Source organism: Gossypium hirsutum, chromosome D02 (genome assembly GCF_007990345.1).
Source record: "Gossypium hirsutum isolate 1008001.06 chromosome D02, Gossypium_hirsutum_v2.1, whole genome shotgun sequence".
NCBI classification, from domain to species: Eukaryota; Viridiplantae; Streptophyta; class Magnoliopsida; order Malvales; family Malvaceae; genus Gossypium; species Gossypium hirsutum.
Genome location: NC_053438.1, coordinates 55176057 through 55246264, shown reverse-complemented (window position 1 = coordinate 55246264; position 70208 = coordinate 55176057). Strand labels below are relative to the sequence as shown.

Genomic DNA, 70208 nt, shown 5'->3' with positions numbered 1-70208 from the left:
TTTCGTAATCTTCCATGCAAGCTTCCATTTCATAGATTACCACAAAGACTTCCATTTTCATAGATCGCGACAAAGGCTTCAATTTTCATAGATTGCCACAAAGGCTTTCCTTTTTATAGATCACCATAAAGGCTTCCCTTTTTATAGATCACCACAAAGGCTTCCCTTTTTATAGATCGCCACAAAGGCTTCTCTTTTCATAAATCACCACAAAGGCTTCCTTTTTTATGACATGTTTATGATAAGGATTCGCCTAGACTCACATTTCGTGAGGTTTGCCCCTCATCGTCTTGGGATGCGCAGAGAACCCCATTGGATAATAACCTTCCTTTAATTCTTTCCACATGATGCTATAGTCCAGCTATGGTCTTACACAATATGGTGTCATGGCCATGGACTTTTCCTTTAAGATATCGTGTTTAAAGTCCCAACGGACCCCTTTTAGACTCTACCATGGTGAACATACATAGACTCACTTGACATACTCTTCATACATTGGCATCATTCATTATTCAACACTCGATTCATACAAACACCCAAACTATTCATATCATCATCACATTTTCCAGACATACCCATACAACCATACTTTAACTTCAGGATTCAAACCACTTACTTAACTCCTCAGATTTCCTACATACTATACATGTAAAATCCATCAACACACATGCAATAGCATCATCAGCATGCCATACTTTTCCAGTTCGATTACATAATTCAATCATCATCCATAGAAGCATTCACATGAACAACACACAAGCAATAGTCAGTTTAGGGACTTACCTAATACTCACAAACAGCAACTTGATTTCTAGATCTCAACATTCATCCAAAAACTTCCTCATACAAAGCTTTACTTTACCATTTTCCTATTCACCCTCTTAACAACTTATCATTACAGAAGTTAACATGCAAAAACCATACACTTACCCAAGATGTGAAATAACTTTCTTTTAGAACTCTGATCCTTAGTTTTAGTTCAACAAGGAAGATCTATCCTTAACTCTAAAGCAAATCAATCCTAGTAACCTAGAATGGAAGGAAGAAGATAACTTCTCATTTTCCTTTTCAAGCGTTCTCATAGGAGGATCACACACGTGTCACAATCCCTTTTAATATGCCCAATAAATGGTTTACAGTTGTAGAGAAGCGTATGCATGAATCCATCTTTTAATATATATTTAGTCAATCTCTTTATTCCTGACCATGTTGTTAGAACTTAACCAGCATAGTAACTAAGCAAACTTGACGTATTGTTCCTTTGGTGATACCTATTTCTAAAAACCCTCGATACTCTTACCAAAATTCTTCTTCTTCGCATCTACTACACACCTTCAAATAAAAATTCTTACCTACCACTCCAACCTAATTATTCACCCAATGTATATGTCAAGAGCATCAATTGGGCAAATAGGTTTATGCCACTCAAATTTCTTTCCATTTACACGCCAAATTCAAGACCCGCCAAAGCTGGGTGTTACAGGTTATGAGTAGAAATAAATATTGTATCAAAAAATTATTTTAGGATGATCTATAATTTTTTTATATATTCTTTTATATTTATAGTATACATAAAAACACAAGTTTAGAGAAAATTTTGAATTGACAATAATAGTTTTTTGTTCATTATATTACTAAATTAACATTAAAAATAATTTTTTTGATTCAATGATACAACAATAAGGGATATGAAGGAGAGAGTGGTGGTTGATTTAAAGGTCAGTTCACCTAGTCGGGGCAAAAAGCTAGAGGTTATAAAGAGTGAAGATAAGGAGAGTGTGAAGGCTAAGGGCTAAAGGTGAGTTAGCAGAGTATAAGTTAGGTACCTTAGAGAGTCGATCCCTTCTTCTTTGTTCCTAGAGGCATTTATAGGCAAGGATTTCGTGTAAGTTCACTTTAATGTAACATCTTTAACTTATCTCCATCGTCAGATTGGGGTCACGGAGTATTACGATAACATTTCAAACATTTAACACTACTTAAAAATAAATATTCAATATAATTACAATTAATCAAATCACAAACCATTCATAATAAACATACACTTACGGGCCTTAAACCGAGTTTACAGAGCTTTAAAAATAGACTGAAAACATTCTGGGGTAAATTCGAAACAAAATAGAAAAGTTAGGAAAAAGTTGAAAATTTTAAAAATAAGGGATACACAACCGTGTGTCACAGCCGAGATCGTGTGGACATTCAAAGTCCAGACACACGGCCGTGTCCTAGCTCGTGTGTCTATAGATATTCGATGTTGAGTCACACGGCCGTGTCGCTAGCTGTGTTTCAAACCGTGTAACAAATTGTTTTAAGACACACAACCATGTTGCAGGCCGTGTGAAATCTGTACCTAAAGACGATAAGACACACGTTCGTGTGGATAGACTTATGGGTCACACGGTCGTGTGGCAACTCGTGTCCTAGGCTATGTGTACCCCAATTGCTTCAAAAATAAGGTAAACTTTATACCTAACTTGGCTACCAATCCATGCCTAAAACCACCCTTTAAACATCATCAATTACATCTCAAAACATGTCAATTACATACAACCTAAGTGCCTAACCAATGTACCCTCATTGACACCACATTTCTATCATCACATACAAGGCATTCAACCTTAATCAAATCATACATTCATTTTTCTCCACAATTAAGAATCATAAATTTTAGATACCATATCCTACCATATTTCAACTCAAACAAAATGACCTAAATCATTTACTTCCAAAAGAGCCAATTCCATAGAACATAAAACATTAACCCTATACAATATTTTCCATACAAAAACATATATACATACACCTAACATCAATAACCATCAATCCAATTTATCTCAATCCAAAATCACTTGACATATAACATATACTTTCAAAGAGTAAATTTTATAAAACATACTTATATTTACCCACATCTATATACAAGTATTAGCATTAAGACAAAATATAAATCAAAAGTTCACATGACAACATCCAACACAAGTAACTTTCACTAAGTTCAACTATAAACCAAAAGACCATTACTCAAAACATTATCATCCTAGGTACATACCAAAACATCAAAAAGAAATACGTCACCGACGTTGAGTTCGGGATTGTCATTGGATGCTAAGTCGTTGAACGAAAGTAAGTACCTAATTTGCATATAAAGAAAGGTTCAAACATTAAGCAAACACTTTCATTCAAGGAATCACATTTACACCCAATGACCTAAATTTTACATCCCATAACATATAAGTTTATCTCTATGGAATTTACCATATTACTCAATAATTCACTTAATAATTCATATTGTACATCTTCCATGACATCTTTCTCATGTTAATTTTCTCCAATAGATTTATTATTCCTTGTCAATACTAGTCATCCAATAAATGGCACTCGGTGCCTAACAATTAAACCGTAAATAAGTTTTGCACCTAGTGCTAGTCGGGTAAACCGACAAATATAATAAGTGTGCCAGCATTAGTCAGATAAACTGACGAAGATTTGTGCCTAACGCTAGTCAGATAAACTGGCAAATATAATTATGTGCCTAGCACTAGTCAGATAAACTGACGAAAGTTGCGCCTAGAGCTAGTCGGATAAACCAACAAATATAAAGGATGTGCCCAACACTAGTTGGTTATACCAATATTACATACATAATTGCATAATTCCACATTTCAACAATTCATAATCAAATCTTTTGCATTAATCAACTATGCTTTATTCCATGATCAACTTCATAACATTTTCAATATAATTCTATAATATTTCATTCAAGCAAGTAATGGTTAGAACACATATAATTAGATATTCAAGTGACTACTAATTTAAATAAATTAAATAATTTAAATTCGGTTTAAGAACTACGAACTTACAAATTACGATAGCTACTAAGATCGAAGATGATTACTCGACAACATTCTCCTTTCCACGGTTATTAACTAATCCTCTTACTTCTCGATCTAAAATCAATAGCTTAATTAATTTACTTAATTCAACTATCCAAAATATTTATATTCTAGCCATTAAACTTTTAGTTACATTTTCTTTATTTGCTCTCAACATAAACTTTTAATGCAAATTAATCCTCAATTTAAAATTCATGAAATTCAACAATTTAATTCATTTATTCCCATTTAAATATTTTAACTTCTAGAATCATATAATCATCTCTTTAATAATTCTTACATAAATTCTCCAAACATTCATATTAGGTACAATTTAATCCTCACTATCAAAACTGTTAAATTAAACACAATAAAAATTTAATTCAAACAACCGAATATTTCATGGCATAACTTCATATAGTTCCACAACAACTAAAATTTACAATTCAACTCTTATATTTTCCACTTATGACATTTGAATCCTAAAATTTAGAACTAGCAAGAATTCCCATACAAAGTAACTAATTTAAACCATAAAATTTGATAACTCATCCCCCTCCACCATAAAGGCTATTTGTAATCAACCAAAACTGTCCCTAAACTTCTATAACTTAACAAATAAGTCTCTAGATTAACTTGGTTAAGCTACAATTATCACATAAACACTAGATTTATAAAAAAAAAATGGAGGCCTAAATCACTTACATGCATGCATAAATAGAAACCAAAGCTCCAATCTTCTACAATAGTGTATCTCTTCTTTCTCACGATCAAGAAACAAAGAAGAAGAGAATGATGCCCATTTGTTTTATTATTTTTTCTTTCTTTTATTTTTAACTTAATTACTATTTTACCAATTTAAATCTATTAAATTTACAACAAAACCACTCGTACACTTCCACTATCTTGAGAATTGGTTTTATTCTCCGCTAAGCCCATTGAATTTCCTCTTTATAATTTTTATTTCATTTACTAATAAACCTCAACTCTTAAATCATTTACACTTAGCCCTTTTTTACTTAATTAGTTATTTGAACCTTAAAATTTCCCTGTCAAATATTAATACGACATCCATAAAAACCATATAATTACCAAAAATTAACATATATTTTTTAATTGACCCACTAGATAGAATTGGACTCTTACTCCCGACACCACTGGAAACGTGTCGTTACAGTTAACGTGTTGGACTTTTCATTAAGCCATCATTATGGGACGTGTGGGGTGGATGCCTTCGATGGGATGAGGATATCTATGATGGGACAGACCCTATCATTTATTCTAACTTGATGATATGGAGCGGTTGAACCCACATATTATTTGGTGACCAACAACTTCATGTTCCCAATGAAGCTCAGGTACCTGAATGGCTGATGGCCTACACTTGTCTAAATGGTCATCCTAGAAGGGAAAACTCATAGGTGACCTTTCGATTCGCTGGTGGTAGTCCTACTTTTTGGGCGCCTTTTTGTCGTGCCATGTGTCTTGACACGAATGAGAGTATAACAATATTCTCCCCCTTTCAAGTTGAGAGGAGGGTTAATTATAAAATGGCCTTCCTTGAGACGTTCTGATTTGTTAACTATTCTCTTTTATAGGTTGCTCCGGATGGTAACCTTGTTTTATGGTTAAATGTTATATTTAAAACCTTTTGAGATTCTGCCATAAATGTACTATGAGAATCGCGTTTCTAGTGAGTCGCGATAATGATAAGCAATGTCTAAATAAGTTAATTAATGATTCAAGTTTACCATACTAAAGTATTTTTATTATTATTTTGATTTGAAAAAGTTTTCAAATACATATGGTTTCAAATTTATGTGCTCAAACATGGAATTAGTTATATTGTAACAAGATTTTAATTTGACATGTCTAATTTTTTAATTTAACTCAAACAATTTCACTCGGTTCAACTCGACTCAATTCGAAAAAAATTACAAATCGAGTCAGAATAATAAAATAGGATTCGTTAACTTGAAAATTTTTTCACTCGATTTGATCGAATGCTCACCCCTAATTTTATCATTGTTTATTATAATTATAATTTATCAATAATAGTAATATAATAACAAAAACCTGCGGCTAAGATCTTTTACAGATCTAATATGGTTATAATATATTTGTTATATATATATATATGTAATATATGCAATAATATGGACATATGTGCATGCAGTAATAAGAGAGGGTGCTAAAACCTTTCTCAAAATAATTTTCTCTAGATTTCAATGTATATTTTTAAAACAAAATTAAATGTTGCTTTATAAAAATGATTGTATAGGTGATGGATTACACCAAGCAAAAAATATAGTGTTGGCTTATTATTTTTATATAAAATCTTGTGGTTTTCTTACATCTAAAATTCCCAATTTTTTTAAGATACTATCAAAGCAGTTTTTTAATGACAACTTAAATTTAATTACAACCAAATAAAACATATCATTATCACAAAACTGTAAACGATGGTTGGCGACAATAATCGACAACGATGTGGCTAATAAGTTTTGTTTCAACGTTAGAGATAAGCGAGAGAAAGTTGAGAGGGAACAAAAAAGGGAAATAAAGTTAAAAATAATTTAATCTTTTTTAGATTAGAAAATTGCCACATGTCATATAATAATTGAATAAAAAAAACTTAAAAAATAGAGCAAACTCACTTCTGATAAAAAAAATATTAAATATCTAAACGAAAAATGTTATAGTTGGAGATCAATTATTCACTTAAATCATTAATTAATTTTATTTAAACTACATTATTTAACCCCATCGATATGTTGGGAAAAAGAAAATGAATAAAAGACATATCTATCTTTGAAGTTAATAATGCTAACTATAACAACTTAAGATCCAAGTTTCAAACTTTGATATTTTTCTTTTATTTAGTCTATTTTTAAAAAAAAAATATAAACACATAAATATTTTTATAATAATATTTAATTAACTTGTTACACCAACTTAATAAAAAATATATTAATGCATAGAATTTGAGACCTAAAAATTATTTATTGGGTAAATTATAAATTTAATCATTTATATATTTTTAACATTATGTTTTAATCACTAAATTTTTAAAAATTACTATATAATCAATAATATTATAGATTTATTATGTTATGGCTACTAAGTTGTTCAGTATCGTTAAATTTATAAAGACAAACCGATATGACATGTTGATAATATTTTTTTCTAATCTAAAATTTTCTTGATTTTGAGATTTTGCCAAGACAAAGAATCAGCTCAACATAAATTTAAAATGAAACTTAGCTTTCATAAATTAAGAGTCAGGCTCCGTTTGGTTTGCGCTTTCGCTTTTTGCTATTTGCCCTTTGTTTTGGGTTCAACAGGTAAATAGTAAAAGTGTCAACCAAATAGAGCCTAAATAATTGAAATTTTTAGCAGAAGTTTATTTGCTATGTTACGCACAAATCTATGGTTTCTTCTAGGCACTTCCTAAAGGATTGGCACAGTAGTCAGCTTTACCACTTTCATTCCTTCTGCCATTATCACAGAGGTTTCAGATGGATGAGGATGCCTCGAGAATTTACTCCTTTGACGCTTTAGCAATTAAGTTCCCAATGAAATCATCCTGACGTGTTATATCAAAACAAAAATATCAAAATAGGAGAGACTTGTTTCGAAATAAAATGTCAAATTTTGATAATTAAAGTTGATAACCCCATACAATCCTTAATTATATTAAATGAGATCAATCATCATCAACTTAATCTCTTTATTTAAAGAAGTAAAATGATTTATTATTCCTTTAATTTAACATCATGTTTTGATAGTGAAATGGTAATTGAATCAATTCAAATTACTCCGACAACACATGTAATATCATACATTCAAATTTAACGTCCGAACCAGAAGTAGAGTGTCACATTTAATGCTCATCAATATAGATTAAAATCACAACAATCAAAATAAGATATAGTTGGATATATGTCTCGAGCTAAAATAATTGCAGTGATGGTTCCATGACTAGCCAAATCATTCATTTTACTTGCAACCTACATCCAAGCACATAGACTTACATTATCTTTGATCACTTTTCCCACAATAAACAGTATAAAAGTCAGCAATTTATACTAAGCATGTAGTATTACCAAAAAGGCATTAAGGCTTCATACTAAAAGAAGAAATAATACTGTGGGTTGCATCTAAAGCTTGAGGCAATTATTGGACAGCTTTTAGAAAACTGATCTTATAATTTTAAAAATTATGAAAATGGCTCAGTTTCTAGATTAATTAGAAGAATGATTTGAAATTTAAAGTTTAATTCAATGTGGTCATTACTCAAGGTGGTATCACTCTAAAATTCCACCAAATCATCACTCAATTATTCAGTTAATGATTAACTGTAAAAAAAAAAAAAATTTTGTGCTTTCACTCTCTAAGGCAGCATCGGTATGTGTTTTTTTAAAATATACAGATATTCCCAAAGTAGAAAGAAAAAATTTTAATTTTGGTGATAGCTTTAGATGTGGTGGCACCGGTGTAATTTTTTTTTTGTTGCCTCTTCAAGTGGAGTCACCAAAATCAATAATTTAAAAAAATTCCCCTGGTGCCAACTCAAGATGTGCTGACACCAATAATTTTTGTTAAATTTTTTTAATTTTTCGGTGCCGCCTCTTCATGTGGAGGCACCAAAATCAGTAAAAAAGAAATTCCCCTAGTGCCAACTTTAGATGTGGCGGCACCAGTAAATTTTTTTACTTTTTCGGTGTCGCCTCATCATGTGGAGGCACCAAAATCTATAAAAAAAAATTTCCTAGTGCCAACTCCAAATGTGACGACACCTATAATTTTTTTTTGAATTTTTCGGTGTCGCCTCTTCATGTGGAGGCACCAAAATCAGTAAAAAAAAATTTCTCTTGGTATCAACTCTAAATGTGGCGGCACTACTAGCTATATATATCCCCAGCACCAACTTAATTGGTGAAGGTTTTATTTTTATTATTATTTATTGTTATAATGTTGAAAGAAAAAAGAAAGAGGGAAGAAATATGTTATGTTGAAGGAAGGAGGATATTTATTATTATGGTGATGTTTTGTTAAGAAATTGTTTAGTTTTTAAAGTATGTTTGCTTTCACGTTGATCTGGTGGCGTCCGAAGTGGCACAAATTTTATTTGTCGTGTGGGGAGTGCACCGTCATTCTTATAGATAAACAACTCGTAAAACATAATGTCATTTTTCGCTCCAACCCTTATTAAAATACCCGATTTAACACTAACGCGTGTTGTTGACTTAATAGGGCGACATTTTCAACAGGCTCGGGATTGACTAACTCGACAAACAATTGAGTTGGTTCAGTGTTGTTGTCCCCATTCGAGCAATAAATTCTCACCATTGTGCCCAAGTCTTCTCCGTCTACAAGTTCTATCTATTGAAATTTCAAATGATTGAAAGAAATTGAAAACCTGTAGAATAGTCTGAACATTATCCTCCCACAACGTTGAGCTATTGTGGCACCAATCCTTTCTTTCATTTCTTGTACCCCTATATTTTTATCGAACCTTATTCCAACATTCTAGCAAGATTCAAATACACAACCAACCGCCCTTTCTAAAATGACTCTGTCAAATTGAATGTAAACAAGAATTTGGTTATTCATCTTCGATACAATTTTTATGACGCACGCTCCAACTAAAAACAAATATTGTCTTTTTTTTTCTCCTCACTTTAGCAGCTAGTAACAATGTGACAAAACAAACACAAATAAATGAGTTGTGTCCGGGATGGGAGATTATATAAACATATTGATTTTGGTGCCGCCACATTATAGGCTACACTTAAAAATTTTAAAAAAATTATCAGTTGCCACCACATTTGGAGTTGACACCAAGGGAAATTTTTTTTACTGATTTTGGTGTCCCCACATAAAGAAGGGGCATTGAAAATTTCAAAAAAACTACTAGTGCTATCACATTTTGAGTTGGCACCAGAGGAAATTTTCTTTTTACAGATTTTGGTGCCTCTACATATAGAGGCGGCACCGAATAATTCAAAAAATAACAAGTACCAGTGTTGCCACATTTGGAGTTGACACTAGGAAAATTTTTTTTTACAGATTTTAGTGCCTCCACATGAAGAGGCATTATCAAAAAAGTAAAATAAATTATCGGTGCCACCACAACTAAAGTTGGTATTGGGTGAAAATTTCTTTTTACTGATTTGGGTGACTCCACATGAAGAGGCAACACCGAAAAAGTAAAAAAAAGAATTACTGGTGCCGCCACATCTAGAGTTGTCATTAGGGAGTTTTTTTTTACTGATTTTGGTGACTCCACATGAAAAAGTGACATCGAAAAATTTTAAAAAAAAGTATTGGTGCCACCACATTTGGTGTTGACACCAATTTTTTTATTGAATTTGGTGCCTCTACAGAAGTAGGTGACATAAAAGAAAATATAACGGTATCGCCACATCTAAAGTTATCACCAAAATTAAAATTTTTTCATTCTACTCTAGGAATATAGATAAAAATACGGATATTTAGAAAAATACATACAAAACAGCAAAAAAAAAAAAGATACTTTTTAAAACTAATCGTTAACGGAATAATTGAGTGGTGATTTGGTGAAATTCTAAGGTGATGCCGCCTTGAGAATTGATGACATCGGATTGCACTATAATTTTCAAGGGATTCTCCTAATTAATCTGGAAGTTAGATATTTTTATAATTTTTAAAAAATATAACTTATACGACAGATGAGACAGCCTCAAGTCAATTTCTCATTATGTATCTAACCAAGGCTCTCTCTCATAATAGAATTGACACTAATTCTGCTTTGAATAGCAGGCTCATGAAAGGAAGGTGAGTGCCCGATTGAAGGAACAGGAAAAACAAGAAGAGGCAGCCAAGTTTTACCTTTAGGACATTAATAATTATATAGTAGTTTTTAAAAAATTTAGTGGTCAAAGCATAATTTTAAGAAAATATAAAAGACTAAACTTGTAATTTACCCTTCTTTATTTACTTAAAAAAAATTTGACCTTGGGCTTTGTAGCAATTCTGGAAAGAAAACGAAATAGGAAAGCACGTAATTCTTAACCTTCCATCGGAAATTTCCAAACCCACCCACCACCACCACATCGTCTCCTGCCCCATGATACCTAACTGGAGATCTCCTTTATAATTTGTTTTTTCTTAAATTCTAATATCCATTAATACTTGAAGAAAATCAAAGGGAAATTTTTCATTTCAATTCCGGCGAAGCTGTGCGAGAAAACCAAATATATTTGTACAATCGGTTTCTTCCCCCATGTCTCTTGTACATTGGATTCTGATTTTGAACCTTTGGATCTTAAAGGCAACCTCGTTGCAAGCGGGATCGCGGGTGGTACTTCGTGAGATTGGTCATAACATCGTCGGCGGTAGTGATCCCAAGGACTACGCCGTTGAATTGAACGCCACGAATTTCGATGCTGTTCTCAAGGACACTCCTGCTACTTATGCTATAGTCGAATTCTTCGCTCATTGGTTAGTGCTCTTTTCATTTATACGCTGTCACTGTTTTAAAGGTTTGAGCTTTGATTTGAGCAGAAAACATTAAATTATGCTTGAGGTTTATAGTTTTGTTAACACTGTTGACCAGGGTAGAAAAAGTATGTTGTATTTGTGAACTTCTTTATGAAAATCTTAACCTGCCGGAAATGTCTTCTAATCTAATTTCGTTATCGTTATGAGAAATGGAATGTCTATTTGAGTTGATAAACGAAGATAATAGCTTCAAGTGTAGGAATGGAAATATTTAACCTTTATCAGCCCAAAATTGGTCCTTCTTGTTAATTTTTGCAGCAAACTTGCTCCGGTAAGAAATTAGACACCTTGGATGTACATGAATAGGAGGGTATGGCCATCAAATTTTGGCAAACGTTGTGGGAATTGAACACTGCATTGATGACATTGCTACTAGCTTCTGGAACTAGACGAATGGAATTCATGATAGATCCAAAAATAAGCCTTTGATGCCACGGACAAATTTTCCTTGCCTACCCTTTTTAAGTTTGATATTTTCTTCTTTTTTCCCTAGTACATAGTCAACCTTTTGCGTGAAATAATTTGGATGTACATGATTGAGTGTATGTTGCTAGTAGTTGAATTCCATGCTCCAAGCCAGTAATAATGTTATATGACATTCATTCTTCTTTGTGATTATTGCTTTTCAGGTGCCCTGCTTGCAGAAATTACAAGGTACTATTTGGTATATTTTATGCTAAGAATTTTTCATATCTTCACATTCTTATTATATTTTTGCTGCTTTGCATACAATATTTCAGCACCATTATGAAAATGTTGCAAAGCTTTTCAATGGACCCAATGCTGTGCATCCTGGAATTGTATTGATGACTAGAGTAGACTGCGCATTAAAGGTATTTATTTTGTCTTCTGGATACTTGCTAAGTGCAGCGTCCTGTAAGTACTGCTGTAAAAATACTCGCTTCTTCAAAAGCATATATTTGCCTTACTAGCATGATCTGGGATTTAAGATGGAGTTGAAATGTTTCTGCACTTATGGTTTTGAATATAAAGTTGTATGTTGTTTGTTTAACTGCTGGAACAAGTACTTTGAACTTTGAGTAGCATCTGTCATGGGAAAGACGGACAGTTATATTTGATGTTATTATTCAGTGGTTTTGTTTACTTATTGCTCCAATCAAACATTTATTAACATTGCCAAACATTAAAAGTATCTGTTAATACTTCTTTACTTATTTGAGAATATATATCAAAATTCATTTATCTGAACTTAAAAGATGTTCAATGGTTCCCCCCCCCCCCAACCCTTCTTGGTCACATAAGTTTTGTTTTTGCAGTTGAATTTTATGTCCCTACCAATCCTTAATTCTTCCTTGGAAATGAAACTTAACTATAATCAAGTTGATACAAGGGTCTCATAAATGGCAGGTGTAAAGAGGGAAAAAAAGGGGGGGGGGATCCTTCTACCTAATCCAAAGTAAGTGCTTGGGTTTAGGGTTTCTGATTGTTATCTCTTAGATAGATCTTTGGTATTACAATTAAAAACATAATTTACCCTAAACCCTAAACTGTTTTATTTTTGCTGACAAGAAACATATAGAACTGAAATTTAGGAGCATGTGAAGCTAATCATCTGGATCAGAAATCGTGGAAGTTAGAATGTGTGTAATTAAGAAAGTAATTGCCTTGTGATGTCATTGATTGAATCATTAGGGCAATAATAAAGAGAGCATTTAGATATTAGAACTTCTAATTTTTCTAACATTTGGGCTTTCTCGAATTGTGGAGTAAAGTTAATGAAAATTCAATAAAATAGCATCTTTAATATCATTATTTTTGTGAGCTTTGCACAGTTAGAATGTAGCCACGTAAGTTGGATGTTCCTTTTCCTCCATCTATTTAGATTTGCAACTTATTCAGCCTTGTTTTGTTAATCAAACGCTGTATAAAAGATTGCATTTCGTTTGTAGCACTTCTTTTTCACTGATTTCAGTTTAAAAAATGTGTCTTGTTAATTTTCTTTGGTTTTTTTTTTTTTGTTTTTTTACTTGTTTGGCAGCACAGATAAATAGCAAACTTTGTGATAAGTTTTCTGTGAGTCACTATCCTATGCTATTTTGGGGTCCTCCTACAAAGTTTCCTGCTGGCTGGAGCTCTAATCAAGCGAAAAGTAAATTACATGTAATTGATGATGGGCGGACAGCTGAACGCTTGCTTAATTGGATCAATAAGCAAATAGGCAGGTATGAGGTATCTTCATCCATCACTTATTTAATACACATCATCTTTATAATCCAAAGTGGTGCTTTCTTAAAATTATGGAATAGTAAAGGCAATTATGAGCGGTTTACTGAAAGAGGCCATGTTTTTTACTAGTCGTTCTTGTGTCCTTGTACATTTAGGAATTGCATGATAATCTGTTTAGTAAAAACATGTTATTTTATAATAATCTTATAATTGACACAACCTGGAGGAAGATTTTTGGTAATTGAATATAGGACTTAATTTTAAAATTCATTCTTGATCTGGGATGTTTCATATGGACATAACATATAGGAGGAGGATGCATTCTTCAAATCCAATTGCAGCTTATGCTTATAAACGGAAAACTATGTTGGCATGTTATTACAAAATTCCTGACAAGGATTATGATTGAATAGTTTAATGCTTTTCTAGAAGTTTATTGTATGCCGAAGTGAGTATGAGTAGAAAGTGCAGGAACGTCCAGTTCCCATACTTTTTGGTTTTTTAATGCCTACCTTGACTCAACTACCCGGTTTCTTAAAAATTAAGAATTATAGTTTATAGAAAAAATTGCAAAGTAGAAGTTGAACCTCTACACATTATGTAAACCATTATGTTAGTCCTAGAAAACTGGGGTACAAGATTGGAACTTTAGCTATTTTGAAGTTGGGCATGACAACCATCAGTACGGGGGAGGTTTTGGGGTATAATGAAATCTATTTCTGTTCTCACAATGTAGTTATAAAAACGGATGCTTGATTGATCTTCTACTGCTAAGTTTGTGCAGAAGGTTTGCACATCCTATGAAGTTTTGACCATCAGCCTGAGTTTTCATTTGATTTGTACTGCTTATACTCCCTTTCAGTTCATATGGTCTGGAAGATGAAAAATTTGAAAACGAGCATCTTTCATCAAATATATCGGATCCTGGACAGGTCTTTTTGTTCATTTCCAATTTGATTTCTTGAATAATGCATGTATGAGATTTCTAAATATGCTTATGGTTTTACCGTCATTTTCTTTTCTAATTTTGAAAGATTGCTCGAGCTGTGTATGACGTGGAGGAGGCAACTGCAACTGCCTTTGACATAATTCTAGAACATAAGGTGTGAATTTCACCGTCTTGTGTAAAGTTTCTTCTATTTTTGACCTGTGTATGCATATGAGGCTGGGAATTTCTGTCATCTAAATTTGCTGGAGATGATTATCTGCAGATGATTAAATCAGAAACTCGAGCTCCACTCATAAAATTCCTTCAACTTTTAGTGGCCCATCATCCTTCCAGGAGGTAAAGATCCAACTTTTTAGTATGTACCTTGGCTTTATGTTACTAGAATTATTGTAACTTAACACCCCTGCAGACTGAAGGAAATACAGCCGAAGGAAAGGAAAAATAACTCCTAATGGCTACTGATATGGTCTTGAATGCAAAGGAGGGGCATTATTGGGCTTTTGGTGAACTATTAATTGCCAAAACAATATAAGATGATATTATGTCTACCAAACTTATCCTAGGAAAGGGAGCATGTGATAGCCTGGTCAGTAGAGTTTCAAAAATAATTGCCTAAAAGCTATGGAACTTGGAATAATTTCTTTCCAAGTAAAAGATCATGAGTAATACATAAGGCAGAACGATGTCATTTCTATGAAGTGTGGGGGAAGCTAGTATTGGAAATAACTGACATGAGACAATGAATCTCTTTATTCAACAACTCCACAAAAACAATATGGTAGATGATTCAATAACTTAAATTTAAAGCAGCTCTGGAATACAACTTTCTCAACAACTCTGACATTGACTAATGATAACCCAATGCTTGAGAAAAAATCAATTATATTCCTTCTACAAGACATAAAATGAATAGAGGGGATATCACAGTGGCAGCAAGGCAAGTTAAGGAAGGGAATGATGTAGAGATAAAATAAGTAGTGGAAGTTGAAGAGCCGAAGACCATACTGACAAATGGAATTACTTGACAAAAACCAATACCTTGTCTGCAAGTCGAAACTATTTCTTAAGTTTGACATCAAATTCTCCTTGTCTTTGTACTAGGTGTCGGAAAGGAAGCGCAGAAGTACTTGTCAACTTTGACGACTTGTGCCCATTAGATATGTGGTCATCAGACAAGCATGATGTTGACACCAGTAACATGATAGGGGTGCTACGCAATTTCCATATTTGTGGAAAGGATGTTCCCCGTGGATATTGGGTAGATACTCAAAGGCAACTACGGCTTGTTATTTTCTTTCCTTGCGTATATTTGAAAATATTGATATTAGGAAGTACCATCTACGCATGGTTAAGTGCTTCTAATTTGTTTTATATGCGTTGTCTTATGGCTGGAATGAGAACTAGCTTGCATGAACCAGAATGCCCTAATACTACTACAATTGGTGATTGTTAGTTACCTATAAGTAGCTGCAACATCTATTTTTTATTTTTATGTTATCCATTGCCTCTCTCTATATCTGCTAATAAAGAGAAAATTATGACTGATTTGAGCTGTGAGAATGTCAAATCGATGAAGCTCTATTATTCATTTTTATTTTCTCCAAGACCAAATATTTTCTTTTGAAAATTTTACATTTGAGTTTGAGTTTTTAATGTTTGCTTTACACCACATTTTGATGTTCCTTCTTTGTAGATGTTTTGTCGTGGCAGCAAGAACGATACCCGGGGCTTTAGGTAATGACTTGCAATCCCTTAATTTTTAGCTCATGCAATTTTGAAAGAACTTGAGCTTCTCCATCCAGAAGTCTTTCACTTCCTTTAGCATTTCTTTTGGTATCAAATTATTTTACTTCTCAATGAACTCTTGAAGTAGTAGCGCACTCTTTCCATAGGGTCTGTGCATGAGGGATAGCTGGGTTGCTAGTAGGCTTATAGATTTGAATGTAATTATTATTGCATATTTGATCTAATTTATGTTTATACTGTGACGTACATATTGCGTGAACATGATAAGCTTATGCATTAAAAGGAGGGTTAATTGCAAACTGATAATGTTACTAGGGGATCCAATTTGGTTTTGGCAAATTAGCTCAAGATACATGCCAACTGCGTGCAATGCAAGCTTTTTTTCTTCACTTTCATTTTTTGTCCTTTTCTTTTTAGTTTGGGTTAAATCACATTTTGGGATTTGAACTTGGCAACTTTCCCACATAGGGGACTGAACTTTTTTTGGTCCAAGTTAGGCCCTGAACTTGGAAAATGTTCCCACATTGGGACTTCAACTTTTTTTTTATCCAAGTTAGTCCTTGAAAACCCTAAAGTTCAAGCCTTAATGTGGGAACAATTGCCAAGTTCAGGCCCTAACTTGGACCAAAAAGAAGTTCAGGCACCAATGTGGGAAAAGCTGCCAAGTGCAGGTCCTAATGTGGGAACAATTGCCAAGTTCAGACCCCAATGTGGGAAAAGTTTCCAAGTTCAGGCCCCAAATAATAACTTAACCCTTTTAGTTTTTCTGGAAATTTCTGCCTCTGTCTCTGTCATAATCTTTCTCTCCCTCATGGTGAATTATGGCATTATTTGCTAACCTTCTTACATATTTTTGGGCTAAAAATCCAAGGAAATCCTTGTGCTTTTTCAAAAATTTCAGGTTACTTTTATTTTACAATGTACCCAATGTCGTCCTTAAAAGTTCTTTGTTCCATTATGTCCTTATTTCTAATGGAAACCTTTTTGCCACATGGACATCTTCTTGGCTTTAACTTATAATATGAAAATTCAAGTTGACTTGGTCTTATATGGCATTCCACATCATCTATGGAGCCTTATTTATCATGTTTGTGCCATGTAAATGCTAATGCAGCAGAGTAAGAACCATGCTAACACTAGTGCGGCAAAGATAACGGATTTTAACAGTTAATGTTATTTTTTATATTTTAGCCATAGAACAACTAATTAAGCCATTTTGCAATTTATGATGTGAAAGAATGACAGCTGTGTCATCAAAATTTGTTTTAGGGTTATCAGACTTGCCTTCTTCCGTAGTTATTTGTTCCTATAATTCTTTTTCAACAATTATAAGATAGAGAGTTTCCTTCAGCTGTAATTGATTTTATAAACTGTCAATAATTAAACATATTTGTATGCAGTTGTGGCTTATGGGTTTTAATGCATTCCCTCTCTGTGAGGATTGAGGATGGAGAGAGCCAGACTGCATTTACATCTATCTGTGATTTTATTCACAACTTCTTTATTTGTCAGGAGTGCCGTCAACATTTTTATGAGATGTGTTCAAGGTAAATTTGATTCCAAAGCAAGTTATTTCTTAAATATGTAGATTTATTTCATCTAACTGCAGAAGTTCAATTTGCAGTGTTAAAAGTCCTTTCACAAAAGCCCGTGACTTTGCCCTTTGGTTGTGGAGTGCACATAATGAAGTTAATGAAAGACTAATGAAGGAAGAAGCATCTCTAAAAACCGGAGATCCCAAGTTCCCAAAGATTATTTGGCCTCCAAAACAGCTTTGTCCTTCATGTCATCATTCCCAAGGTCCCAAAGATAAAGGAGGCAGTCAGATCAATTGGAAGCGGGATGAAGTATTCAAGTTCTTAATTAGTTATTATGGGAATACACTTGTATCTTTGTACAAAGAAAAGGGTCTTCTAGGAGGTGATGGAACCACTGATATTCTGGAAGATTCATCAACGAACGCAGTTGTGGTGCCAGTTGGGGCTGCATTGGCTATTGCTCTTGCTAGCTGTGCATTTGGAGCACTTGCTTGCTACTGGCGTTCCCAGCAGAAGAATCGGAAGTATTACCACCAACTACACTCTTTAAAGAACATATGATAGTTCTGAGGATATGAGTTCTTTCAAATAGGATTATAAGCATGTGAGTATAGAGAGCAACAGGGTGAGAGGGGTGGGGGGAGAGTTGTAGAGAGAGAAGTTTTTGATATTTAGGATGCAACTTTCTTATCTGATTTCCTTCCACCACTTTTCAGGCCAAGGAGAAGCTGGAGTTAAGATTACTAGAACAACAAAAATATCGAACACAATCTTTAAGATGCCCCATTGGATGACCTCAAGCTCCATGTAGAAATCCAGATTACAACCTTGTACTGTCGCACTCGAGGTCCTATTCTTTTATCAGTTTTTTTATCAAGACCGTCCTGAAATTTAATTTTGGGTTCCTACAGATTAACTTAATCTTCATTTTTGGCTTCTTTATCTTGTTACTTAATTTCCATTTTACCTTTGACAATGCTGCTGCTGCTGCCTGCATGAATGCTTAGAGTGACTTTTGGGAATGTCTGATACAAGTTTCAGGTCCAATTCCTTCTCTGAACTTTATTTTGTTCATATGATTAAAACATTGAAGAACCATGGTAACCTCTTTCAATGGTTTACTCGGAAAACTCAATGGCCCTTGTATTTGCATATATGGTTGTATCACTTTCTTAATAGATCATTTGCAATCATTGGTATCAGGGCTGTCATGAATTTCAGAAATGTAGAAATTGTACAATCTTCCACCAATTTATTTAGGGAAATGTAATTCTTCAAAAACTTTTTTCGTATTCTTTAGTAATTGGCTTCACGAATGATGGTATTTGACTCAATAGAATATCAAATCTGTTTTTCCGGAGAATATTTTTTTTATGCTTTTGAAAAGTGGAAGACATTTTTGAGAAACTAGACATGCTGCACTTGTTTAAAGTATGTTCCACAACATTAACACACAAGTTGACAAAAAACAAATACTGATTTTAAAGATTCAATAACAACGACCCACCCATAGTTTGGGGACGCCCACGTAAAACCCAAGAGAAAGCAGTTAAAACAAAACGATGTACACTTGTATTGCTGCCTTTTTTATATATACTGTACATTGGTTATATACACAGTACATACCTTCGTATTTCTTTCTGTCAGTGTATATTTTCTTTAACTATATACAAAAGGGGTCTTCCCCAGAGTCGGTCTGTACAATCTTTTTCTAAAGACTACTTGCCTAACATGTAATAAAAATATTTTTGCCAAACTACAAGCCCTTATTGGCTGAGATCAACATCTTCCAGTTTCGTTACTCTTACTCCCCAAAGATGGCCTGATATTGATGACACCAATTTCTTGTAATGACTTCTAGTGCATCTGTTGGCATTCAAAGGATGTTGACTATGTGAGGTTGAGCTTGCATGGTAGAATGCTCAGTTTCTTCATCTGATTGAGTAAACAATGAATTTGGAGCCTCCTAATGGTTTTAACCAAAACAAAATACTCACTGAGCAAAAATTGTTTTCATCATAACAGGTGATGGACATTATGAGTTTAACCAAAGTGAAACTCTCACCTGTTGTTGCCGGCGGTGACGGAGGGCACTCACTGCTTTCACCATCAAATATATTGGCAGGATAATCCCAACAATCGGAAGTAATAGCAACTGTACAACATGTGACAGCGCTAGTTTATACACTGGAAGTCGATCAATATCTTCAAATACAAGAACAAAACTTACCGTAAACAATTGGAAAGTGTACTCATTGCTTCCAGTAAGTATGACAGGAAGAGTATGTCGTAAAATCAAAAGAAGCATCAACTGCAGGTGAAAATAATAAGAAATCAAGTAGAGGACTGTCAGAAGGAAAGCAGTTGATGAATAAACTAAAGTCATGGTTTCGGGTTCATCCTAACAAAATTAGATGTTTTTACACATTGGTCTCCATGATTTTCAGCACAAATTTGGAAATTAAAAGTTTAACTGCCACTGTAAGAATCATAACAGCTATTAATATTTTAGTTAGCTACGTCTGTCAAGAAGAAGCATACTTAGCATGGTACATTTAGTAGAATCTTTTAAGTGTTTAAATTAGAATATGTCATATATTCCACCGAATTGCATTATTCTTTAGGACAGTGAACTTGATTTAAAGAGTGAGAGTTACCACTATTGCAACTGTTCGGTAATATATCGAGCTTCTTGTAGTCGAAACTGAATATTCATCATAGTGGCGATCTGTTGATACAACTGCTATAAAGCGAGAATCATTGAACTCCCTCCTATAGATATCCCAGTTTGCCCTGATACAAAGCATAAAAGGTACTTAAATGAAGCATTTTTAACCTGATAAGAGACTGTTAATTATTACTTTTTAACTCGTACAAAAGGTTACCTCAGATTCATTGGAAGATGCCTGATTTGAAACAGAGGAGGTGGTGCGGTATAGCCAGGCTTGAATTGCTGAAATGCAGAAGATGATGATGAGGTATGTTTTAGTATAACATAAAGTCAGGATGAACTATACAATGAACAACTCAATTTGTATATTACTTGAAGAAATTGGAATTGAGAAAAAAAAGAGAAGTCTTCATGAAATGTGAAAAGTTAAGTAACCTGATGGCATATTTCGCAGGTAGTGTTGCCCTTCTCATTGCACCATCTTTGTACACATCTTCGATGAGCATACTGCAATAACATCAAAACAGAAGTTTTTGCATGGTGAGAGACTTCTGGGGTTGTCTATGATAAATAAAGCATGAAAGGGTAAGGTTAAAGGAACTTAAAAACTCGAATTTAAAATTTTCAATTTTGGAAACTAAATAAGCACCAAACTAACCTCCAAGCTGCCACAACAAGAACAAGGGGTCTCCATGTTTGAATCTTCATCCTCATCTTGGCATATCCTGCATTCCACAATTTTCCTCGGGGATAACAAATCCACCGTTGTTGAAGAACCGAATACCTTCGTGTCATCAACTGCTGGTGCAGTGGCCTGCAAAGACCGGTTCCTGCTTCCGATTGCAGCTTCCAGTGTGGATTCTGTCAACAACCGATCCACTAGTAATACAAAATGATCCCCCATATTCAAATATCGAAAAACTCAAGAATCGGATGTAATAACCCAAGCTAGGAACCAGTTGATCAACTTCTCTCGTTTACTTTTTTGTCCTGTTCAGAAAAACCACAAATGATTAGGAACAACCTAAAAAGTTTTTAATTTAGGTAGTAGTAAATACATTTATGCTCTTATGGAACTCCTCTCAACTTTTCAACTGAAACCAGAACTAGGACCCCTACAAATGCTTACAAAAATTTGGCTCTAACCATCAGAACAATAGGATATCTCTTTAAGAAAAATTTCTGCATCAAAAGCTCAGCAAATTGGAGCAAAGACATTAAAATTTCAAAAGAAAATTATTTTTATCTCTTTTTTTTTTTTTACAACAAAGACACTTCATTAAACAACTGCCTACCAAAAAGAACCCCTCCGCCTCCAAAAAAAAAAAGGCTAATTGACATAAACCCATAGAAGAAAATACGTCCAAGAACACCATAAAGTATGCAGAAAGGAAAAAGGGAAAGTACCCAGAAAAGTAAAAGAGGAATGAAAGAAAAAGAAGAGAACAAAGGCATGCCAAAATGAAAAAACAAAAAGAAAAGAGCGCGATTTTACCAATCCAAGGCAAAAGCATAACTCATAGCAAGAAAAGGGTTATAACAGAAAGTGGATGAGAAAAAGGAAGAAACTTACAAGAAAGGGATCGTTTTTCTTCAAGCAAAGGAGCCGTCTTTCCCTTATCTCCCACATAGTTTTAGTGAAAATTAAAGCTATGGTTTTGAGGTGAAGCAAGAGATTGAGTGCAAACCTTACAGCAATTCCAAATTGTTGCCGTGCTTCCTTTTGTATCGTAGGATTGAATCTTGTGTTGATATAGGGGCGTTTGTTTCTGGTTTCGGTGTTTTAAGTCTTATGAAGCGAAGCAAAGTCGATCAAAGTGAAATAATATTGAAATTGAAAGGAATTATTCTTAAGCGGTTTTTACGGTTAAACTATTTTTGCTCTCTTTATTACGCAATTTTATATTGATTGATGATTAGATTTTTTTTTATTCATGGTTTTTACCGATTAAAAATAAAAATATTATATTAGGGTTAATTTACAGTAAAACATTTCAGTAACTCTTAAAATTATACTACATAAAAAATTTTAAGCTCTGAATGTATGTAATGGTTTAATGACTAAGGGTGTATACCATCTCAAGTACGATTTAGGTTCAAGTTGTGCTAGCCACAATTGTTATTTGAACTTTGCTCTGTTATTGTAGGTAAATTGTCTTATTTGCTTTACTTTTCAATATAGAATTTTTAATCTCTTAATTCAATTACAGAATTTAATTTAGTTAATAGTTTTTATATTTTATTTATATATGTATTAGTTAGTTAACTTAAAATATACGCTTATTTTCAAAGTAAATTGTAATATATATTATTAATAAAATTGTTCTTTCGTGATCCGATTTTTTTAGATTTTATAATTGTTCTATATAATTATATGATTAATTTGATGGCATGATATGATTGAGAAATTTTTTTAAAGTTTTACTTATGTAGAAAGGATAGAAATTGATAATGCTAATTTGAAGGAAATTGTGGTAAGTAGTGAAGATGAAGCTTATAATTTGTATATAGATTATGCTCATTGTATTGGTTTTAGTGTTCAAAAATGAAAAAACAAATATCTTTCTAGCACAAAGATTATTCATACTAAAGACTTTTATTGTTCCAAACAAGGTTTCAAAGAATTTAAAGATGTTGCGGATACAAAAAAAAAAAGACAATTTGGAAACAAGATTGAATGTCTGACAATGATTCGCTTTACAATACAAGATGACCAATGGACAATCAATCGTTTTATTTCTGAGCATAATTATGAGTTAGAAACTCTTTCAAAAAAACATCTACTTAGGTCAGCTTACCCAGTTCCGATAGCTAAAGTTAACGGCATTAATTCAATGGCTAGTGCTGGTATACGTCCTATAGATGTTTACTCTTACATGTGAAATGAAGTTGGTGGAACTGAAAATGTTGGATTTACAAAATGAGATTGTTATAATTACATTGACAAACAAAAGATAATAATGATGATTGAAGCCAGAGATAGTCAAAATTTACTTAACCATTTCAAGGTTAAAGCAAGTGCAGATCCAATTTTTTTTTTACATGGTTCAATTGGATTAAGAAAATCGAATGACAAACCTTTTTCATAGAGATGGTTGAAAAACCACGTTAGTTTGCTATAAATATCACTTGATTATTTGATAGCAAGTTTAGTCATAGGATTGAACAAACAATAAAACATAAATAAAAATCGAGAAAGTAGCAAGAGATTTGCACACAGTCGTTTGTTCACGCAATTCAGAAACAATTCTATTCAGCGAAGTGTTATTTAGTGAATGGTCTATTATTCCTCAATTGGTCTAATCACCTATTAGTGTAAGCCCAAACTACCCTTCTACAAGATGTTTTTGTAGCCCAAATAGCTAGTCCCAACTAGTTATAACTATGGGAGAGCACAATCCGTTTCGATTCAAAAAACTCGATAAAAAATTTAAATCTTGAATTAAATAGTTTGAGTTATTTGATTTAATCATTTATTCGGATAAACTCGAATAAAAAATAAAATTTTTTAGTTTAACTCGAATATGAATTACACAATTCGAGTTATTCGAAAATCCGAATAAGAAAAGATAAAACTATGTCATTTTGATAAATGATTACATTTTCTAAAGTTAAAAGGCAAAACTACATCGTTTTGATAAATGTTTACCCATTAAGTTAAAAGCAAAACCATTATATTGTTTATGTAGTTAAATAATGTATAACACCCCTAACCCATATCTGTCGTCGGAATAGGGTTTCGAAGCATTACCGAGTAATCTTAATCTAATTATTCATTTCGAACATTTTCAAAATCATAAAATGATTCAACAGTAACACGCATGAAGTCCCTTAATAAGCCTTTGAGAGTTTGAAAACACTTTAGAAATGATTTGAGACTAAATCGGGAACATTTGAAAAATTTTGGAAAAAGTTAGAAGATTTTTAACTGCAGGATTCACACGCCCATGTGACTCACACGACCAAGTCACACGCCCGTGTGTCTGGCCGTGTGGGCATTCGAAGTAGCGACACACGACTATGTCCCAGATCGTGTCTGTGCCCATGTAACTCTCTGACTTGGGTCACATGGCCAAGCCACACGTCGTGTGCCAGGTCGTGTACCCTTTGAAATGGCCTTGCACAACCGTGTGTTAGCCGTGTGTCTCACACAACCAAGTTGCACGCCCGTGTGTCTGGCCATGTGGGCCCAAAATGTGCCTTAAATAATAAATTTACCATTTCCTACATGTTTGGGCATTAAAAAAATTCAAAAACCATTCGTTTAACCTATTCAAAACACGATCAAACACATTCAAAACATGTTAAACCAATCATCCTAGGTGCCTAGCCAATGTACGCTCATTGGTACCACATTTATATCATCAAAACATATCATCAATGCATCATTCAAATTAAAATTATAAACATGCCAAAATCCATCAATTTGGCCTAACTCATTAACTTGAATTCACATGTACATACCAAGCTTTAGTTCAATTTACCATACCATACTATGGCTTCAAACACAAACACATGTTTATACATATATACCAAACCAACATTACACTTATAACCTAATTTACAATCCATCCACAGAATAACTATCATTTAAACATCCTAGGTACATGCCGACACAAAAGATAAACATTATACATTTGAGTTCAGGATTGTTGTTGGATGCTGAATCGACGATCAAAACTGAAGTACCTAATCTGTGCATGGAAAAACAAAACTGTACGCTGAGTAAAACTCAGTGGTATATCTGAATATTTAGAGATAAGATAATATAATATGCACAATTGAATTTTAAGTACATATTAATTTCCAGTATCATGACTATCATATGCTATCATATTTCATTTGTTAAACAAATGTCCCAATTCACACAATTGCTATATAAATAGTTATTCACATATCAAACCACATTTATTGTACAATGGCATTAGCCATTCAATACTCAACTCATAAATACATCATTTCATACCATACTCAATTCTCATCACTTGCTATATAATAGCTTTTCACAATCTGATCCACATATCATTTAAACAATAACATTATCCATTCCATATCCAATTCATGAGTACATAACTCATGTATCTCATTTTCATGTTTCAAATCACTATTCCATTTTTAATTCACATACAATATCATCCAATATCAATCATATTATCGTTTTATTTAATTACCCCTATTAACATGACCCGAACTCGGGCGGATACATGGATTCAACCAACACACCAGTTTGGCATCTAGTGCCTCATCAGATAAATTTGAAGTAGTAACTGTGCCCAGCGCTATATAAATTTGACACCTAATGTCTCATCGGTTAAATCGAAGTAAACTGGCACCCAGTGCCTCGTCGACTTAAAGTCGAAGAAATCCCTAAACTCTCATATCCCACCAGAATTCAGAATTTGGTGAAGAATTATTCCCAGTTTGTTTCTTTCCCAATCCACATTTATGGTAAGATACCAAACCAAACAAGAAATATCAGGTAGAAACACACACACAAAAAAGGAAATCATGAGTAGGGAACCTGTCAGTTTCTAATTCTATGCGTAATGTTGTTTACTTTCCTCCTTATTGTGTTATCATGTTGCAAAGTTCTTTATTTTATTTGCTTATTTTTGGACCAATATCTGATTCTGTTTTGCTTATAGGTTCCTCCAGCACATTTGAATCCTGAATCTTCTAATAATATGGGTGTTTTGGGAGACAGTGGAGATTTTGTGGCCTGGGAAAGTTGGTTAGATGATTTGCTCCAAAGTAATGGTTGCAAGCTACTGTTTAATGAAATTATTGTTTCTTTGAGTTATATTGAAGATAATTTTTAGCATTTCATTTCTTCTCAATTATATGTAATGATATGTAGAAATAGGATTTTTAATTACCTTCGATGCCAATTTCGATTAACAATCAAGAGTTTCAGAGTAACATTATGAATGTAGTTGTTGAAATTTACTGGAGATTAGAAAGCGATCTGAAGTTGGCAAAGATTTGTCAAACATTGGAGGATCAAGCAGAGATAAAGAGATCGCAAGAAATTGTCTGAGAAGCCAATCTGAAGTTGGCCAGGTTAAAGAAGAAATAACGGCTAGAGTAATTGCTGCTTCTCGTTATTTCATTCAAGTAATAGCAGTCTAAGAATCTTTTACTGGTTAATTGGAATGTTGATGAATTGATAGTAATATTTGCTTTTGTGTGAGGTTTGTGTTTGAATCAAGAGAATGTTAAGAACTCATGTGGTTTGATACTTTTGGTATTTTAAAGTTGTTTTGTGTGGAACTACAATTTTGTTTTTGGTATTTTTCAAGTCGATTTTATTGTCCATATTCAAGGTTAAAATTTTAATACTTTACTAATAGACCATATGGTTGTTAAATTTTTTTATAAATGCATGGCATAGTTGTTTAAACCGGATTAGATAAGACTAGATCGAACAGTCGAATTAAGAATTGACAAATATATTGATTTGAAAATACATTGTTTTGAGCCCGATTGAACTAGATTTTTTTTCCCAAATTTTTTTGTCTAAATTGGAAAAAGAAAATAAAAGGTCAAGCTTATTCCCTAAACTAGTTAGCCCAAATCTAAGAAATAAAAAATTAATAAATGAGCCCAAGTCTCAACCTAGCACAAACCAAGCAAGAGAAGAAAAAGCTAAACCTAAAGTCTGTTCATGTATTATATTTTCTAATCGAATTTATAATGAATAATTGATGTTTATGTATTATTGTTATTTAAATGTGTATAATTTTTTAATTAATTATTTTTTTAGAATTTTTATTTTAAAATATTGAATTAATCTAACCAGTTTAACCATTAGTCTAGTATTAAACACCAATATGCATGGCTGCATGGTGGCGAATAGAAGGATATGGAGAAATCATGTAAGGATGGAAGGCAGTGGCAAAAAGTGAGAAAACAATAGCAAAACATGAAAAAACAGTAGCAAAAATAACAAATCAACTAAAAATTGCAAATGAAATAAAAACAATCATAAATAAATCCGTCTCTATAACTTCGACTTTCGTCGATTATCTCCCTAAATACATGCAATGAAACTAAAAATAGTTCAACCCGTACCTATGTTTGGATGTAAAATATAATTCTCAAACTATTTATTAGTTTTAATTAACCTTTTGCTTTTTAGTTTAGAAGAAAATTAAATTATTTATTTCGCTAATGATATTTTAACACATTAAATATGCATTGCAGTTTAAAAATAATAAAGCAGGTTATATATTATTTTTATAATATTTATATTAAGAATGTTATTAAATTATATATTATTTTATTAAATTATTTTTAACAAAAATTATATTAAAATGTGATTAAATTATTTATTATTATTAAATTATATTTAATAATAATCTTATTAAAATTTAATAACAATAATAATTATTAAGTTAAAAAAATTATTAAGAGTACTTTGGTCATTTAAACCTTTTTTCTTATGCTATTACAACATGTATTCTATTCAACCAAATAGAAGAATACTATTACAACTCTATTTTATTACATTCAGCCAAACAACTGAATTATTAATTACAGTTCTATTTCATTACGGCTCTACCCAAACGTGCTGTTAATAATCACGTATGAGATCTGTTTGAGATTGAAGAAGATATTAGGTGCAATATGAGAAAGGAATATTCAAAGCAATTAGGTACAGATTGGCCTCACACGCGTCATGTTATAAGCGTTCCAGGTGTCGATAAGAGAAATGTGCCAACAAACTCAAAATTCCTTTTTTTTTAACATAGCTACAGGGGTTTTTTACAAAAATATTATAAAAAAAAATAAAAATTTACCAAAATATTACAACTTTTTTTTTATTTACCAAAATATTACAACTTTTTTTTTATTTACCAAAATAAATAAACTTTTTTTTATTTACCAAAATATATCAAAAAAAAAAACTGACACAGCCTGATCACCCCAATGCCATTGGCGGCACCAAAGGTGCCAATGCCATTGGCGGCACCAATGTGCCAAAGGACTAAAATGTGACCACTTGTAGTTTCAAGGACCTGACATGCAAATTTACCATTTTAAATTTTGGAAGTGAATTGCCCTGTTGTGCGCACTAAAAGTGAAATGTGGCTAATTGCCTTCTAAGCCCTCCTTATTTATTATTTACTTTTTATTCCCTTCAACTCACTTTTTTGTTTAATAAACAAGCCCTCAACCTATTTTTGTAGTTAAATAAGCTCTTAATCTATGATTTTTACTCATAAAAGTCATTTATTTTATTATTAAAGTAAATATATTTTACCTAAAGTAAAGCTATTTAAAAAAGTATAAACTAATTCGCATTTTATGTATTATTTTCATAATTTGATGAGAATAGTTTATTTAAAAAATTTACTAAATTTGATGAGAATAGTTATAATTATACTTTATTTTTCTATTTGGGTTACATTTATAGGTGATCAGTTTTATTATTACTTATAGTTAAGTGATAATTAAGATACTTAGAATTCTAATTAAGTAATAATTCTATTTTAATTTAATAAACTATTCTCATTTAATAACTATATTTTAAATTAATAGAAATATCAGACATGCCTTATTGAAAAACCAGAAGTAATACCATATTATATGTTAATACCATCGTATCCAATATTGTTTTGTACGCATATTAACATCGAGTTTCATTTCTACCATTTCGAGTTAGATTAATTTGATGAATCATGATTTTTGAATAAGCAAAACCTCGTGTTTAGATTCGAGAAGGTCATACCCTAACTTAATGGGTTTTGATTTTCACAATAAATCTAAATACACGATTTTTTTTTCAAACTCAAAGTTTTAAATAATCTCGGGAATTAAGAAAAGATCGTGTCCTAACTTACTGGGCATGACCCTTTTTTTTAAAACCTGAGATGGCTAAATATCTTTTAAATAAGTAAATTTTCGGCATTTATTCTCGTATCAGGAATTTAATACGTTGTGTCCTAACGCATTGGATATGACACGTCGTTTTCTCGAGATGAGGATTTCTAAAAAATAATAAAGGCAATATTTTGCATTTGGGAATTCGAGAAAGCGTGCCCTAATGTGTTTGGTTTCGATTTTTTCGTTCGACCAAATAGCCGAATATCCTTTAAAATTTCAGAGTAAGGTAATATTTTGCGTTTGGAAATTCGAGGAAACGTGCGCTAATGTGCTGGGCTTCGATTTTTTCGTTTGACCAAATAGTCAAATATCCTCTTAAATCTTAATTCATGTCAATCAAGTTTTTTTTAGGATCGTATTTTAAATCTCTTTAAAGTTTTCAGTTTTCGACACTAAGACATTAAGTAATCAACTAGGTACCAATTTTGGGCGTATCGAGGGTGCTAATCCTTCCTTGTGCGTAACCGACTCCCGGACCTATTTTTTTAATTTCGTGGACCAAAACCGTTGTTTTAATAAAATCAAATCGTTTATTAAAAACAACCACTTTTTAAGGTGATCCGATCACACCTTATCAAAAAGGATTGGTGGCGACTCCCGTTTTCGTTTTCAAAATCCAAGTCGACCCCGTTTTTATCAAAAAAATGGTGTCAACAGCTTGGCGACTCTGCTGGGGATCCAAAATAAGTGAGTCGAGCCACGAGTTGATTATCTTTTGTCTTTTTGTTGAAAATTAAAAATTTGACTTAAATATACGATCGTTCCATTGCATTTCATTCGTCTTATTTACAATTTTCATCGTTGTGGTTTATAATTGCTGTGTTGGTTTAAATTTTGGTATCTTTCTGCACATTGCATTGCATAACCTTTGGTCAAACCTTCTTAAGTGGGAGTGAGAAACTACGCCTTCGTGAGGTTTTCGCCTCCGCATGGGATAGTGAATCGCTTCCAGGATACATCCGTACCTATGTCTTCGTGAGATTTTCATCTTCGTGCAGCCATAGGGAAATGTATTCCCCTGAACCGAACTCGGTCCATATGAGCCTATAATGGGTGAGAATCGAGGAATCTGCTGGTTCGGGTACCCTTACTTTAGAGCCAAACCTCATGTAGTGAACCTTAGGAACCCACCCTAGGTAGAACCACTTCGAACCCCTAGTATTCACCCGAATAGGTGTTCTATTTATTCTTGCTTGCTCATGTTTTGTACTAACCTGTTTTCTTTTTTGATTGCATTGCATTTTCATCAAAAAAAGAGGTGTTGATTCACGTTCAGTTGCTAAATAAAAAGCTTGTCATAAGAAAATGGGTTTCTTGATAAAGTGGATGACAATACGGTTGTCCGAATATGGTCCAAGAAAACGTGATAAGAGAAGGATGATAGTTTAATGGAGGACTACACGACTATTGCTCCGTTGCCCGAGGATTCAAGATGACAATGATTATTCGAGAGCCGCTGAACTTTCTTAAAGAGAAGCCAATGAGCATCACGGCGATGAATAAGCAACGAGTCGCGGCCCAGATTAAACAAAAAGGAGATAGAAGAGACGTCCCTTTTGAAGAGTTCATGAGATTTATCTTAACGCTCGAATGAAGAAGAGGATCGAATGTCTCCGCCTATGAGGGCAAAGCTGTATATATATCCGCTTTATGTAAAGAGATTTGTTTTCTAGTAAAGTTGTTCTAATAGAATTGAACCAAGAATCAACGTCTCTTTTTGCATTCATTCATGCATCTGCATTACATTTCATTGCATGCATCAAATTTCACTAAAAGACCCTAATCAAACGAAATCATTTCAGAGTCAATGGAAACCAACCTACCAAACCAACACCCTTACGCTACTCGAACAGAAACTAAAGGAATAGACCAAAGGTTGGAGAGATAAGAGCAAAGGCAAATACAGATGCAAGAGCAATTGGCCAAATTTCAACAAGATATGAAGGATCAGATGCTAGAAGTCCAAAAAAATCTGATGAGCCGGTTAACCCAGTTATTGGATATGGGGTTAGAAAAAAAAAACTCAGTGGTCCACTTTGGAAATGATAATGAAGACCCTGCATATCTTCCAGGCTTTACCCCAACAAACATCCAAGCACAACCAAACACATATCCACAAAGAGTAATCGTTAACATTCGACCACAATACCAGACTAATACCTCAACACCAGTGAATTTCGCGACAGGCTCAGGTTCCAATCTTAGGGGCAATCTAACTAATCCTGTTGTCCTTAATAATTTAGCGGAAACAAAACAGGTGAGAGTAGAGTTCTCAAAAAAATTTGAAAATCGTTACAAACAGAAAGAGCAATAGTGGAACTCTCAAAATAATACTTCAAAGGTCCCGAGGAAGAGGAAAAATGAGGTGCATAATGCGGGTAGGTATAACGAGGGTTATTCAAAGCTGATTACCGCAAGCCAGCCAAGGACGATTGCTACTGGCCATCAGATCCCCCCAAGACAAGAATCTGGCACAAAGTAAAACATTAAGAAGTCTCAATTTGCACTAATCCCAATGTCGTACCAGGAGTTGTATCAGAGTTTATTTGATGCACATGTCGTATCCCCTTTCTACTTGAAGCATTTACAACCTCCGTACCCCAAATAGTACGACACAAATGCACAATGTGACTATCATGCGGGAATTACGTGGCATTCTATAGAAAACTGCACTGCCTTTAAAAAGCTGGTCGAAAGGTTTATCAATATGGACATTCTCAAATTTGAGGATTCACTCAGTACAGAAAACCCGCTACTCAATCATATGGATAATGAGGGGAATGCGATGAATGAAGAAATGCTGGGAAACGGTCACATCAGTGTCGTATACGAAGAAACAACTGAAGAAGGGACCTTGTTAGATATCCGCCCTTAAACCTGAGAGTGTTCTAAATAATTGGAATGTAGAATAAATCCCTATAGTATTTAGAGCCTACTTAGACTAATATTCAGAACAAACTTGTTACTTTTAGCTTAGAGGCAATAAGAACTTTTTTATGAAATAGGCTCATGTCTGAACGTCGTTATTTTAATGGAATGCATCTTTGCGATCTTTTTTGAGCCAATATTCTTTCATTTCTTATGAATAATTATTTTTATTCTTTTATTCTTTCTTCTAAATCATTATTGCATTCATTCATAATCATATTGTACATAACTTCATATATTCTTTGTATATTCTTTTGTACCTACAATAGGTCTCTGAATATCAACGACATGAGTGACGCTGCTACAGACTCAGAATCTCCTTTTGAGCGAGACATGTGTTTAGAGGGATCTCACGACTTTGAAGATGACATAGATTGTAGCCTATCTCCGGACTTATTGAGGATGGTAGAACAAGATGAAAAACAGATCCTACCCTATAAAGAATCAATGGAATCTATAACTCTTCCCTATGTGGGGCATGAAGGTTATTGGGTCGATCTCGACAAAATATTCTGGCGGTTATTGATCTTCGCGGGTAGAAGTCGCTTCATATGACAACGTCACGAAGTTGACAGTCAGCAAATCATTGAAAAATCATATGTCAGTATGGAACGCCAAAAATGATCATATCTGACAATACACCAAATTTGAACAAGAGCACGATATCAGAAGTTTGTAGGCTGTTCAAAATTAACACTATGTCGCCCCAAAGTGAACAAAGCATTGGAGGTAAAAAAAAACTCTGCCGGGGCAATGCCTTACTTTTGGGCCTATTGCGATTTTACCTATTGAAGATAAGATTCTTTCTCTTTGAGTTTTTGGATCCAATCCCAACCGAAGAGGAATGTTCAAAGTTATCCATCATGGTCAAATGCAACAAAAGTAAATGATGCGAGCTCACAAAAAAGTTCGCCCTAGAGAATTCCATGAGAGGGACCTGGTATTGAAGAAGATCCTTCTCATACAAAAAGAACTTCATGCCAAGCTGGAAAGGACCTTATGTGGAAGGCCTTATCTGGAAAAGCGTCAATCTTGATCGGAAGTGATAACGAGGACATGCTTAATCCTATGAGTTCAGATTCAATAAAAATTGTTTAAAAAAATAAGGAAAAAGAAAAAAAAGAGAAAAAGAGAGGCCAATGTGAAAACCCGCAAAAGGGCGCCTTGAGACCAAAAGGGATTTGAGTTGAAAACCCGAAAAGGGCGACTCAAATTTTTGATCAAATTGAGGCATGAGGTGATCAGAGCAGCTTAAATTTTGATCAGATCGGGGCATGTGATGATCTTGCTATACCTGAATTAACAGGAAAGGGTAGGCAACATCTTGGGGCATCGACAAAGTCGTGCAGATCTCCTAAACACATGTCGAACTCAGAAAGGTCTTCAAAAAGTTTGTACAGAGAAGTTCAAGCTGCGATATCTGGGGCACCTAACCTTCATACTATTTATATATTGAATTTTTTTTTCTTGGAATACTTCTTTCTTTTTCAAGATACATGTTCCCAATCAATTCCTCTTTCATTCTTGATAATTTATTCATTTCGTGCTATGCTTCCAAGTCAATTCTATTTTATCCATCGTTATATTCTTCTTGCGAGCATGTTGCATTGGAATGATGATTAATGGACTAATAATACTTTCACAATGGAAGTTTTGCATATTACTCTAGAAGTTTCTAAATAATATAAGAACCTGAAACAGGACTATTGTTTAGAAAACACCAAGTTAAAAGGGTGAAATATCTAAGAAGGAAGGGTCTAAGTTAAAGACTATCCTTTCGGATTTTGTTGTCCAAACATTGATTGAAGAAAATGACAAGATGTCGTGTTGGTGGCAAAGCTTCAAGGAACAAACAAACGGTGTTCACCAGGCAATGAGAAAAGGCCTTCTAGGAGAAAAAAATTCTTCATTGATGCATAGGCATTTGGTATGACACCCTGGAAATGGGGTAAAAGACCAAAGAGCTTCACATTCTGTATCGTTGAATTGCAATAGGAGAGGAATGAGAAAATGCCATATTTTTCTACCCTTGGGTTATAATGGGAGAATGATGGTGTATTGAACTTTGACGTTCACAGTGGGGGGCTATCTGATTAAGTGTTTTCTTTGGATATGCCAGCCGAGCAAAAAGGCGTTGTAGCACGTCAGTGATAAAACCTTAATAAACTCTGAGTAATGATAACCTGAGTGATAATGAGGAATCATTCTCATAAAATGACATTCTGCATTCATCCAAATGTTATTCATACACGTCTAGTTAGGAGCATTTGATTCATTCTGATCATGACATCTTAATCACTAGGCATAACCAGGTTCATAAAGTGAATTATGCAGGTCATGTTCCTCAGAGAACAGATCGGTGAAATCATAAAACCTTATCTCCCTGAGCAACAGCGGAGCAGGTTGAAAAGCAGCAGATCCTATCTTCCTATTGTCGAAACCATTTTTTTTTAAATTTGAAAAATGGGTATCGATTTTGAAAATGGAAATGGAGTCGCCACTGACCTTTTAAGGAGGTGTGATCGAGTCACCTTGAAAACAATTTTAGGTCTGTAAATTTTGAGAAAAATGGGTTCGGGAATCGGTTACGCACGAGGAAGAGTTAGCACCCTCGTAACACCCAAGATTGGTACCGAATCGATTGTTTAATGACTTAATGTCGAAATTTTGAAAAGATTTTAAAATACGATCCTTTTATTTTGAATAAATTGAATAATAAAACTCTCTTATTTCAAAGAAATAAAATGACACACCCAGTGAGTTAGGGCGCAACATTTTTAATCTTCAAAATTAAGTTTATCTTTTAACCTTAAAAACCCAAACATTTGAGAAGGATATTTGATTATTCGGGTCAAAAATCAAAACCCAATAAGTTAAGGCTCGATTTCAGAAAACTCCTAAATATCAAATATTTCCTTAATTTTCATTTATTAGAAAAATCCTCGACTCGAGAAAACAACATGTCATATCCAATGCGTTAGGACACAACGTGTCGAATTCCCGAGAATGGGTTTTTTATTTGAATTTTTTTGTAATGAAGAGTAATCCCGATTATTTAGATTCAACGAAGAAAATCAGAACCCAATACGTTAGGGCTCGATTTTCTCGAAAATCCCAAAGATCAAGCATTACTTATTTTTAAAATTTCTTTCGTTTTTGAATCTAGGTAAAAATTGACGTAATAGAATAACGATTATGATATAAGTAAAATAATACAAGCGAAGACTATAAAATAAAAAGGCAAGCTAATATATTACACCATGGCAAACATACAAACAATAATATTAAAGCATTCATTCTAAATAATATGAATACAAATAAAGAAATAAACAAAAAAATGAATAAAATGATGTAAATGTAGAAAGGTACATACATACGTAAACATTTTAAAATTATTATATATAAAAATGTAAACAAACAAATCCATACACATATGCGTATATATATTATAAAAGGTGTACAAAAGTATGTTTTTATATGCATATATTTATAAAATGCGTATAGACATATATAGAATAAAATAAAGCTAAAAATAATACAAAACTAATTAACGTATTAACAAAGTAGTAATTTATAAAAAAAATAGTACTAATAATTAATAGTAATAATAATAATATTATTATTAAAATAATTAACTAAATAATGAAATTGCTAAAAATATAGACTTAATTGAAATAAAAACAAAAAATACTGGGGAAATTTGAAATAAAAGAAAAACAAAAAAACTAAATTGCGACACGCGCCAAAAGAGGAGGGACCAAGACAGTAAATAGACCAAGTTCTCAAAACGCAGCGCTGAAATGGACCAAAATGAAACAAAAATAAAGCTATGTGGCTAAATTAAAAATAAAAGAAAATAACGAAGAAGGGCCAAATTGCAACGCGCTACGAAGTCAGAGGGACTGCGCGCGCAAATAACCCAACGAGCGAAAGTGCGTGGTTTCTCCCCAGGCCGGGTCACACACGCGGGTTACTGGCCTCAAAATGGCGCCGTTTCAGAGCCATTGCATTGGCTCTAAACGACGGCGTTTAAACTTCGTGTTCAAAGGTAAAAAACCTAAAAGATCAGTTTACTTGAAAACCAAAAGGGGAACCAAAGTCCCCTGAGCCGCTTTGTGTTCTGTGGGTACTCGGATGGTTTCCGATTCAAGCCCGTTCTCCAACGACAACGGAGAGGGCCCAAACCTCGTCACCAGGTACTCTCCCGTTCGCTTTTCTTATTTACTCTATATATCTATGCTTATATAAGGCTAAAATAACAAAACGAAAAAGAAAACAAACAATCGGAGAAGAAAAGAGACGGGAAGAAAGAGAAAACCTGTTCTTTTTTTTATTGATTTTCTGCCTTTTTTTTCTTTACAATCTGTCTGCCCCCCTCTCGAATACAAAATGAATGGCTTTTTATATAGCCAGATTTTACAGAAAACAAAAAGAAAAAAATCCCCCTCGAATCCCTCATTTTCCTTTTATTTTTTGCTATTTTTTCTGTCGTTTTCTGCTTTCTTGCGTTCGTTATGTACAGGTGTACGGGCGTACGAGGACATGGCGCGGTGCAACGCGTGAAGGCGTGGTCCCTGGCGGTGGCGTGGCTTGGCTCGGGGGCATGGCTTTGGCGCGGAGGCGCCACATGCGCGCGGGGGAAACCTGGCTCAGTTGCTGCGCTGGAGGCTTACCCTAGCTGCTAGGGTTTTCTGATTTTGGTTTCTTCTAGGCTAAGTGTTGGGCCATCGGGCCATTAGGTTAGTTTGAGTTTAGTGTTTGGGCTAAGGTGGAGATTTGGGCCAGGGTTAGGTGTTTTTGGACGACGTTTAGTGGGCTTGTAATACTGGACTTTTGGACATTTAATTATCATTTTGGTTTTTTTTATTTTTTTATTTTTGTGATTTTAGGCCCGAGCAAATTGGGCCTCTTACATTTGCCCCTTTTTGCTCATTGTCGTGTAACGAGAATAGAGCAAAGACCAAAGAGGACCAATTTTTCCCGGTCGTGCTTGGACCTTGGTGCTCTTCTTCTTCAAGTATCCTCATTCCATCCTACTGCATCTTCAGAGGTATAGGAATTGGTGCGTCGATCCACTCCACCACAACGTCGGGGAGATAGGATTATCGACTTCAATCTGCTCCACTGCAACTGATGGAGGCAAGGCATTGTTTTCGATCTGCTTTGCTGTTAATATAGGAAGGTAAGATCTGCTATCTTTAACCAGCTCCACTACATCCGATGGAGGCAAGGCTTCGTTTTCGATCTGCTTCGCTGTTAATGCAGGAAGGCAAGATCTGCTATCTTCAACCGGCTCTAATGCAACCGATGAAGGCAAGGCTTCGTTTTCGATCTGCTTTACTGTTAATGCAGGAAGGCAAGATCTGCTATCTTTAACCAGCTCCACTGCAACTGATGGAGGTAAGGCTTCATTTTCGATCTACTTCGTTGTTAATGCAGGAAGGAAAGATCTGCTATCTTTAACTAGCTCCACTGCAACCGATGGAGGCAAGGCTTCGTTTTTGATCTGCTTCGCTGTTAATGCAAGAAGGTAAGATCTGCTATCTTTAACCAGCTCCACTGCAACCGATGGAGGCAAGGCTTCGTTTTCGATCTACTTCGCTGTCAATGCAGGAAGGCAAGATCTGCTATCTTCACTTATCTGCTCTTTGGGGAACATGACCTGTATAATGAACTTAATTATGCCTAATGATTAGGATGGCATGATTAAAATGAATCAAATGCTCCTAACTAGACATGTGCGAATGGTGTTTGCATGAATGCAGAATTTTATTTTTTCGAGAATGATCCCGCTTAGGTTGTCATTACTCGCAGTTATTAAGGCCTTATCACCTAAGTGTTGTAACACATTCCTTCTCGACTAGCATTTTCTAAAGAAACATTTAGCCAGGTTGCCCCCACTATAGACCTCAAAGTTTAATCCATTGGGGCGCAGAATTTGTACCATCATTCTCCCACTGTAATCCAAGCGTAGAAATATATGGCATTTCATCAATCCTTCCTTATCACAATTCAAGGATATAGGATCTGAGTCGTTCTAGTTCCTTACACCATTCCCAAGGTGTCGTACCAAAGAATTATGCGCAAATGAAGGCTCTCTTCTCCGAGGTAACCTCTTTCTGTTGCCTGATGATCGTTGCTTGCTTGTTTATTTAAGCTTTGTCATTAACCCGTCATCTTATCATTTTGTTCAATCAATGCATTTGACAACGAAATTCAAAGAGAAAGTCTAAATTCAAACTCTTCCCTCTCAAATTTCCAACCTTTAAAATTGGTGTGTTCTAAACAATAGTCCTGTTTCAGGCTCCTATATTATTTAGAAACTTTTCAAAGTAATATGCAAAACTTCATTTATGAAAGTTTTATTAGTCATTAATCATTATTCCAATGCAACATGTTTGCAAAAAGGTTATAACAATGGATAAGAATAAAGTTGGTTCTGAGCATAGCTCGAAAGAATAAATTATCGAAAATAGTAAAGAAGGATGACAAAGAAATTAATTGGGAATGTATATCTTGGAAAGGAAAAAAGTATTCCAAGAACAACAAATAATATGAGAATTGGGTGCCCTAGATATCGCAGCTTGAACTTCTCTGTACAAACTTTCTGAAGACCATTTTGAGTTGGACATGTGTTTAGGAGATCTACAGTGCTCTGTCGATGCCCCAGGATGTCGCCTATCCTTTCCTGTTGATTCAGGCATAGCAAGATCACCACATGCCTAATTTGGTCAGTATTTGAGTTGCTTTGATTACCTCATGCCCCACTTTAATCAATATTTGAGCCGCCTTTTTCGGGCTTTCAACTCAAATCCCCTTTGGTCTAAGGTGCCCTTTGCGGGTTTTCCCCTTAGCCTCTCCATTTTACTCTTTCATTTTTTCATTTTCATTTTTATTTTTCATCTTTTTTTTTTGAATTTCATTGTCTTGCAGTACGGTGACAAACCGTGGTGTCTGATTTTGAACTGATTACAGCCCTCAGCTATCGTACAGTCATTCTAGTTCAATACATTTTCCAATACCATCCTCTCTAGAATTCTATATCGGCATTTGATGACATTGACGCATGCAGTAGCCGCTATCCATTTGATGAAGTAATTAATGATCTTAACAGTGAAGCAATGCCCATTAGAAGTCTTCGATAATGGTGATGTTCATGCCCCATTTTGCTCGAAATTTGAGTCACCCTTTTCGAGTTTTCAACTCGAAACCGCCTTTAGTCATAAAACGCCCTTTTTGGGTTTTCACATTGGCCTCTCCTTTTCTTTTCTTTTCTTTTCTCTTTTTCATATTTTTATTTGACTTTGATTGATTTCTCTTTTTTACTTTTGATTTTTCTTTTCTTTTTTGTTTTTGTTTTTGATTTTGATTTTGATTTTGATTTTGATTTTTTTTTGAATCTGAACCCTTAGGATTAGGCAAGTCCATGATATCCCTTTCGATCAAAATCAATGTTTTTATAGATAAGATTTCTCACTTTCATCTTGTATGCGAAAAACCCTCTTTGGTATCAGGTTTCTTTCATAGAGCCTTCTGGGGGGAAACTACGATAGAAAATTTTGGATCCTCCTCTTCAATCAGGATAAAATCCAACAAAACTTGAAGAGATAGAAACTCGACTTCAAACGGGTAAAGCTATACTGAGTTAACAAGAAAGGCATTACCCCGGTAAAGAATTTTCATTGCGTCATTCACTGCAAATTTTCTCATTGTGTTGTTGTGCAAATTTCATTATCAGTGCTTAACCCGGCATATCCTGGTATGATCCTACAAAGACATCTTTGAGCTCTAGAGGTCACTCAACAAGGTGTTGCTTCGTCTCTGCAGTCAGGTTAGTTCTAATCTTCACTAAGCTCACAATTTCTGATGATTCATTGTGAGGTAGGATCTGTCTATCCTCCTGCTCAAACATCCTCAATAAGTCCAGAGGTAAGCTACAATCTTTGTCATTTTCAAAGTCCTAAGATCCCTCTGAACACATGGCTTGCTCAAAAGGAGAATCTGGGTCTGTAGCAGAGTCATTCACGTAATTGATATCCGGGGACCCATAATAAGCACCGAAGAATATACAAAAGAATGAATAATTATTTGTATCATATAATTATGAATGAATAACAATTTAGAAGAGAATTCAAAGAATGAAAGAATCTCGAATTGTTTGTAAAGAATGAAAATATTGGCTCAGCAATAATTGCAAGGATGTATTTCATTAAAATAATAACGTTCAGACATGAGCCTATTTCACAAAGGAAATTTCTATCATTTTTAGGCTAAAAACAACAAAAATGTTCTGAACATTACTTTAAAAAGCTCTAGAGACTATAGGGTTTTCTTCCGCAGTCGAATTGCTTAGAACACTCCCAAATTTATAAGGACGGATATTTAACAAGGTCCCTTCTTCAGTTGCTTGCGCATTGCATTCACTCCATTTATCAATTATGATTGGGTAATGGATTCACCGCATTGGAGGAATCATCAAATTTAACGACGCCCATACTGATAAGCCTTTCAATCAGTTTTTTAAAGGCAATGCAGTTTTCTATGGAATGCCCCGTATTTTCCGCATGATATTCGCATTGTGCATTTGTGTTGTGCCATCTGAGGTACGGAGGCTGTGGAGGTTTCGTGTAGAGGGGGCAACAATGTGCGCGTTGAATAAGCTTTGATACAGCTCCTTATACGATATTAGAATTGGCATGAACTGAAGGTTCTCAGCGCCTTGTTTCACATAAGATTCTTATCTTGATGAACTTTGTTAGCTAGCGACCCCTTTACTTGGATGACTTACTGACCTTGAGTAACCTGTGTTATTCACCTCATTTTCTCTTCTCCTTGACCTCTTATCACTCTCTTCCGCCTCAATTTTTTCGGCTCTTATAGCATTCTCGATCATTTCACCGTTCATAACTATGTCAGAAAAACTTTTTCTTGCGCTTCCTAACATATGCATAATGAACGGGGCCTTCAGCGTATTGATGAAGAGCATTGTCGTCTCTTTCTCCAAGAGGGGTGGCTAAACCTAGACTGCGACTTCCCTCCACATCTATGCATACTGCCTAAAACTTTCACTCGATTTCTTTTCCAAGCTTTGTAAGGTGATTCTATCGGGAACCACATTCGTTACATGACCATATTGTTTCATGAATGCCTGTGCTAGGTCCCTTCATGAACCAATCTCGGTGCGGCTCAAATGATTGTACCATTTCGACGCAGCTCCAATGAGGCTATCCTGAAAACAATGTATCAATAGCTGATCATTGTTAATATACCCAGTCATTCTCCTACAGAACATGGTGATATGGGCTTCTAGGCAACTGGTCCCACTATATTTCTCAAATTCAGGCATCTTAAACTTGTGAGGGAGTACTAACTCTGGAACCAAGCTCAGATCTTTCGCATCGATTTCATGGTGACTATCAGCACTTTTCAGGGCTTTGAATTTTTCCTCCAACCATTTACACCTATCCTCCCATTCTTTTGACAGTTCGACGTTTTCCTTTTCTTTTTCAGCCATTTCATCGAAATCAGGAATAACAAGATTCTCTAGGTTATCCCTGGGATTAGAACCTGATCCAGCCTCGGTCTGAATCTGCACATGCAGAGGCGTAAAGCCTAGAGGATAGATAGGTCTATCCTTGTCTTCTCCTTCATCATTATTCATAGGACCCTTCCCCTTATTTACACCCTTAGTCAGTAGGTGGGTCAATTCAGTCATCGCATCTTTTTGAGCCTTGATCAATTTTTCCGTTATGTCTTCTTGAATTTTATCTAACCGCTCTTGTATTTGCACTTGTAATCGTTATTGCATATCCTTTTGCATTTGCTCCAATTTCTCTAATCTTTGATCCATTTCCTTAGTCTTTCGACGAGTACCGTATGGATGCTTGATGGGTGAGCTTTTGTCGGTTTCCAGATTAACTAAAATAAATTTACTCGTTTAGACTCTTTCAATAGATTTTAATGCATGTAACGCAATGTAATGCAAATGCATGCCTAAAGAGACATTGATTTTGATTCAATTACATTTAGGAAACTTTTCTAGAAAGCAAATTCCTTTACATAAAATGGATACATGTACGACCTCACCCTCATATTCCAAGAAACAATATCTATCTTTTTCTTCATCTGCATTTTTTGAGGTAATCTCGCCAATAGATGCCATTGCTAACTCCTTCTCTTGATCTTGGTTGCAATCCATCACCTGTCCGTCCTCATAAGGCTCGTCCGCCTCTTTAAGGGGTTGGAAAGTTGAAGGCTCTTAGACAATCGCCTTGAATCTTCAGGCCACGAAGTAGGGTCACGAACTCTTCCATCGCCATTCTTGTGTTTCTCAGAATATATTCGGGAAGTTGTATTATTTTCTACTTTATCAAGGAATTCGTATTCCATGACAAGCTTTCTAATTTAGTAATCGAACTTGAATCAATATCTCTTTCCTAAGATGCAGATGCAATGCAATCATAATCAAAACACAACTAGAGGGGTTAGCACAAAATAGAAGCAAACAAGGAAAACAGAAAGTACCTAATCGGGTGACTACTAGGGGTTTGGAGTGGCTCTACCTAGGTTAAGTTCCTAAGTCCACTATATGAGGTTTGGTTTTAGAGTCAAGGTACCCGAACCAGCAGATTCCTCGATCTTCACCCATTATAGGCTCATACTGACCGAGTTTGGTTCAGGGGAATACATTTCCCTATGGCTGCACGGAGATGAAAATCTCACAAAGACATAGGTACGGATGTATTTCGAAAGTGATCCACTATCCTGTACGGAGGTGAAAACCTCACGAAGGACTAGTTTTTCACTCCTACTTAAAAGGATAAGACTAAACAGTCTTATGCAAAATGATGCCAAAATATACAACTTAATTTACAATAATCATGCAAACAAGTGCAAAGAAAATATCGTAATTTTTTCAAATCAAATTTTAATTTTCGACAATAAGACAAAAACAATCAATTTTACGGCTTAACTCTCTAAATGCGTACCCAGTGGAGTCGCCAAGCTGTCGAAACCATTTTTTTTGAAATTTGAAAAATGAGTATCGATTTTGAAAATGGAAATGGAGTCGCCACCGACCTTTTAAGGAGGTGTGATCGGGTCACCTTGAAAACAATTTTAGGTCTGCGAATTTTGAGAAAAATGGGTTCGGGAGTCGGTTACGCACGAGGAAGAGTTAGCACCCTCGTAACGCCCAAGATTGGTACCGAATCAATTGTTTAATGACTTAATGTCGAAATTTTGAAAAGATTTTAAAGTACGATCCTTTTATTTTGAATAAATTGAATAATAAAACTATCTTATTTCAAAGAAATAAAATGACACACCCAGTGAGTTAGGGCGCAACATTTTTAATCTTCAAAATTAAGTTTATCTTTTAACCTTAAAAACCTATACATTTGAGAAGGATATTTGATTATTCGGGTCAAAAATCAAAACCTAATAAGTTAGGGCTCGATTTCAAAAAACTCCTAAATATCAAATATTGCCTTAATTTTCATTTATTAGAAAAATCCTCGCCTCGAGAAAACAACATGTCATATCCAATGCGTTAGGACACAACGTGTCGAATTCCCGAGAATGGGTTTTTTATTTGAATTTTTTTGTAAAAAAGAGTAATCCCGATTATTTAGATTCAACGAAGAAAATCAGAACCCAATACGTTAGGGCTCGATTTTCTCGAAAATCCCAAATATCGAGCATTACTTATTTTTAAAATTTCTTTCTTTTTTGAATCTAGGTAAAAATTGACGTAATAGAATAACGATTATGATATAAGTAAAATAATACAAGCGAAGGCTATAAAATAAAAAGGCAAGCTAATATAGTACACCATGGCAAACATACAAACAATAATATTAAAGCATTCATTCTAAATAATATGAATACAAATAAAGAAATAAACAAAAAAATGAATAAAATGATGTAAATGTGGAAAGGTACATACATACGTAAACATTTTAAAATTATTATATATAAAAACGTAAACAAACAAATCCATACACATATGCGTATATATATTATAAAAGGTGTACAAAAGTATGTTTTTATATACATATATTTATAAAATGCGTATAGACATATATAGAATAAAAATAAAGCTAAAAATAATACAAAACTAATTAACGTATTAACAAAGTAGTAATTTATAAAAAAAAATAGTACTAACAATTAATAGTAATAATAATAATATTATTATTAAAATAATTAACTAAATAATGAAATTGCTAAAAATACAGACTTAATCGAAATAAAAACAAAAAATACTGGGGAAATTTGAAATAAAAGAAAAACAAAAAAACTAAATTGCGACACGCACCAAAAGAGGAGGGACCAAGACAGTAAATAGACCAAGTTCTCAAAACGCAGCGCTGAAATGGACCAAAATGAAACAAAAATAAAGCTATGTGGCTAAATTAAAAATAAAAGAAAATAACGAAGAAGGGCCAAATTGCAACGCGCTACGAAGTCAGAGGGACTGCGCGCGCAAATAACCCAATGAGAGAAAGTGAGCAGATCCTCCCCGGGTCGGGTCACACACGCGGGTTACTGGCCTCAAAACGGCGCTGTTTCAGAGCCATTGCATTGGCTCTAAACGACGGCGTTTAAACTTCGTGTTCAAAGGTAAAAAACCTAAAAGATCAGTTTACTTGAAAACCAAAAGGGGAACTAAAGTCCCCTGAGCCACTTTGTGTTCTGTGGGCACTCGGATGGTTTCTGATTCAAGCCTGTTCTTCGACGACAACGGATAGGGCCTGAATCTCCTCACCAGGTACTCTCCCTTTCCCTTTTCTTATCTACTCTATATATCTATGCTTATATGAGGCTAAAATAACAAAACGAAAAAGAAAACAAACAATCGGAGAAGAAAAGAGACCGAAAGGAAGAGAAAACCTTTTCTTTTTTTATTGATTTTTTGCCTTTTTTTTCTTTACAATCTGCCTGCCCCCTCTCAAATACAAAATGGATGGCTTTTTATATAGCCGAATTTTACAGAAAATAAAAAGAAAAAAAATCCCCCCTCGAATCCCTCATTTTCCTTTTATTTTCTGCTATTTTTGCTGTCGTTTTCTGCTTTCTTGCGTTCGTCGTGTGCAGGTATACGGGCGTACGAGGACGTGGTGCGGTGCAACGCGTGAAGGCATGGTCCCTGGCGGTGGCGTGGCCCGGCTTGGAGGTGTGGCTTTGGCGCTGAAGCGCCACACGCGCGCGGGGGAAACCTGGCTCAGTTGCGGCACTGGAGGCTTACCCTAGCTGCTAGGGTTTTCTGATTTTGGTTTCTGCTAGGCTAGGTGTTGGGCCGTCGGGCCATTAGGTTAGTTTGGGTTTAGTGTTTGGGCTAAGGTAGAGATTTGGGCAAGGGTTAGGTGTTTTTGGACTGACGTTTAGTGGGCTTGTAATACTGGACTTTTGGACATTTAATTATCTTTTTGGTTTTTTTTATTTTTGTGATTTTAGGCCCGGGCAAATTGGGCCTCTTACACCTATATTGGTAGTGAAGTGGATCGAAGATAGTAGATATTGTCTTCCCATACTGGTGGCGAAGTAGATCGAAGAAAACAGATCTTATCTTCATGTATTAGCGTGAAGTAGATCAAAGATAGCAGATCTTATCTTCCTGTATTGGCAGCGAAGTGGACTGAAGATAACAGATCTTGTCTTCCTGTACTGGCAGCAAAGTAGATCGAAGATAGCAGGTCTTGTCTTCATGTATTGGCAGCGAAGTAGATCGAAGATAGCAGATCTTGTCTTCCTGTATTGGCAGTGAAGTAAATCGAAGATAGCAGATCTTGTCTTCCTGTACTGGCAGCGAAGCAGATCGAAAAACAACGAACCTTACCTCCCTAGCGTTAAGACTGAAAGCATCAAATCTCATCTTCCTGTACTGGCAGCGAAGTAGATCTAAGATGGCAAATCTTATCTCCCTGAAGTTGCAGTGGAATAGATTGAAGAAATCAATCCTATCTTCTTGAAGTTGCAGTGAAGTGGATTAAAATGATGGATCTTATCTCTCTGAAGTTGTAGTAGAGCAGATCGCATCAGACTTTGTTTTCTTAAAGATACAGTAAACCAAGTTGAAGCCACAAGTCTTATCTCACTGAGGTTGCACTGTAGCAGACTGAAAATAGCAAACGTTTCCTTGCAGAGCCACAAATCCTATCTCTTTGAAGTTGTAGTGGAGCGGATTAAAATGATGAATCCTATACCTCTGAAGTTGCAGTAGGTCGGATTGAGTCTATCATAGCAAGTCTTATCTCCCTGATATTGCAGTGGAATTTACTAAAACCACGAATCTCGTCCCTCTAAAGTTGCTGCGAAGAAGATTGAAGCTACAAGTCAGATCTCTCTGAAGTGCAGTGGAGTGGATTGAAACAACACGACACAGTGGACTGGAGTAAAACCACTTGAGGAAGGGAAGCGCCAGAAGAAGTCAAGATTCAGCGACACCGGGCAAAAATTGGTCCCTTTTGATGTCTTTGCTCTATTCTCGTTACACGACAATGAGCAAAGAGGGGCAGCTGTAGGGCCCAATTTATGCCCGGCCCATACCAGCAAAACCAAAATAGCACATTTACAAAATTTTAACCCAATACCTAAACAGACCCAGCCCAAACCACCTAAACCCAAAACCCAATTACAAAGCCCAAAATTTAAAGCCCAACTACCCAAATCAAAAAACAACAACCCTAACCCTAACCCAAAATTTATTTGTTATGGTATATACATGATTGATTTGTTTTTATTATTCGTTTTTGCTCATATCATTTTCGTTCACATTATCATATTTATTATTCCATTATGCAAATTAACACCATACTTCAAAAGGAAAATTTTTCTAAATGAGGCAATATATAGCGTTTGGAAATTCGAGAAAACGTGCCCTAATGTGCTGGGTTTTGATTTTTCTCGTTCAACCAAATAGCTAAGTATCCTTTTAAAAATTTCAAAATAAGGCAATGTTTTGCATTTGAAAATTCGAGACAACGTGCCCTAATGTGCTGGGTTTCGATTTTTCTCATTCAACCAAATAGCTAAGTATCCTTTTAAAAATTTCAAAATAAGGCAATGTTTTGCGTTTGGAAATTTGAGAAAACGTGCCCTAATGTGCTGGGTTTCGATTTTTCTCATGCAACCAAATAGCCAAATATCCTTTCAAAAATTTCAAAATAAGGCAATGTTTTGCGTTTGGAAATTTGAGGAACATGCCCTAATGTGCTGGGTGTCGATTTCTCGTTTAACCAAATAGCCAAATAGCCAAATATCCTCTTGAATTCTAATCCATGTCATCCGAGTTTTTTAAGGATTGCATTTTAAATTTCTTTAAAGTTTTCAATCTTCGACACTAAGACATTAACTAATCAACTTGGTACCAATTTTTGGGCGTTACGAGGATGCTAATCCTTCCTCGTACGTAACCGATTCCCGAACCTATTTTTTTGAATTTCGTGGACAAAAATCATTGTTTTAATAAAATCAAATCGTTTATTAAAAACAACTACTTTTTAAGGTGATCCGATCACACCTGATCAAAAAGGATTGGTGGCGACTCCCTTTTTCATTTTCAAAATCCAAGTCGACCCCGTTTTTATCAAAAAAAATAGTGTCAACAATGTGCATGCATGTTTGCTTCAAATGATCTCTAAGTTTGTCATGATCATTATTCGACATAATCAATGTGGTTAAAGTTGTTCCATATGTATGTTTTTATATTAAGCTTATAAAATTAAAAGACGCTGAGTAGTATACATGTATATATATTTACGAGTTATACGATGCATGCTAACTTGGTTATGCTTATATAAATTATGGTTGTAAATTGTGTATGAGATTAATTATTCACATGTGAAGTATATGTCATGAACTTAATTGATTATTCATTTATTTTATGCTGATCTTTTACCATTTAAGTAAAAAAAAATACTAACATAGTTTTAAGTCAAAAATTAAAAATGTTTACAAATTAATTAATATAATAAATAATGTTGAAACCATTTTTTTGAAAACAAAAATTAGTTATCGACTTTAAAAACAAGAATTAGAGTCGCCACCTATCTTTTATTGAGGTGTGATCGGTTCACATTGAAAACGATTTTAGGTCTACGAATTTGGAGAAAATAGGTTCGGGAGTCGGTTATACACGAGGAAGGGTTAGCACCCTCGTAATGCCCAAAATTGGTACCGAATCGATTGTTTACTGTTTTAGTGTCAAAAGCTTGAAAAGATTTTAATATACGATCCTTGTATTTAATAACTTGTATAAATCAAATTACATGTTAAAACTCTCTCATTTAGGGAAAAGAAAATATCACACCCAATGCGTTAGGGCATGATATTTCATATCCCCAAGAATGAGCTTGTCCAAAAAAAATCAAGCGATGAAATTATAAAAGGATATTCAATTGTTTAAATCAGACGAAAAAAATCGAGACCCAATACTTTAGGGTACAATTTCTCAGAATCCCAAACATTGAATATTGCCTTTTTTAGGAAAATCTTCATCTCGAGAAAACAATATGTCATACCCAATGCGTTAGGACACAACATGTTGAATTCCCGAAAATGATTTTTTTGTTTATGTGTTTTAAATAAAGAATATTCTCGATTATTTAGGTTCAACAAGGAAAATTGGAACCCAATATGTTAGGGCTCAATCCTCTCGAAGATCTCAAATTCCGAATATTGCGTTATCTTGAAAGCCTTTGAACAAAAATGGTTTTAATGCTTTGATGAAACCAAATATATTTTTCTTAAAAATGTGATGGAATGTTAATATACAACATGAAACAAATACTTTAATATGAATTATATATGTATATGTATTTACAAAATATGTATATATATAAGTATGATATATATAAGTAAATTTTGAAAATATGTATATGCATATATTAAAATACGTATATATAAGTATATATATAATGAAATATATATATATTTATAATAATTTTAAAAAAAACGTATATATATTATAGAAAATGCATGTATATATGTATGGATTATAAAATAGGAAGATGTATATGTATTATAAAATGTATATGTATATGTATATGTATATATATGTATACAAAAATTATGAAAATAAAATAATAATAAAAATATACATATATATAATATGTACATGTATATCTTTACAAAAGTTTAAAATATATACACACATATACTATAAAAAAATATGCGTGTGTATATGTATAGAAATAATAATAATAATAATGCAATATAACAATATTAATAATATTAAAATAAAATAAAAACCTAAAATGACAAATTAAGGATTAAGTTGAAAATAAACGGAATTTAAAGGCTAAATTCAAAAATAGAAAACGTGAAAAGAGACCAAATCAAAACGCGCGCAACAGGAGGAGGACCCAAAGAGATATTTACCCAAACCTCCCAAAACGCTGCGTAGCATTGGATTAAAATAAAACAGATTCAATATTTCAGGGAAAATTTTGAAGACAAGAAACAATGGTTTTGAAATGATGGGATAAAATGAAAGGATTAAAAACATAAATAACCCATCAATGCTTTAAACACGCGGATCTGATCGGGTTTTGGGTCGCGTCATCGGGTCGGCACATGGGTATAGGCTATACGGCACCGTTTTGGGACCACTGAAACAGGCCCCAAACGACGTCATTTAATGCCCTATAAAAGCCCAAATTCAGAACCCTAAAACATCATTCCCTCTGCCACTCCATAAATGCGCCGCAGTTCTCCCCTTTCCTCTGTCGTTCCAGTCCTATTTCCAACCGGCTACAACGACGTGAGGGTACTCCGACGGCGCCCCGCTGGTAAGTCTCCCTTCTACTCCTCCTTGTTTAATTTTTTTAAAAGCAAAGAACCAAAAAAAAATGAAACAAGAAAACAATAAAAAGAAAAAAACCGGAAAAAAATGATCACCTTCAAAATTTGCTTTTTCTGATATTTTCTTCTTTCTTTAAATCTCTTTTGAAGACAATTTTTACTAACCCCTTTTACAGATTTATTAATCGGCTTTTATAGCCGAATCTTTACAAAAAAAACCTCTTTTCCCATATACCTGCTACTCTAATGCTATTCGTGGTTTGACTTGTTGCAAGTACGTGGAAACAGGCGTTGTGCGGGGCTGCTGAACGTGGGTGAGGCAACGTGGGACGATGGAACGTTGCTGCGGCATGGGGGGAAGCTGCCTAGGGTTTCTGCCATTTTGGTTTTTGTTATGGGCTAAATTTGGGTTTTAGTTTGTAATTTGGGCTTAGTGGGTTTTAATTATTTGGGCCTCATTTTGATCTGTAATATGGAAATTTTTTTTAAAAAATTTGTTTTGTTTTCTGTTTAGGCGGGCCCGGGCCTAAAATTGGGTATCACGAATAAGATTGTAATAATAATTCTTTTTCGTTGTTAAAATTTTATAAGATCTAGTTTATCCTTTGTAATTCTTTTTCGTTTACATCTTTTATTAACTTGATCTGTTTTCTTTCTTCTATTATTTTTTTAACAAAATATGGTCATCAACCTTTCAAAAAGAGTTAAATCGCTTTTCTTAACGAAAATACTGATTAAAACATTAATTTTTTAACGATGTTGGCATGGCAACATGTGTTGCAGTCTATGTGTACTTCATGTTGACATGTCACTTTTTATCGTATTTGTCACATCAATAAATAATTTAAAAATTTTACAAATATTAAAAAAATTCAAAAAAAAAACTAGCATGAAGTAAATGTGAAATGTCATGTGGGTTGCTATGTTTAAAAAAATTAACATTATAGTCAATATTTTCATTAAAAAATAACAATTCGATCATTTTTGAAAGGTTTGTGGTCAAATTCAACTATTTTTAAAAGGTTGAAGGCCAAATATAGTTGAAAAAATAATAAGGGTCGTCAAATTGACAAAAGATAAAAGTGTTGAGAACTGAAATTGACATTATATCTTAAATTTATCATGTTCATATTTAAAATTTAAGATATAATTGTTGTTTAGTTTAAGGTTATTGCACAGTTTGGAGACTAAATTTGGCAATTGTTCCAACATTAAGGCTTAAGTTAGTCCCTGAACTTGCAATTGTTCCCATATTGGGGCCTAAATTTTTTTGGTCTAACTTCTTTTAAGGAAATATCATGGACTAACTTGAAAAGAAAAAGGTTCATGCCCCAATGTGGGAACAATTGCCAAGTTCAAAGACTAATTTAGACAAAAAAAGTTTAAACCCCAATATAGAAACAATTCAAGGACTTGGATAAAAAAATTTCGAACCCTAATGTAGGGATAATTACCAAATTCAAACCTCAAATAGTGAATTAATCTTTTTGTTTACTTAAACTATTTAGGGCCAATTTGGCATTGTTGTTGCGGTTGAGAAGTTCTTTTGAAAAGTTTGGTTTGGAAAAAATGCTTTTGAAAGGTGTTGTGAGGAAGTACTATGAAAAAATTGTGGTTTATTAATCTCAAGTGTTTAACATTATTGTCAAAAATTGCAGTTGAACATTAAAATGTCCATTTTAGACTGAAGAAACGAGCTTAAAAAATAAATTAATTTAGATAATATTTAAATATAATTATAAAAATATATATTTCAAATATTTTTAAGTAATTAATAATTTATTTGTAAATTCAATGATACATGAATTTATTTTTTTAAGTAAATATAATAATAAATTATATTTAAATATTTACTATAATGATATTTTTAAATAATATTTAAATAATTTAATATAATGATATAAGAAATCTAAATTAATCTAAATTAAAAAAAAGCATTCTAAATTTATATAAATATAGATATTTTAATAATTTTTAAGTTTCAAAATGTAAAAAAGTAAAGCTTAACATTTACGTTTGTCGTAATTTAACTCCAAAAACCAAGAATTTGATATTGCTTATAGCATTAAAATGCAGTTTTTAACTTTAAGCAATCTTGAACGGGCCTTATTAAGGAGGGGTTGCAAACCTATCTAAACCGGTTCAATGTGAAACTCCCCCGACAAGTATGGTACAAGACTGTCGGCTTCGATTCAACCCGTCCGGTTTTCCCCTTTTTCCTGGCCAGAATCAATCCGGTTTTCCTTTCAAACAACATTGCTTGTTAGGAAAGGAAAAAAAAGTATAAAGAAGATATATTTATTTACTCTAAAGCAGAAGGCCGGCTAAGCCGTCGGATCTAAAAAGCGGTTCTCCAATCACGGGGCCAATATTAAAAAACCCGACCCATTTCACATTTACCACGAATCAAGCGCGTGATAAACGGCGGCGGCCGTAACATCCTTGACCGACTCACTACTCAGTTGCTTTTCATGGGGATGTGAGTCAGCATGGCTTTCTTTAATCAAGTGCCTCTGCGATTATTATATGAATTAAAAAATCCTATGCACACGAATTCTACGCGTATATACTAGTCATATCAGACCGTTGGATCTGATCCCACTCAGAGATTGTGAGAAGGTCCCACTTTCTATTGCTCAACCAGAATTGATTGGATGGTGGTGTAAGGGATATGGGGTGCACCTAAACACAACGGAACATCAATCGACAAAGATTGTGTATAAAACATCAAAAGGTTTAAATATTAATTAAAAAAGAGATTAGTTAAAATAAGTAATACCGCCATTTCTTTTCTCAGTGAGGTGCAGATGTAGTAGTATTTTGTATTTTTCCCATACATGTATAAATTTTTTTATGATTTAATCCATGAAGGGTATTAAATTATTTTTCTTGATATTCATCAGGGCCATTTTGATAAAATATGTAAATATTAATGGTGAAATTAGTGATTAAGCCAAAAATAAATAATACATGGTTTATTAAAGCTTATAATCGTCAAGTAAAGGGTATTGAATATGGTAATTAAAGAGAGTTAGTGTGAATAAAGTAGTTAGAGAAAACATGAAAGTAGGAAAGAGACAAAAGAAGTGGGTAGAAAGCAGGAAATGGAAGGAAGGAAAAGAAGCCCATTTGCAGCCGATATTCCACTCTATTTCTTAAGTTTATTCTTTTGCGTAATCCACTTGAAAAGTGGCTGTATCTGAACAAACCTATAGCTATAAGCTCGGTAAAGAGTATTTACAAAGATTGGTTAAGACTTAAGGAGCAACACTGTTTCCACCCGCCTTTTCAGTGTCCTTCCTCCCATGTGACTCTGTCTCCATATCAATCCCCTCCACCCCACATTTATTTTTTCAATTCATGACCCTGAAACCTCTACACTTTCTTCTCTTTCTTTTCTCACTGCCACTGCTGCCTTGGGTTCTAGTTTTTTTCATCCTGGGAATGTCTCTAACATTTGGATTTTCTGGGTTGGTTGCCTTTGGGATCATAACAACGAGTTTCCAGTAAAGGGTGTTGCTTAAAGCCGAAAATGAAGAAGATTTTGTTTAGATACTTCGTTTTCTTGCTTCTTTTAGGCTTCGGCTGTTTATTCTCAGTTCCAGTTTCGGCTCAAAATGGACCGATCACAGATCATGTCAAGTTCGTTTTTGGTTGGTTTTCTTTTTGCCTTCTCTTTTAATTTGTGACGTTACTGTTTTAATGTACATCGCTTTTATGGTTTGTTGTTTGGTTGTTATTTTCTCTTCTATCTGGGCTTTTTTGTCGTCTGTGTTGTTGATGATATTTGATCTTCTTTGTTATATAAAAAAGAAAGGAAAGGGGAAGAAAAGAAAAAGGAATTTTGGATACTGGGGTTATCTCTTTCTTTGTTGAACTGTAAGCCAGATTAAAGTAATTGGCAGAGTTCAGTGTTGGTTTTGGAAACTCTGTTGATCCTTTATTTTTTTGCTCTTTTGCTTTTTGCTTTTTTCTCAATGCTTACTTTGATCTGAAGTTCTTAACCTATGTAATTAAGCCAAAGGACTGACTTTTGTTGCTATTAGATATCTCCAATTGTTTCATTTTTAGTTTCTGTTTGTTGTGTATGCAGGAGGGGTGAATTTAGGTCCATGGAAGAATGAAATATCTGAGCTGGGAGAAGCACCAGCTCCTACAAATGATGAACCTCCAAGCACCCTGGTTTTGGCTGCAAAAAGGACAAATAGGCCGGACATTCTTCGCCATTTCAAGCATTATCTCGGTGGGTGGGATATTACCAACCGGCATTACTGGGCGGTAAAGTCTTGGCTATGCCTTGCATTCTTGCTAGTCTTTTCATTGATCATTCTTGGTATTGTTGGACTGTGAATATTGTATTTTTATAAAGACTGTATCCTTAAGCTGAAGTTAGAATCCATGTCAAATGAGACCAGAATCTTAATATATGTAGATCAAATGCAGGGAAACATATAAAACTTGAAACAGATAGTGTTGTTGTTTGGATGAAAGTTTAATGTATTCAAGAAAAGGGACAAATTTTGTTATACTCATTTGGGACTTAAAAACTAGAGAAATATGCACTTCCTATTATCCTGACTCTTCCTGTATTTGTATTGGAGTCAGAAATGTTTTTATTGATCTTTTACTGGAAGAAATGTAGTGTGATTCTTTCAATTTTTCAATGAACTGAATTGGGAAGAGTATGGCTATTAGAAAGTAAATATGGTGGAGCTGGTAGCAAATCTTAGATGCGCTATAAAAATTGGCAGACAAGGATTTTGTTATTTATGCCCCACTCAAACAGCTTTTAAAGCTACAAGTTGCTTGAATTATTAATATTTTATTACACTAAGATGTTTAACACACATCTTGTTCCTAAGGATTGCATTCTGCATTACTTTTGGAAATTGTGTACAATATATCAGATATTCCTAATCGGCATTTCGGCTGTTGTGTCTGCACTCTGCAGTCTGTTGGATTTACAGGTGCTGCTGGATTCATTTTCGCTGCCTTATGGTTTGTTTCTTTTGGCTTGGTTCTTGCGGTGTATCATTGTTGTGGATGGAGAATAAACATCGAAGGAAAAAAATCAGATCACTCACAAACTATTTGTCTTGTAATGCTCATATTGTTCACAAGTGTTGCTGCGTAAGGACCCAAACTTGAGACTTTTTACAATTAAGATCTTTGTTGAGCTTTTTATCTTATACTTATTTATGCACCTTCCAATGGAATGTGTGAGGTTTCTGTGTATATGTTTTTTTCTTGAAAATGATATTAGCCACTTTTTGGCTAGTTTTTACTAACCCTAAGTCTCTACTGAACAGGACTGGATGTATTCTTCTTTCTATTGGGCAAGATGAATTTCATGATGAAGCGTTGCATACTTTGAATTATGTTGTAAACCAGTCAGACTATACTGTACAGATCCTAAAGAATGTTACACAGTACCTATCTCTAGCGAAAACCATCAGTGTGGCTCAGGTTTTCCTTCCTTCCGATGTCATGACTGACATTGACAAGTTGAACATAGATCTAAACACAGCAGCAGATACGCTTACTGAGAAGACTGATGAAAATGCTGTCAAAATAAAAAGAGTCTTCAATGCTGTGTATGGTCCCCTAAAACAATTAATATTACCTCTTCACTTTAGAACTAGTTTGCATATCAACATATTAATACTGAGTTGGCCTATTTGAAATTTGTTTTCAGGCGATTAGCATTGATCACCGTGGCAGCTGTGATGCTAATTTTGGCTCTGCTTGGTCTTTGTAAGTATCATTAGAAGATTTTGATGACTTTAATCTTATGTTTATCATTTACATGTCTCTGACCTATCCGGAATTTGTACCTTGTTTTGTTTCAGTGATGTCTATCCTAGGTCACCAACATGCCATTCACATGTAAGTTCATTGTTGGCCAGTGTTGTCTAATAGAAAACGGTTCTACATTTTGCATCATAGTTTTACATCATAAATGATGAATGAGATAGGATAATAACTATTGGAGCCGTAGATTGAAAATTTATTATGATTGATTATCCAACGTATTTACTACATTGGAATCCCTTGTTTTCGAAGTTATCTAGCTCATTTAGGGTACAAATGGAAACCGAAAACATGTGAAACTAACCACCCCCTTGGTTGGTGAATGCTCTTATTTCAATTATACTAGAACTTCACATCACTTTCTGACACTACCAACTACTTGTTGCAGATTCATAGTCAGCGGATGGTTGCTAGTAGCTGTTACATTCATTCTTTATGGCGTTTTTGTAATCATGAACAAGTAAGATGTTCGGTTTAGGTGGAAGAGATTTCCAAAGTTTTCCTACATTTTTGCTTTGCTTATAAAAAATTCTAAAACCTAGTTTGGCAATTGCATCCATCATACCCTTAGCTTGTTTATATACAAGATGCATCAGCTCTTTTGTATTCGATATTTCGAAGTTGCTTGCCAAAATTTTTTTGGAACAAATTGCTTCCTCCATGTCATTTTTTTTTTCTTTGATGCACAAGATGCCCATGTGGATGCCATTGTCTGATGGATATACGATCTCTTTTGTGTGTTTCAGTGCAATTTCTGACACTTGTTTGGCTATGGAAGAATGGGTGGAAAATCCCCACGCGGAGACTGCTCTTAGTAACATCCTTCCTTGTGTTGATCCGAGAACAACAAACCATACACTCACTCAAAGCAAACAAGTCATCACTAGTATAGTAGATGTTGTCAATACATATATCTACTCCATTGCAAATATAGATCTTTCCCCAGACGACAATCGTTACTACAATCAGTCTGGGCCTACTATGCCTGCTTTATGTTACCCATTTGACTCTCAGCTCCAAGATCGGCAGTGCGGGTCTTATGAGGTGTCTATGGCAAATGCTTCACTGGTATGTCTATCAGCTTCGATAATTTGGTTTGCATGTTTTCTCAGATGCACATAGACATTACCGGATAAACTTACATCCTTCCCTTGTGAATATGTAATCCCTGAACATCAATGTAGATGAGTTTGGCGTGTATGTGTTGGTAGTTACATACCTAAGACCAGTGAGAATAGCATGATTTTATTCAGCTTTACAACTGAAGCTCCTAGGATATTCAGAAAAACCTAAAGTTGTAAAACCATTTAGGGGCTAAAGCATGAACTTGCAGTCAGGTTTGATAAAGGACAAAAAAATACAAAACCCAATTAAGGTTAAAGGTAGCATACCTGCATTTTCACACTGAAGTGTTATTTTTTTTCTGCACTTGATGAACATCTCATTGCAAATCCTGTAATTATGAAGCTGTTCTATTTTATGCAAGAGAAACTTGACTGTACTTGGTTTAACTTTTTTTTTTCTCGTTTAGGTTTGGCAGAACTACACGTGCATGGTATCAGAATCTGGGCTATGCAACACCACTGGAAGGATAACGCCAGACAGATTCACACAGCTGGTGGCAGCGATTAACGAGAGTTATGCTCTTGAGCACTATACCCCACCCTTACTGTGCCTTCAAAATTGCGATTTTGTCCGGGATACATTTCAAAATATCACCTCGAATTACTGCCATCCATTGGAGCGTTACCTTAAAATGGTCAATGCAGGATTGGGGTTAATCTCAGTAGGAGTTTTGCTGTGTCTGTTTCTGTGGATATTCTATGCAAACCGCCCCGAAGGGAGGAAGTGTTTGTGAAGATACTGTTGCCGATGAAACTAATGAGCTGCAAAAACATTTTCAACACAAACAACAAGACAACATAGTCAAGCGCAAATAGTGTCTAAAATTATAGAAAGAAATTAGGTTCAAGTCTATATAACATTCTTTTTCGTTGTATCCGAGACCGGGAAAGAAACCAAGATGGGGCAAAGCTCCATTTTTGAGTTGGAAGGGTAATCTATCGTTTCTGTGTTGTCTTATATATGCATCTACACATACATAATATATATAGGCTTAAATGAAAAATGGGTGTTCTTCTCATCTATGCTAAGTTTTTTTCCGAAGTGATTCTTCCGTCATACAAATGGTCCAATTGTTACCTTTGTTGAAAAAAAATTAGCCAATCACATATGACATTTTTAAGTAATGAAAAAATGAAACTAAAAATAAATATCAATTAATATTATTTTTGCACCTCTCTCCTCCAAATTCTTTCTCACCATCTCCCAACTTATCAAGCAGATTTTGTCAAGTTTGGCCTACTATTGCCACTCTCCCCTGTAGTAGAAGTACACATTAAAGATGAATTTCCGTTGTTTATTGTTTTGGATTGAAAAGCGTTGGGTTTCAAAAGCATTTTTCAACCGATAAGTAATGAAAAAATCTGGACTTTATTGCCAAAAAGTGTTTCTCCACTCAAATAAAAATATATTTTTAAATTTTAATTTATATTTTGTGTATCATTATATTAAAGGAAATGAATCTATTTATACTAGTATAAAATTTAAAAGATTTTACACATTTTCATAACCTTTTATACCATTAATATTTTAACAATCTAATAATCGTATTTCATGCTCCATTCAGCATATCGAATTTAACAAAAATTAAAATTTTCTAAGTATTCTTTTATGTAAAGAACTTTCATTATATTAAATTATAACAATAAATCAATAATTCATACATCATTATATCAAATTATTTAACTATCATTTAATTTAACCATTTGTTTTTACCTTCTCAATGTCATGTCTAAACAAAGTATTTTAAATTTTCATCGGATCGAGTAACTTGCTGGATGCGTTGGCAGAAATCTAGGTGCTAATATTGTTCACATTCATAAAGCATGGGGAGATGTTGCATTCTTTGTCACAACGAACATTTAAGCAACATTGTGATGGTGGGGTTGTTTGTGAAGTGTTGAGATATCAGTAGATAGAGAAAACAATAAATTAAAACAGCAAAACAATTGATTGTAAAGTGAAAACAATGGATTGAAAAGAATCATTTCATGAAAACTCTCTTGATTACAGTAGTGACATTATTCTGCTATTTAATGCAACAAACATTAGTTGTAAACAGAGACAGTTGCACTAGCTGTTAACAACTCTAACCACCTTAACAGACTTTAACTAATTATTTGTTGCACATTCCAATTCCATAACATTCCCCCTACTTGGTGACTCCTGTCTTCTGCTACCTTGTAACTCGTCACTCTAAGTTGATTTCTGAACTTAGTGAAGAATCCAACTCACAATGGTGTAGTAAGGATATCAACAACTTGGTCTTGACTTGGAACACGACCAACTTGAAGTGTTCCCGCAACAATCTTTTCTCTGATAAAGAATAGGTCAAACTCCACATGCTTGAACTTTGAATGTAAAACCATATTTGCTGCAATAACAATAACTCCTGAACTATCACACCACATCATTGCTTTGCTGCTGACTTTCACATGTAACTCAGAGAGCAAGGATTGTAACTAAATCATTTCTGCAGTGGCATGAGCCAAGCTCCTATATTTAACCTCAGTCGTCAACCGAGAAACTACCTATTGCTTCCTTGAACTCCATGAAACTGGATTACCACCGAGAAACACACAAAACCTGGTAGTTAACCTTCGATCATCAACGTCAGTTCCCCAATTTGCATCTGAATATCCTTCGAGGGACAGCTTCGAAGCTGGATTAAACACCAACCCATGATCCAAGGTATTCTATAAGTACCTTAAAATTCGTTAGACAACTTTAAAATGAAAATCAAGTGGCTTATGCATGAATTAGCATACTTCACTGCAAAGGCGATGTCTGGTCTTGTGATTACAATGTATTGTAATGCTCTAACGATACTTCGATAGACAAAATCATCTTCAACAGGACTGCCAACCTGAGCTGATAAGTTACAAGTAGTAATCATTAGAGTTGGGGATCCTTTGGACTTATCCATCAAACTCCTTTGGAGCAAGTCAAGTATGTACTTCCTTTGATTAAGGAAAATTCAATTCGAAATATAGGTTACTTCAATCCCAAAAAAATAACTCAACCTCCCTAAATCTTTCAGAGAAAAACGAGAGTCTAACGACTGAACAAACTCATCCACAACTTATGAATTGTTGCCAGTGACAATAATGTCATCTACATAGACCAACATAGAGAAAAGTAGACCCACACTGCTGGACAAAGAGAGAGGCATCTGATTTTGACACATCAAACTTAGCAGCCAACAAATACTCCTTTAGCTTGTGAAACCATGCTCGAGGAGCTTGCTTGACGCCATACAAAGCCTTTTTCAATTTGCACACCAATTGTTGACCATCAAGATGCTGCTCAAATCCTGGTGGTTGTAGCATGTAAATTTCCTCAGTGATATCTCATTTTAGAAAAGTATTATTAATGTCAACTTGTCGAAGTGGCCAACCAAAGGTAACAGCAAGTGTGAGGACAACCCTGATCATTATTGGCTTGACTACATGACTAAATGTCTCTTGAAAGTCAATCCCGGCCTCTTGCAAGTATCCCTTAACCACCAACCGTCCTTTATACCTAGAAACAGATCCATCTGCATTTCTTTTCAGCTTAAAAATCCATTTACACCCTACTGCTCTTCTATTTTCAGGTAGAAGGGGCTAAATCCCAAGTTTAATTCTGAAGTAAGGCATTGAACTCCTGCTGAGCGGCTTTTGTCCTTGCTTCCCTCTTGAAGGCTTCTTCAATGGTTAATGTTTTTTTTTTCAGTCAAACTTGTTGAAAACGCTTTTGGCTTGAATGTCCCATTCTTTGACCTTGGGCTAGTTTGGATGGGCGGTGTGTTTACCTCCGGTGAGGTTAAAAATAGTGGTGGTGGTGAGATTGGATACTGTAGCGGTGAGATTAGAAACAATGGAGTGTGTGTTTGGATTCAAACGCAGCTGTAGCGGTGAGGTGAGAATAAAAAATTACTATTAAAGACATCAGATTAAAATTGATATATAATATAAGTTTTTTAAATTATTTTACTTTTTTAAAATTATTAAAATATGTGAATTTATAAATTCATTTAATAAAATATTAAAATGTATCTTCCAATATTTTAATGAATTATATAATTAATTTAAATTATTTATTAGATAAAATGATAATTATTTTTAATTTTTTATAGTTAAATACTTTTTTTATAACAATGATAAATATTATTTTCACAAATAGTAACATTATACTTAGATAAAATTTTGAAGTATCTAAACGGATGATTTTTAATAAAAAAAATATAATAACATAAGACATAACAAGTTTCATTATTACTAGAAATTAGGTTATGATACAAAATGCTTTTACAAATATGGATTCATTAAACTGGTTGCAATGGTTTCCCTTAACATCGTGATTTCAAGGTCACTTTCTCTGTTAGAAGAACTCGATTCACCTCTGTCAAACTGGTTTGAAGAGTCTGGCATGTCGGGTATATTCTCAAATTCTCGAAAATCCTCATCATTTGACCAAGCATGTCTTCTAATGTAATTATGCAAAACCATTGTTGCAATAACTATTAAAACTTGCTTGTTGAATGAATAACTTGGAATATCTCTTAATATTGGCCATTTTTTTCAACACTCCAAATGTTCGTTCAATCACAGAGCGTAACGAAAAATGGGCATGATTAAAGATTTCTTTTTTTCCAGATACTTGATGATTACCTCGACGAAAATCAGGTAAATGATATCGTTCCCCCCTATATGGACCTAGAAAACCTGCCATTTGTGGATATCCTGAATCCACAAGATAATATTTTCTTAAAAAAAAGTAAAACATAATATCAAGTTTAAAAATAATATAATATTTTTAATATTTTTTATGTAAAAAGTAATTAAAAAATTAAAGTTCAACCTGGTGGAGGGTGTGGAAACTTCAACTCTTGTTTTCTAAGTGCTTGGAAAAAAAATATCTACTATCATGTGCTGTTCCTTGGCAACCAGGAAATGCAAAAATAAAGCACATGTTGAAGTCACAAACTGCCATAATATTTTGAGTTGGTTCACCTTTCCGTCCGATATAAGGTATTTGACAAGAAGGCGAAATGCATGATTTTATGTGTGTTCCATCTATGGCCCCAAGACAATCCTTTAAAATAAATACAAGTAATAAGATAAAAGTTAGAAATAATTTATATTTTAAAAATATAAAGATTGTGTAAATATTACCTTAAAGTGAGGCCAATATCTTGTATCATGTCGAATAAGGTTCGGTACTTGCTCGAATTGACCTTCAGTGGGTTTAATCGTGTCTATTCCCATTCGAGCAAATATATGCAACATATCAGTAAAAATTCGACTAACAGTTTCCCCAGATCGTTGAAATCGTTCTGTTGCATTTGAATTTGATTCTCTATTTCCAAGAATGTACAATGATAATGCTAACTTCTCCATCGCCGATACTTTCCCATTCTTTAAGCCATAATTTGTTTGCAAATCATGCAACAAGCTGTGAAATATATCTTTTGGCATCCTAAAACTATTCATGCAATGATCATCGTGTCCATTTAATACTTCGTCCACCCACATTTGACCTATATAATTTGAATCCATACGCGGTTGCATAGTGAAATAAGTTTCATGGTGTACCAATACACTGCTTAACACATATTCTTCCTCTTCATGATAATTGTTGTTCTCAACTTGGGTAACAATTGTGGCTATTCTTCGTTGAGCTTCTTCACTTAATTCAGGGGTATCATAATTCATATCAAAACTATTATACATATTGTTAAATTCATCCATAACCTGAAAAGTAATCAAATGAAAATAAATCCTTTAAATCTCGTGACATTCTATACAACATAGAAACTTGATTAAAAGCATAGCATAAAAATACCAAACATAAAAAGTATCATACATTAGTTTTACATATAAAAAAGTAGTATAGTTATATTACAATAATAATTCTAAGGAGCTTATGGTGGAGGTGGTTGATGGTATGGTTGGAAGGGAAATGAGGATGTTGCTACCAAGGATGAAAATGATGCAATTGGATTTTGTTTAGCATACTCACGTCGAAGCCACCAAACCCTATCATCTGGATCTAAGTTCAAAAGCACTTCTCGTTTCTCCGGTATTTGGAACATTTTGGTGGCAAAATAGTACAGTTCATCTTTTTTTTGGAATTTCATCTCCCAAAGCACGCAAAACATCCATTGCATTTGAAATAGTATATTGAGAGTAAGGAAAAATAATTTCATTCACTGACTTCCTTGGACTAGCCATACTTTCACAAAATTTATTAATCTAAGTAGTTAATGTATTTCTTGATGATTTTCTACTTGAACTTGATTATTTTCCTTTACCGTGTATAGCCCCAAGTGTTTGCTTTCTTCGATTAGAAATTTCATGAGAAGGGTTTGATGGTACCTCATCAGGAGGAATACATTCATTCTCGTTACTATGTTCATCTGAATCACCAAATCCCTCATTAGGTGCATCATCTCCTATAGGAACCCCACTTGAAAGAACACCAGACGAAGGTGCCCATGCGTTCTCTCCGGTGGTTACAATGCCACCAAACATTTGCCACATTAACTCATTCAATCATGGTTCAATTCCTTTCTTCTTAAATCCTTTAAAATCAGGATTTTCCTACATAACATGTTAAATGTTAAATGTTATACTAAGATTTTTATAATTGTAAATTATTAATTTCAATAAACTTTATGCATTAAAATAATGATAAAGTGAACACTAACCTGTATTTTTGCAGCCCACCGTTCTTCGGTAGCATCGACCGTCTTTTTAGATGGACACCATCCAATACCTGTAGATTCCTTAAGCAACTCCCTCCATAACCTCCATTCCTTTTTTAATGTATCCCACTTATTTTTCAATTGAGGTTTTCCATAATTTTTTGTGTTTTGCTTGAAAAAGAGCAATGACATTTTCCCATCTTTTAAGTTTAGATGAGTTGTCGGTCTATTACCAGCATTGACTTCATTCACACAAAGTTCACAAAATATCAACGTCAGCTCATCATCCCAAACAGCTTTTGTTGCTAAGCTACTATCTTCCTCCACAAAATTTCGTGTCTTTACCATCTATTGTCATTGATATAATTCAGTCAATGTGCTAGCATTCACCAAGAATCATAGAGCAAATATATAGTCTATAAGTTATATTAGACGTCTCCCAATGCTAATCTTTATCTAGCCACACCCCAAAAAAAAAACACTTTACAGCCTAAGTTTACTGACACCTTAATTTAAAGCTTCAACTTAATGGAAAAAGGGGAAATGAATGCAACAAAAATATAATATTCAAGTCTCATATTTACTCCATTTCTAATTCTCTTGGACACAAGACATATTTATATGGATTGTCGAAACCGTTTTTGAAAACAAAAATTTTAGTAGTCGACTTAAAAACAAAAACTGGAGTCGCCACCGATCCTTTATTAAGGTGTGATCGGCTCACCTTAAAATGATTTTGGTCTACGAAATTTGAGAAAACGAGTCCGAGAGTCAGTTACGCACGAGGAAGGATTAACACCCTCGTAACGCCCAAAATCGGTACCAAATTGATTGTTTAATGTCTCGGTGTCGAAAATTTGAAAAGATTTTAAAAGAAAATTTTTTATCTCATGAATGAATCAAAATAATAAGACATTCTTATTTCAAAGAAATAAAATACCACACCTAGTGAGTTAGGGCACAATATTTTTAAATCTTCAAAATACCCAAATATTGCCTTTTATTTTTAAAAATTCTTATTTCGAGAAGTCAAAATATCAGGACCAGTAAGTTAGGACCCAACATTTTTGAACTCCCAAGAATAAGCTTTTATTTAAAATTTGCGAATTTAATGCAAAATGAATACTTGGTTTTCTAAATTCATCGAAAAATAATCGCAATCTAGTAAGTTAGGATACGATCTTTCTCGAGAATCATGAGTACCAAATATTTTGAAAATTTATAAAATATGATGATTTTAATACTTTGGCAAATCCAAAATATACATTTTTTGAAAAGATATGCTAAAAAAGGGTTAATGTATAACATGAAACCAATATTCTAATTTCAAGCATATATGAATAAACGTTTGCCAATATATATACAAGTATAATATACAAGTAAATTTGCAAACAAAAAGAAGGAATGAAATACATCAAATAAAAACAAATAGAAATACATGTATTAAAAAAAATAAAAGTATAAAAGTATGCATATGTATATATTTACAGAAATAAAAAAAAATGTGCAAGTATACCTGAAAATTTGCATTCGCATATATTTAGATATACATATATATAGTATATAAAATAATAGAATATGTAAAACAATAAAAATATTTATAATAATTTTGAAAACGGGTACATAAGTGTATTAAAACGTGCACGTGTTACGAAACATATATGTATAAATATAAAGATATAAAGAAAATTAGAAAAGAAAAAAAAAAGAAAGCATGTATGCGTAAAATATATGCAAATTTAAAACCCTCAAAAGTATATATTAAAATATGCACATATATTATATAGAAAAATATGCGTGTATTTGTATAGCAATTACAGTAGTAATAATAATAAAGAACAATGCAATAATAATGATATAATGTAACATAATAATAGTAATAATGGTAAGAAAAATAATGATATAAAAAAATAAAAATGAAAAGAAGGAGTGAATTGAATTTTAAACAAAAATGGGGGCCGATTTAAAATAAATTTAAAAAAATCAACTTGAACGCGTGCGTAACAGTGGAGGACCAAAAGCGAAATTATCCCCTCCTTCCAAAACGCTACGCAACAAGGGACTAAATTGAAACAAACATAAAATATGCGGCCCAATTTTAAAATAAGTAGAAAGGACTTAATTGGAACGCATTTGCAAAAAGGAAGGCCTAAATGCGCAATTAGACCTTTAAAGCCAAACGCGCGGATCCTCCCCTTCGGGTCGGGTCACCGCGCGGATCAAGGCTTGGACAAAACGGTGTCGTTTTAAGGTTTCAATAAAATAATATTTTTTCTAAAATCATTTGAAACAGAGGATAATAAAAATAAAATAAAAAGAACCCCCCTTTCCCCAAAATCGTTTTCTGCTAGGGTTTTAAACCCAGGCCGCCGCAACACGCCATCGCTTCAAGCCTCAGCCCTCCGCCGGACCTCCGATTTGAGCGCGGCGAACGTGGGCTTCATCGGCGAAACTTCGAAGGTAAACCCCTCACCCTTTTTTGTATTATTTCTGAAAAAACAAAATAAAAGAATAAATCATATATTAAAAAAACCGGTTCACCTTAGAAACTTTGTACTCTCAGTGTTTCTTTCAATTATCTTGTGTATTTCTCCGTTATTAGTCCCTTTTTACAGATTAAAGAATGACCTTTTATATGCCGAAAGAAAGAAAATAAACTGAATACAAATTGTTGGGACTCTTTGAGTCAACGTTTTTGCAGGTGTCGCGGAACGACGTGCGTGTTGAGGAGTCGATCTCCGAGTCCTGCGGTGACTGGACTCCTGCTGGAGGCATTGGGTGCGACGTGGGGCTGCTGGGTGCGCTTGATGGCTTGCTGCGGCGCTCCTTGCTGCTTAGGGCTAGGGCTTCTTTTTTTGTTTTTTTTTTGTTCTGGGCCGCTTATTTGTTGGGTTTGAATTGTTTTTTTGTTTTGTTCGGACCCAGGCCGATTGGGCCTTATTACAGCTGCCCCTCTTTGCTCATTGTCGTGTGACGAGAATAGAGCAAATACCTAAGGCCCAATTGTGCCTGAGTCTTGATTTCTTCAGCATAAAAAATGGCTTCAAATAGCTTTATTCCTTCCTACTGCATCTTCATAGGTATAGGAACTAGTGCTTCAATCCCCTCCACTGCAATGTTAGGGAGGTAGGCTTTGTACGTTGTAGCTTCTCAAAAAGAACAAAATTTGCTATCTTTAATCTGCTCCACTGCAACTTCAGGGAAAAAAGACTTATAGCTTCAACTTGTTCTGCCACAACTTAAAAATAAATCTGATGCGATCTGCTCTACTGCAATTTCAGAGAGATAAGATCTGTGTCATTGATTCACTCCATTGCTACTGCAAGGAGATAGGATTGGTTACGTCTGTCTACTCCACTGCAACTTCAGGAAGATAAGACCAGATATAATTTGTTCTCTGCGACTTCAGAGTAATGGGATCTGCTGTGCTTGATCTACTTCACGCCAATACATGAAGACAAGGTCTGTTCTCTTCGATCTACTCCACCACCAGTATGGGGAGACAAGATCTGTTGTCTTCGATCTACTTCACGCCAATACATGAAGATAAGATCTGTTCTCTTCGATCTACTCCACCACCAGTATGGGGAGACAAGATCTGTTGTCTTTGATCTACTTTACGCCAACACATGAAGACAAGATCTATTCTCTTTGATCTACTCCACCACTTGTATTGGGAGACAAGATCTGTTGTCTTTGATCTACTTCACGCCAATACATGAAGATAAGATCTGTTCTCTTCGATCTACTCCACCACCAGTATGGGGAGACAAGATTTGTTCTCTTTGATCTACTTCACGCCAATACATGAAGACAAGATCTGTTCTCTTTGATCTACTCCACCACCAGTATGGGGAGACAAGATCTGTTGTCTTTGATCTACTTCACGCCAATACATGAAGACAAGATCTGTTCTCTTTGATCTACTCCACCACCAGTATGGGGAGACAAAATCTGTTGTCCTTGATCTACTTCCCGCCAATACATGAAGACAAGATCCGCTTTTTTCGATCTACTTCGCCACCAGTATGGGAAGACAAGATCTACTGCTACTCCACTGTTGCTCAGGGAGATAAGGCTTTATACTTTCACCGATCTGTTCTCTGGGGAACATGACCTGTATGATTCATTTATGAACCTAATTATGCCTAATGATTAGGATGTCATGATCAGAATGAATCAAGTGCTCCAAACTAGGTGTGTATGAATGACATTTGCATGCTAAGTCATGAAAAATGAATATTGAATGTTAAAGTCGTTATTGCTCATTAAGGCTTCCTTTGTGACAACAACGCTTCGACAAAACTCGAAAAATTTAACCTTGGCTTTTTACTCCTAGATATCTCCAACCTTTTAACCCGGTGAAGTCTAAACAATAGTCCTGCTTCAGGTTCCTGTATTATTTAGAACTTTCTAGAGTAATATGGAAAAAAACTTTCCTTGTGAAAGTTTTATTAGTCCATTAATCGTTATTCTAATGCAACATGCTTGCGAAAAGATCATAACGATGGATAAAGAAATGGGTTTAAAAGAGGAATTGACTAGAAACACTTATATTGAAAAAGAATGAAGTGTTTTAGAAACAACAAATTCAATACAAATGCTATGAACAAGTGCCCTAGATATCTTTACTTGAATTTCCTTATACAACTTTCTGAAAACCCTTCTAAATTCAATACGTGCCTAGGAGGTTCACAGTACTTTGTTAATGCCCCAAGATGCCGTACATTCCTTTTTTCTGATTTAGGTACAACAAGATCATCATGTGCTTCAATCAAAATTTGAGCCGCCCTTGTCGGGTTTTCAACTCAAATCCCCTTTGGTCTTAAAGTGCCCTTTGCAGGTTTTCACTCTAGTCTTTCTATTTTTTTTTGAAATCAAAGAGCCCTTTGCGGGTTTTCACCTTGGTTCCTTCTCCTTCTTAGGTGAAGTATCTCTTGACCGAATATGAATTTACTGGATTAGGCAAGTTTCTTCCATCCATTTCAGCCAAGATCAGGGCTCCTCCAGAAAAAGGCCTTTTTTACAACATAAGGATCTTCCCAATTTGGCATCCATTTCCCCCTAGAATCTTTTTGTAGAGAAAGAATTTTTCTCAACACCAGGTCCCCCTCGTGAAATTCTCTGGGACGGACCTTTTTGTTGTAGGCTCGTATCATTCTTTTCTGGTACATTTGACCATGCTGAATAGACTTTAACATTTTTTTTCTATTAAGTTCAACTGATTGTATCGAGATTGGACCCATTCTGCTTCATCCAGCTTTAGCTCAATCAACACCTAGAGAGAAGGGATTTCAACTTCGAGGGGCAAAACTACCTCCATACCGTAGACCAAAGAGAAAGGCGTTGCCCCGGTGGAGGTTCTGATTGACGTTCGATAAGCAAGGAGGGTAAACGGTAATTTCTCATGTCAGTCCCTGTAAGTCTCGGTCATTTTCCCCACAATCTTCTTTATATTTTTATTAGCCGCTTCCACTGCACTATTTATTTTTGGGCGATACAACGAGGAATTGTGATGTCTGATCTTGAATTGACTGCAGACTTCTGCTATTGAGCTGTTGTTCAAGTTCAACGCATTATCGGATATGATTCTTTCAGGCATTCCATATCGACATATGATCTCTTTTTTCAAGAACTTACTGACTGATGACTTTGTAACATTAGCATACGAAGCAGCTTCTACCCATTTGGTGAAGTAGTCAATAACCACAAATATGAAACGATGCCCATCTGAAGCATTCGGCGATATTGGCCCGATGACATCCATACCCCACATGGAGAAAGGCCATGGAGAAATCATGACATGAAGAGGCGAAGGAGGTGCATGCATTTTATCACCATAAATTTGACATTTATGGCACTTTTTGGAATAATTGATGCAATCCCCTTCCATGGTGGACCAGTAATACCCGAATCTCATAATCTGTCTAGCCATTGTGAACCCACTGGCATGCATTCCATAGATGCCCTCATGGACTTCCTCCAAAATTTTCTTTACTTCCACGGCGTCCACACATCTTAACAGTACCTGATATTTTCCCCTCTTGTATAAGATCTCTCCATCTAAGACGTAATCAATGGCAAGCCTTCTCAGAGTTCTCTTTTCATTCTCCGTTGCCTGGCCAGGATACTCACGAATTTTTACATATCGTAGTATATCTTGATACCAAGGGTTATCATTGATTTCTCATTCTTCTATATTGTAACAATGAGCCGGGTCTTCGTAGATACTTATTTGAATAGGCTTCATGTCTTCTTGTCTATTCACCTTGATCATGGAGGCTAGAGTAGCCAGCGCGTCAGCCATCTAGTTTTCGTCTCGCGGGAGATAGCGAAAAGTAATGTCCTCAAACTCTTTAATCAATTCAAGGACCAACTTTCGATAACTGACTAATTTGGGATCTCTCATTTCCCATTCACCTTTAAGCTGGTATATCACCAATACCGAATCTCCATAGAC

General features: G+C 34.4%; 3 protein-coding genes and 1 long non-coding RNA gene across 12 annotated transcripts; 3 read left to right on the top strand and 1 right to left on the bottom strand.

Moving 5' to 3' along the window:
• The first annotated feature begins 10873 nt into the window (after positions 1-10873).
• LOC107910022 (sulfhydryl oxidase 2) lies at positions 10874-21498 on the top strand. Of its 8 annotated transcripts, XR_005910438.1 has the most exons (15): positions 10875-11357; positions 12047-12071; positions 12158-12250; positions 13422-13600; positions 14467-14536; positions 14639-14707; positions 14816-14889; positions 15655-15811; positions 16247-16287; positions 17700-17846; positions 17924-18361; positions 18554-18684; positions 18845-18878; positions 19863-20815; positions 20963-21498. XR_005910438.1 is itself a non-coding variant. In XM_016837754.2 (12 exons), the coding sequence occupies exons 1-11, from the start codon at positions 11140-11142 to the stop codon at positions 18396-18398; spliced, it is 1548 nt and encodes a 515-aa protein (XP_016693243.2). In that variant the 5' UTR covers positions 10874-11139; the 3' UTR covers positions 18399-18441; positions 18554-19036. The 8 variants fall into 8 exon arrangements, 2 of the variants coding, with proteins under 2 accessions (XP_016693243.2, XP_016693244.2); XR_005910436.1 differs by lacking the exon at positions 18845-18878 and having other exon boundaries at positions 10874-11357; positions 17924-18441; XR_005910434.1 differs by having other exon boundaries at positions 10874-11357; positions 17924-18441; positions 18554-18878.
• On the bottom strand, positions 19387-21412 carry LOC107910023 (uncharacterized). 2 transcript variants are annotated; one of them, XM_016837758.2, is made up of 7 exons: positions 21167-21412; positions 20944-21015; positions 20723-20790; positions 20495-20630; positions 20068-20148; positions 19903-19992; positions 19387-19803 (listed from the first exon to the last, which is right to left on the bottom strand). In XM_016837758.2, exons 1-7 carry the CDS (start codon positions 21410-21412, stop codon positions 19714-19716), a joined length of 783 nt encoding a protein of 260 aa, XP_016693247.2. In that variant the 3' UTR covers positions 19387-19713. The 2 variants fall into 2 exon arrangements, with proteins under 2 accessions (XP_016693247.2, XP_016693246.2); XM_016837757.2 differs by having other exon boundaries at positions 19903-20148.
• Positions 21499-49849: 28351 nt separating the features above from the next.
• Positions 49850-50738, top strand: LOC107908301 (uncharacterized). Its single transcript, XR_001686965.2, has 2 exons — positions 49850-50114; positions 50403-50738. It is a non-coding gene; the product is annotated as an uncharacterized lncRNA (long non-coding RNA).
• A 2465-nt stretch (positions 50739-53203) lies between these two features.
• On the top strand, positions 53204-58083 carry LOC107910024 (uncharacterized). The gene is made up of 9 exons (XM_016837759.2): positions 53204-53780; positions 54221-54405; positions 55079-55257; positions 55437-55721; positions 55823-55881; positions 55977-56013; positions 56327-56398; positions 56685-57006; positions 57470-58083. Exons 1-9 carry the CDS (start codon positions 53660-53662, stop codon positions 57794-57796), a joined length of 1587 nt encoding a protein of 528 aa, XP_016693248.2. The 5' UTR covers positions 53204-53659; the 3' UTR covers positions 57797-58083.
• Positions 58084-70208: the final 12125 nt, after the last annotated feature.

What these genes read in the sequence shown, in the direction of transcription:
- LOC107910023 (XM_016837757.2), bottom strand. Translation starts at nt 21,412, where the DNA reads ATGGGGGATCATTTTGTATTACTAGTGGATCGGTTGTTGACAGAATCC. An exon ending in CTTGTTGTGGCAGCTTGGAG is followed by an intron (nt 21,016 to 21,166) that starts GTTAGTTTGGTG and finishes ATGTTATTGCAG; the next exon opens with TATGCTCATCGAAGATGTGT. An exon ending in GTCACCGCCGGCAACAACAG is followed by an intron (nt 19,804 to 19,902) that starts GTGAGAGTTTCA and finishes TAAAACCATTAG; the next exon opens with GAGGCTCCAAATTCATTGTT.
- LOC107910022 (XM_016837754.2), top strand. Translation starts at nt 11,140, where the DNA reads ATGTCTCTTGTACATTGGATTCTGATTTTGAACCTTTGGATCTTAAAG. An exon ending in GCCCATCATCCTTCCAGGAG is followed by an intron (nt 14,890 to 15,654) that starts GTAAAGATCCAA and finishes TCTTTGTACTAG; the next exon opens with GTGTCGGAAAGGAAGCGCAG. An exon ending in ATGTTCCCCGTGGATATTGG is followed by an intron (nt 15,812 to 16,246) that starts GTAGATACTCAA and finishes CCTTCTTTGTAG; the next exon opens with ATGTTTTGTCGTGGCAGCAA.
- LOC107910024 (XM_016837759.2), top strand. Translation starts at nt 53,660, where the DNA reads ATGAAGAAGATTTTGTTTAGATACTTCGTTTTCTTGCTTCTTTTAGGC. An exon ending in TCATGTCAAGTTCGTTTTTG is followed by an intron (nt 53,781 to 54,220) that starts GTTGGTTTTCTT and finishes TTGTGTATGCAG; the next exon opens with GAGGGGTGAATTTAGGTCCA. An exon ending in AAAAGAGTCTTCAATGCTGT is followed by an intron (nt 55,722 to 55,822) that starts GTATGGTCCCCT and finishes ATTTGTTTTCAG; the next exon opens with GCGATTAGCATTGATCACCG.